We start from the raw sequence: 72089 nt of genomic DNA, 5'->3' as shown, positions 1-72089 counted from the left end.
AAAATAAACTCATTTGATAAGGATGTTGACTCGATTCATCTTATTAATATGAAAATCTTATTACTAAATAATCTATAAACACTTTTATAAATACTAATTGAATCTTAAGATTTATTCTAATTTTCTGATAAATTATCTGAATCTAAATCATCTAAACTTTTAGGCGTATTAAATAAAAACACTAGCTAATAATAACTAGTAAGCAATTTATGGATCAAAGGCTATAAAAGGAAGGGTCCACAAATACTTTTTTACATAATTGGGAAAAAAATCAAGGAAATATCAAAACCATTAATGTGCTGTTTAGAATGCCTACGCAGATGAGCCCAACTTAGCTTTTGTGCTCTCAGTTATTTTGACCAATATTGAGAACCCAATTAATTGATATTGGATGTGTCCAGTCATCAATGAATGACACTCGTGTTAGGACCAAAACTAACTAGGCAATGCACACGTTGAAAGATGATTCGTGACTTGTATGAGCGTATATATAGCTTTAGCAGGATGGTAAAGGAAACTGTCCACTTTAAGCACCATAAAGAAGAGAGTACTATGTATAGTTTGGAGAGTCAATGCTAATTATTGAACAAACATTAGAGAAAATTAGATTTCATTTACAATCTCTTGTCAAGCTTAATACCATAATCATATGGTAACATAGCAATCTCTTGGAAACTATAGAATTGTAGAAAGGCCTTAGAAGAAGATCAAATTAGTTCATAATTTCATTTAATTTACACTAAATGATCAATATTTGTTTCAGGCTTTCAATTTGTATCTTACGGTCATTTTAGTCCCTAAAACTGATAAAAACTCAAATAAGTGTCTCAAAATTTTGAAGATTTCATAAGTTTTTATAATAGGACCAAAATAAGAAGAAAAAAAAAGTTATTTTCATAGACCTAAATGGAACTGTAAAAAAAATTGATAGACTTATTTAAGTTTTCTGTAGTTTTAAGAATTAAAGTGAAAATGAGATATTGTATAAATTTAGAAATGAAATTAACCATTTAGTGCATTTTTAGATTAAAGTTTACAAACATGAGTTTGAAATAAAAGTATGTTGATAACTTAGTTTGATAAAAAGAAATTACTATAATGTAATTATGTTTGGATATTTTTGGTTCAAAAGTATGTTGGTAGAATTAAATTTATTTGGATAAAGTTAACTAAAAGTATTTTTATCTGATATTGCTATTGGATAAATATTTCAAACGAAAAATGATTTTTCAAAAGGAATCCCAAGTTGCTTCTAGATGAAACTCAGTTTGGAGTGAAATGTTGGTTATTAAATGGCTTTTGTAGGCAACCAAACATGAAGCATAATACATTTGAGGGTTCAAAAACACGTTTTAACCCAACAAACAACATACTCTTACTCTTTCATTTATTTACATTCCAAAGTAGTAATTTGATGTCCACTCTTCACATTGCCACAAACCCATTCTTAATTACTTTAATACAGTAGTAAATTTTAATTTGTCTTTTACAATGAGTTGAATTGACTATGATACAAATATCTATAATATAGAGCCTTAGCTTCTTATAAATGGTGGTTACTATTTGGAATAAATATGTATGTCTAAGATCCAATTCATCATGTTATCAATTTTAATAAATAATTGTTCTTTATTTTATTATCATATTTATTGTTTTATTAAATTGTTAGTTTTGCAAGTCCTTGATTAAAATTATAGGTTTGTTATCGTGTTAGAGATTATGATAATGAAAAATAAGTTATTTATAATTTTAATCTAAATTATTATTGATCGTAGGATTATAGTGAATAGAACATCAATAATATGAATAGATCAATATATATATATATATATATATAATAGTCTATATTAGATAAATATTAATAGATTTCGTTTATTAATTTACATATATAAATTATGTATACGTGGAAATTGACTCAAAGAAGAAATAAATCAAGTCATTATAAGTTAACTCGAAAGAGTTTGATAGTAATATCATCCTCTAGAGTTAACCCAGAGAGCTGTAAAGATGGGAAAAAATTATTATACTAATCTTCTAATGGTTTTTGAGGGTAAAACGCTACTTCATGTTATCAGGACTTTAAAGAATATTGTTGTATGTCTATCTTGATTAATATAGTATTGAACCCATGGATCACATCCAAATGAGTGTTCTAATATTTGTTAAGGAATTTATTTTAATATTTGATGATAAATTAAATTAGAAAATTTAATATGATCAAATGAGTAATTAATTTTCTAAGTGAAATATTATTATATTTTTTGCTAATATTAAAAATATAAATAATATAAATAATTTGAAATATTTGGTGAAAGGAAATAAACAAACGGGAGGATTTTATGTTTGAACTTTGGTTTGAAAAGTTGTTACATATAAATTGGATTTGGTCAATTATTGTTTCTAATTTCAAATGATTAAATGGTTAACAATAGAAAATATTTTAAAATGACTTAAAAAAGATAATTATTTCGGTTTTATTACAAATTTGTATATCTGTGGTGGAAATACACTTAAAATCTTCATACTATTGGATAAAAAAATTCATAATTCAAAAGCTCATTAATAAATACATATTTAAAAATATCGTACATTTAAATATAATTTAAATGTAAAATAAATGTTTTAGTCCGCTGTATATTTTAAACACTTTTTTCCTTGGGCTACTTCATGCAAAAAACAAGGGACGGATATTTTAACTCTTTCTTTAATTTCTTCTGATTCGAAAGAGTCTGTGGAGTTGGCCGTTGGGCATTTCAATCGTTGTCGCTTTTCTCCTTTTATTATTCAGTTTGGCGTGCTGAGAGAAAAAATATATATTGTACGGCAATGTGATGGTGACCCCTTTTTATATGTGCGTGCATGATTTCCTTTTTCTGTTTCCATTTGGTCCAGTATTTATTTTTACTTTTAAGGATAAATAACCAAATCCGATTTTCAAAGAGTGAGTTATTTATCAAACATAAAAAATACCAATTTAGTTTTTAAATATATAAAATGTATAATAAATTAATTATATTGTTAAATATATCACAATATATTGTTATGTATGTTTAAAAATTAATTTAATAATAAGTTATACTTTCTATGATCAATATAATACTAAGTTATAAAATTAAGTAGTAATTTGACATTAAATTATCAAAGATTAATTTTTTATATATTTAAAAACTAAATTTAAATTTTTATATTTTAAAAATTAATTTATCAATATCTCATATTTATATGGATCAATTTGATTATTTACCTTATTTTTATTTTTATCTTCAATTCCTCAACGCATTTTAATTTGATAAAACAATTTTTTTTATTAAATTTTATTTATCTTTTAGTTAAATTTCAAATTAATTAGTTTTTTTAAAAAAAAAATAGGATCATCAATCTCGTAGATAGATCTCTCTGATTTTTATTTGTAGTGTACTGTGATGTGATATGTCCCAAATTTGGACGTGGTTGTGAAGCCAAGCTATAATAATAATTAATAGTAGTAGGGCATAAAAAATTTTTGTAACACATGGTGGGACTCCTGAAATTATGTCAGAGTCTGGGTATTTTGAGGGGTCTGATTCTGATGTGTCAGTCTCTACTTAGCACATGCTTCCGTTAATGCCCAACAACATATGTACCATTACCCATCTTATATTGCCTTTGACACTATTCCTACTCCTAGTTCTGCCACTTTCCAAACACCTAATTGGAACTATCCAAGCAATTAATGGATTCTACCTCCATAATGGAGGTAAGGCATCATCATGCCAAAAAGGGGGCCACTTAGAAAATGCTAAAATACACGAGCATTCAAGTCGGAAGATTATCACTCATTTAGAATTATATCCTTTTTTCTTTTTTCAAATGATGCATTTTCATTCATTCATATATGACAAATACTAATTAGTATTTTTAACACATTTGTTAAAAAAAATAATAAAATGTACAAAAATTATAATGTCATGACTATTTTTATGTTCTCCTTTTATTTTTAAAGGAAATTTCTGTGCTCTCCTAATTAATATATTATAGATTAATAGATAAGAAATTGTTTAAACACATGTTTGAGTGTGCGTTCCATTGGTGCAAAATCGATTTATTTCCAAGTTTTAACGCAATTGTTTCTTCTTTTTTTTCACATTGAATACGTGTGTCTTTGAATGTTTGGACGCGAAATTAAATACCCTCTAAATTTAGTACGTGAATTTAAGTTTGAATTATGATATATAATTATATCAAATATTTAAATAAAAACTTTATTGTTTATAATAAAATTATTTATTTCAAATAAGATTGTCTAATAAATAATTCAATGAGATTTATTTTTTAGTATAGAATAATCGTAAATATGCATTCTACGAAAAATTCTCATCGTTAAGTCAATTTTAATAAGTTTTAATTCTTATGTGACAGTTAGAGTAAGATCACCTTCAATAAAAAAAAAAAAATACTCGTGATCTTGTAAAAGCAATCATATATACTAATGGTGAAGAATTTAAACATTTTATCTTATTGTAAATAATAAATCACTAAAATTACGAGTTAAGTATATTTTATTTAATTTAGTTGCTTGATTAGTTTAATCTTGACAAAACATGAATTCGCAAACTCTCATTATTTTTGTATTAAGATGTAGGGGAGAAAGTGAAGCATATACTTTTGAATGAGTGGTGTGACGAATTTCTGGTTATGTGAATAAATAATAATACTAATAGTGTCTTTTATGCCTTCTGCACAAACGTGGATTTTATTCCGAAAAAACATGAGGGTGGTGGTGGACTCAAGAAAAAGAATCAAAAGGCAATTGAACAGGAAAGTAGAAAAAAAAGATGAAAGGAAGAGGATATATGACACTCCAATCATTCCATTCCAATTGAGAACAGAAGTACAGCTTAAACCATGAACACCTTTCTTTTCTTTTGGCGACAGACAAGTCACCAGAGAAGATTATGTATTGGGAAAAGATAAAAGATAAAGTTAGCAAATACTACTGACAAAGAGGACTCTCTTTGGATCTCTGGTTTATCAATAAACATGTGGGTCACTCAACCCATGTTTGTTAAGCAATAATGCTAATAATAATATCAATCATAAATGTTTTGACAATTTAAAAAATGTAATGGGAAAGGTATCAGAATCAGACTAGCTATCAGTATCTTCACCCGAGGTCACCTTCAGTTTACTAAATTGAAGTGCCTGTGGGCTTTGGCATTTCAATTTTGTTGAATTTTATCAACACTCAAAGAAGAAAATATGAAATGGGTCATAAATAATTACAAATTGTTGATGTGAACAAAATATATTTTTCATCCTACGTAGTTTTTAGTTAATAATGTTGAAATTATTCATACTTCAAAGTTTAATTATGAAATTATGAAAGTAAATTAAGATGCGGATTAAAATATTACGAGAAAGTAAAATTATGAAATTGCAAATCAAATTTTAAGGTTTACAGTGATAGAAAATATTCTTAAGGACTTCTTTGTAAATTTATGATGAGCATAGAAATTTACGACACTCCGTAATGGTACCTTGTGGCTGAAATTTCGATCTATTGGGTTTTGACGAGTATTGCTGAATTTCTCAACTGCACCATACGTGGTGAACTATTTAGGAAATTATCTTCGTGGGTCTACGTAAATAAAGCAAGTCTCATGTGAGACTTGTGAACAAAGCTAAGAGGCAAGAATGAACAATGCTTCGTAGAGCAAGTAAATTTGACAATCAATGCCCCAACAAAAAAACTATGAAAAAAAAATATTAATGTTGATTTACACGTAGAAGTAACTAATATGGCATTAAATTTTTCAACTTATTTACTTTCGGTTTGTTTATTTACTATTTAATTCAATTAAAATAAGCAATAACTTTTATATTTAACTACTAGTACTTTATATTTTTGAAGTGGGTGCCACCCTAATAACAATAATTATATATCTTATTTAATAAAAATGAACGTTCAAAAATATTATTTAAACATTATTAAAGTGATTAAAGATAAATGATTAATGTGAGATTGAATTTTTCAGAGTTTACCTTCGAAACTCTAAATTAATTAAGATTAAGAAGAAAAAAAATTTAAACATTCATTTTTATTAAATAAATATAAAGTAAACTTTAAAGAATTTTTGTAACATAAATTAAAGGATTATTTAAACAAATAAAAAAAATTTGGTAAAAATAAATAAATGATTTTCTAGCAAAATTTTAATTTTAATTATTTATTAATAAATTCATTATTCTAATGACTGCAAAAGTTTATGCTTAACTTGATATGCTTATGCTTACTACCTTGACAAGCTCTTGTTCTATTGGATATTTGGATGTAAGAAAAAGGAGAATAAAGCTTAATATTATTGGGAAGGTGGTACAAGCAAGCAATACATGATGCTTTTGTGAGTGTGGGGAGAAAGAATTGTACTAGTACTAGCAAGAGGAAGGGATGAAGTAAAAGCACAGAAAAAACAAAACAAAACAAGGTAGTAACAAGAAAGAGGAGGTGGTAGTAACTAGGAAGCATCATCCACCTAATGGTGACACAAGAAACAAAATGATGATGCCCGGTTGGTTATTAGACATTGGAAACTTTATGTACCCGTGTTATGATGGCTTCTATTACTACTACTACATAATACAGAGTCTGCAGCAGCACCCAACAAACAACACTACATGCACAGCACTGGGACTTATCTTGGTTTTTCCTTTTCACTCTGTTTTTTGCTTTCACTTTATGGGGATATCTTAGGTCCGTTTCCAACTTTTTCTGACTTTTTCGTACTACCCCATTCAACCAACATAATGAAAGCAAACAAAAGAAAAAACACTTATCACCACATTCATAGCCGTTTCCAGAATTGATGCATGTGGTTGTGGCCATATACACACCCCCTACTCTGTGTTATGACCTATGACCTGTTTCCCTTGGCCTTTTCTGTTCACACACACTGCACATTTCATTTCATACCCATCACAAACAAAACAACTTTCCCAGTAGTGGGATTCCTCTAGTCTTTCTCCTCCAACAATTCATTCACTCAATAGTTGGGGACGCACACCTCTTGCTTCCTGCTTTTTTTCTCCCATTTAATTAAAATTTCCAAATACTAGTAGTTTTCAATAGAAAAAACAAAACCCCCCACAAAAAATAATAATTTCTATGAACAACATTCACATTTGATAAAAAAATTATTTAAATTTTGTGAATGCCATTAATTTTTATTAATAAAATGAAACTTCCTTTCCATTTATCTCGCACCATGAATCAGTTTTTTCCTTACAAATAAACACCATTTTTTTATAACCAAAATGATAATATTCAAAATAAACAACGTTCACTTTGAATCAGAATATCAAAATTTCTTTGAATGCCATTAATTTTATCAATAAAACCTCCTTTCCAGTTATTCCAATAAAAAATCAATAGGTATCCTAATTTCCAACACCATCACCATGAATCATTTTTCCTTACACTGATTCAAGCAATAACAAATTCCAGCAACTCTAGATATCAAAACAAAAACAAAAAAATCCAGCAAGGCAGCAACTAAAGAATTACTATACATGAACAAAACCAAAGAGATCGAGAGAGAGAGAAAAAAAATCTGTATCAACAAAAGAATTCTACATTCTACTATTTCTTTGTCCTCCTTACACTGTCCTTCGGACAAAAAAGAAAGTAAACTGTAACTATTTTTTTCCGGTGGTGTAAAATGGAGTAGTAGTATATGGAAAACGTTAAGAAAAGAAAAGAAGAAGGAGAAAAAAAACTCCTCCTAAGAGTAATTAACATGAACACTGGCATTAATGCCAGATTGACAAAGAGGGCAATTGTGTACGGTGGACCCACACATTGTGCACAAACACAGATGCCTACATGGCAACAACAGCACTATCGATTCTCTTACCCCACACTGATTGCACATCCTCTTCCCCAAAACGCCGTCGTTTCGCTCGTATCCGCCGCAAACCTCCTCCTCCTCGCGGTGGTGGTGGTGGTTGTTGTTGTTGTTGCTCGCGCAACTCGATTCCGCCGCTTCGACGGCGTGGTGGTTGTGGTTATGGTGATCTTCGCTAACGTGCGCCAGAACTTGTTCTAGATTGTTCCGAAGATTATTCGCGGTGGCTTCGTTTGTTTGCGCTAGTTCTTTCCAAATCTGATTCTCCACGCAGATGCTCTTCACTCGTTCTTGCAGAACCCAATTCAACTTCCCCACGCGCTGAATCTCTTCGTCTTTCTCCTTCAGTTTCTTCGCCACGGCTTCTTGAATCGCCGTTATCAACATTCTCGATTGCCTCACTCGCTGCTCCGCCATCTCCATTCTCACTTTCTCCGTCTAAAAAAATGAACAAAAATATTTTAATTTTAAATCACACATTTTTTTTTATTTTTTTTTTTAGGTTTGGAACAAACTTACGTGTTGTACGATGAAGCGGTCGATCTCGGATTGCTGGTTCTGGAAATGGAAGAGAAGCTCTTGATCGAGAATGGACGGTGGTGGTGATGATGATGATGATGATGATAGTTTGTTCTTCTGCGGAAGTGGTAGAAGCGCGTTTGGTACAGTGGTGATGGAGTCTCTGGAGCGTTTTCTCGTCGGAGCGGTGGTGGTGACGTGGCAGGTGAGGCCACTATCGGATTGGTGGAGAAAAGGTAACGCCGTTGACTGAAGAAGAGGCGTAGCAGCAGCTTCCGTTTGCTGTGCGGTGTAGAAGCCAAGATTCGGTTTCATCATTTCTCTGTTGAAACGGATTTTCAGATTAAACGGTTCGAGAAATGTTGAAAACTTAAAACGAAGAAAGAAAAAGGGGAAATGGTTTTTTGTTGATTGATTGTGTTACCTGGCGGTTAGTAACTGCGAGGGGAAGAGATTCATGTTGTGCGGAGGAGCCTCAACTGCCATGATGAGAGATTTGTTGTTTGTTTGGTTGTTACTCTCTTGTGAGTGAGTGTGAGTTTGTTGCGGTTTTCAGAGTTTTTCGTTTTCTCGCAATGCAAATGAATGAAAGCCAGAGTGTGAAGAGAAAGAGGGAGAGAAATATAGAGAATAACGAAGCATGCAAATGAGGTTGCCCGTTTATTTATTTGAGGCTTTGGCTCTTGTGCCATTCCTAGAGTGAGAGAGAGAGATAACGACAAAGTCAAACTCAAAAACCAATTTTCTAGTCTTCTAGACACACCAAAATCTAAGCATATTATTTAATTCAATTCAATTAATTAATTGCTTTTCACTTTTTCATTTATTGCAAAGACCATTTAATTGAATTTTAATATTAAATATAATTCTGCATAATAATAAAAGACACTCTAACGCATGTGGGAATGGGGAATCCTTTTTTGAGTTTTAACTTTCAACCTTTTCTTCTTTCTCTCGTCTTGGAATTTGTTTTGTTGTATATATTTGAATTTTAATTAACGCTAAAAGGTAACTTAAGAAGAATTATATAAAAAATATAAATAAAACTAAACATAATCTTATATTTAAAGACAAGAAGAATAATAATTTTAGGATAATGCTATGGCCTTGGTCACCCCAAGAGGCATATGTATGGCACAATTAAGTGGATTGAGGAATCGTATTATACAATCCACTTTTATGAAACCATATTATCTTGACTTTTAGCGGCAGTTAAAGTTATCTATCAATTGATGAATTTGATTTTGGATCTTTATTTCTATCTTTATTATTATTTCCTTGGGTTCAAGGTAAGTAATTTTGGCTGTTTTTTAGTGGTGCGAATGTGAATGACGTGGCGGTGTGAAGAACTGACCATGTGAATAAGCACGTACGAGTAGACATGTTTAAAATCAAAACACATTAAGTGTAAAATCAAAGAATAGTTCCAAAAAAAAAATATCGCATAAAAACTTGTGGTTATTGATTTGATTTTTTTATTCAAACTGCAGAGATTGATTTTCAGTCTGACACACGATTTGATTGTCAAGTTTCACACACAAGAATAGAACTAAATCAAATTGCATCGTGAATATTTTGTTGTTGGGTATTTACTTTTTCAATTTTCATGAAGAAAGTATTATGAATATTATTTTATTATTTTTTAAGTTCGATAATTGCAACTTGAAATAAGTATTATGTGTTAATTCTATTTTTAAATTGAATGTTTGCTATTATAAAAGTTAAAAATAATTATCATTTTACTTTTAAGTTTAATGATTGAAACTTTTGTTTTCTATTTATACATTAATTTTATTATCCAAGTTCTGTTTAATTATTAACAAATTTTTTAAATAATTTTTAATATTTATTACCGGAGTTTTTAAATCATAACAAACTGAATCAAATAATAAAAAATTAATTTAATTTTTCATAAATAATTTAAGTTGAAACAAACTATGCTACACTTAATGTTTTTAATCTGATTTTGATTAAATTTAAATTAAAATCATAATAAACCACACTAGGACTACTCACATGGCCTTCCTTCTTCACTATCCCCAATCTATAATATCTATGTAGGAACAGATTTGTATGATCACCTGAGAGTGATAAACTGGGTACAATAATCTCAATTCGCATGCTAGCGGTCAACATTCAACCATCAATGTTTTTTGACCAATTTTCTTACTTTCTCACCTCATCCAACATAAAGAAAAGAAATAAATTAAAGACTTTTTTTAAGTTTATCGTGAAAGTGAGTAGCAGCAAGATATTTGAATAGACCACCATATTATTGGTCAACATTGTTACCATCACTGATGTGTGTGGAGTAACAAACATTCTTATAAATTTATTAAACTTTTAATTAGTAAGTTTTGTATCATACAATAAAAAATTATTTAATATTTTTAAAAGGAAACTAGTCTTTATTAAGCAATGGTACAATACTTCATTGCAATATTAATTACATGAAAAAGATGTGCTATATTAAACAAGTCAATTCAGTATTTTTTTTATATTTGAAAAAAGGATTAGTATTCAACTACTATTAATTAGTAGCAAATATTTTTAATGCTATTTTTTGTAACTTGTATTTATTGTTATTTACAATCATATGAAAAATAGAATTTAATATTAATATTTTTTTACAAGTTTGTCTAATTATATTATTATATACGATAATTTTTTATAATAATTACTTATGAAATCACATTTAAATATAGGTTTTTTTAATTGAAATATGAAAACTAAAGACTAAATTGTAATTTTGGTTCTTCTAATTTTTTAAATTCATGATTTTGATCCACTTGATTTTTAATTGTAACATTTGGTCTTCTAATTTTATAGATTGTTGATTTTGGTCTCCAGATAAATTAACCTAATAATTGTGATTATTAGAGACATTAAATGAATTATAAATTAAATAAAATTTATTAATCATTAAATTTTTTAATAAAAGACTATTAAACCTAATGTAATAATATGGTGATGTGGTTGGTGGAGTTGTGGGTGTGCACAAGAGAGGTGGGCGAGATGTGTTTGTGGAAAAGAGAAGGAGCATGCTGTGAAAATTAGAATTATTAATCATTTTTATTGTTTTTTAATAAATAATGATTTTAATTAATTTATAATTAACTTTTCAAACTGAATTAAATCATGTCCCATTCCGAACATCCCTATAAATTATTATTGTAATTAATATCTTATTGTTGGATATCTATTTTCTAAATTTTCATGATTGAAAGAAAGTATTTTGAATATTGTTTTACTATTTTTTTAGTTCAATAATTATACCTTGAAAGCCAGTATTATGTCTAATTTTTGCAAGTTGAATATTTATTATTATACAACTTGAAAACAATTATTATTTTACTTTAAGTTTAATTATTGAAACTTTTATTGTCAATTTATACCATTGATTTTATTATTCAAGTTCTATCTAATTAATAACAATTTTTTTTAAGTATTTTTTAATTTTTATTACCAGAATTTTTAAATCGTAAAAATCAAACTAAATCAAAAATCTTAAAATGTTAACTTGATTTTCATAAATAATTTACGCCAAAACAAACTATGTTTTTTAATGTGATTTTCATTAATTTTAAGTTAAAGACATAATTAAAAGGCTTACATAAAGTCTGGCTTGGCCTAAGAGCCTATTTAAAAGTTTGCTTAAAGACGTCTTTGATTAATTAATTATTTTAAAATTTAGTGAAATACTAACTAAAAAACGAAACTTATAAAATTTTGTATAAGTAATGCATAAATCTAAAAAAAATTGTTAAACAAAAATCATATTGAATTCAAGTCGTTAAAACACAAAGTATATCAAAAGAAAATGAAAAAAAAACATAATATTAAAAAATGTATAGATTAGAGATGATTTATACTAATGAAGCCGAACAAAAATATTTAAATTGTCTGAAAATGTCTTTACAAAATATTATTTTGCTTGTAAGTATTGATCGGGTTGCATTATCCTTCTAGCTTCACTCTCTTTCTTTTTAAAAATTTTCCAAGTGAACTCTCCAAGCACTATCTCACATCTACCATACAATTAGAAGTTTTCATCCTTATTTACCATATTTACCATCCATGTAAATATGATATTCATTCCATTGTATTTCAAAAATTAAATCCAAATCAAATATTAATGGCTGTTTATTGTATTGAAATTTCAATTTCAAAATTAGAATTACCCACAGATTTTTTTTTTCTTCTTCTTAAACATGTTCCTTGTAGGCATCCTATGTTGTGTGAAGACCGACTCATCCACAAGTAAATTGACATGTTCAGGTGAGGAAATCTTCTTTTATTTTATATTTCTAAATTAAATTAATTAATTAAATAGGTAAGTTATATATATATATATATATATATATATATATATATATATATATATATATATATATTATAAGCACAAGATCAAATGATTAGAAATAATAATTATGTTTGATAATATTAGTTGAAAAAAAAAATCATGATTTATTTAAGAAGGATAACTAATAATTTTGATAGATGTATTAAAGATAAAAGATGCTAGAACATATAACATATGCAACAAAAACTTGTTTACATGTGAGTTAAATAATATTTTTCATGGTAAAAAATAAAAAAAAACAAATGAAATGATTTAACAAAAATAATTTATAATTTGAGTATTTCTTGTTTTATTTAATTTACTTTTTAAGCTTTAAACATTATTTAAAAAAAATCAACCACAAAAAACTAAATATTAAAAAACATCATCTAATTTCAGTTGAAATTGAAGGAAAAATATATTATATTAATGTTATTATTTAAATTGATACTTAAAAAATTGATTAATTTCATGTTAACTTAATTTCAAATATATTTGCATTATGTTATCTTTTCCTTTCATTGGAATTATTTCTGAAAACATACAAAGTCATGTATTTTCATAAATTTTGTTTTTAGTTTTATTATGGTTAATTATATTTTAAATTAAAATAGTTCTAAAATAGTTTTTTCATTAAATGTTTTTTGTGAATAAATATCATAAGAAATTAAACTTTATTAAAATAAATAAATATTTTTTATGATTACATTTCAATCCAATATTCACAAAGAGATATATTTTTATCAATGAAAAAATCTTGCATAATTTTCATTTGCAAGGTCTAAATTTTTTTATGATACAAAAATGTTATTTAAATAATTTTGTATAATTATTTTTTTGTATGAGTATTGAAGAGATGCAATGCATAAATTTTTTTCTCTCTCCGTGTCTATAGATAAGTAGTACATAACTAAGAATTTATAAATTGATTCAAATCAATCATTATTTAATTTTCTAAATAATAATATATTTATTAGAATACTCAAATTAAAGTTGTTAAAAGCGCCAAGGGTGGTGTGAGCTTGTGTTGATGGGAAGAGGAGTGAGTAGGTAGCATTGTGATTTTTGTGGGATTGAAATGTTGGGGGTTGAAGTGCAAGGGAATTTCTTTCATATTATTCACTATGGAAGCATAGTTTATATCTTTGTTTCATGCGTTTTCAATCGTAGGGTGTTGTTGCTTCTTTGTGTGTGCATGAAGGGTTAGGTAACAATGTGCATGATCATCTCGTGTTTTTTTTATTTTTGTTTTACCATTTTGATTGTATTTTATACTTTTGAATCCTATAGAGGTATATTTTGTGCTTTTCTAAGTTTTCTTTAATAAATTTTGATTGGCCGTTAAAAAAACATTGTTAAAAGTTTAAATAAACTAAAGACTAATATATGTAATAGTTATCATATATATATATATATATATATATATATATATATATATATATATATATATATATATATATATATATATATATATATATATAACTTTTGAAGATAATAATATATTTTTTGATAAATTTTTATGGCTAATATATGTAATGATTGACTGATTATATTTTTTTTAAAAGTATTATAAACCTAAATCAACAATAATAAATATTTGTTTAAGGTATTTAACGCAATAGTATTAATATATATAATAAATATAATAAGTTATAGTCATCACAGGTATTATGAAATAATTAGGGTAACAGTATTATTTAATAATCCGTACCAGAGGAGATTATGTGCAAAAATTAAGATAACAATATTAATTGATCATTTATATTTTATTTAAATATATTTTTAATCCTTTAAATTTGGGTAATTATTTTTCTTAGTGCTTAAAAAATTATGTTTTTATTAGTTTCTCAAATTTTTGAAAAATTGCTTTTAGTCCCTCTCATTTTTGTATTCATGGTGTAATAATTTGTGGGACAGTTTTCCCCGTCAGAAATATTTTTTTAATTTAATTTATTTAAAATAATTTGTAACATTTTAAAGTACTAGAATATGCAAATAAATCACAACAATTTCACATTCATATTTTTATTTTTATTTTTAAAAATACTAGAATATGTAAAAAAACCATCACCAAATCATACAAATATAATATTTTGATGATTTAAAATTGTTAGTAGTCATTTTTTTAAAAATAATTTTTTGTGGTTAAAGATGCCAAAAATTATGAAACTATGAAGAAAGATAAACTAAAAATATTTTTTCAAACAAATTAAGGGATAAATAATTTTTTTAAGAACAAAAAAAAGTTACCCAAATTTGAAGGATTAAAAAAATATTTAAACCTTTATATTTATCCATTATTTTTACATTAATAATTAATAACAATATTTAATATAATATAATAAATTATTGTCATGAATATCATTATAATAAATAAATTTTATAATTTATTAAATAATAAAATATAAAATGATGATAGTAAATATAAATCATGATCATAATTTATATTATTATTATTAGTTTGAAATGTTGAAATCATAAAAATCTTACGAATCATAGTATACTCGTAGTTTTAGTTTTGAATATCTTAATCATAAGAAAATGTCGGCTAAAAATTATTTTATAAATTAGTTTGAATTAAAATATAAATACTTGTATGATTAGGTTGAATATTCAAATCATAATTTTTTTAATTCAGTCAATTTTTTAGACAATTCAGTAATTATTATGCATGATTTTGGTTTTAACAGAGGAGAATAAAATAATTAATTAATTGTATTTAATAAAGAAAAATGAAACAAATAAATATGAAATTGATTTATTTAGTTGAGAACAAGTTATATATATATATAGTCCATTGAGGCATAGACATATGCACTTTAAAAAATAAAGTTAAAATATATTAAATCTGTCAGTTGCCTTACAGGTAAACACAGACACGAGCATTATCTAAGTGACTTGTTCATGCCCGCTTATAATCACTAAGAAGTTCTTTATATTAAATTAAATTGAAATACATAAATGTTATAGACTATAATATACTCTTACTCTTTTATGAGAAAATTATATAATTAGTTAAACTATAATGATTCGTTTAAGTTTAAAAAAATATAAGAAACTATATTAAATAATTTAAAGTGTTCTTTATATTAAATTAAATTGAAATACATAAATGTTATAGACTATAATATACTCTTACTCTTTTATGAGAAAATTATATAATTAGTTAAACTATAATGATTCGTTTAAGTTAAAAAAAATATAAGAAACTATATTAAATAATTTAAAGTGTACTTTAAGATTAAATAAAGATGTAAAGATCTTTTTACGAACTTTAATTTATTTTAGTAAATAATTGAGAAAATTTAAGTTCTAATGTCTATGAAAAGTTAAATAACAATAAACCTATTTTGTAACTATTGAACCAGTGACCAAATTTAAAAAGAGTAACAACGTCATGTGTTGAGATAAAAAAGATCAGACCGTTGGATAGTGATATATAATTTAGCCTATAAAATAAATTAGACTAAATCTTTTATCAAAAATCTATTTAATTAGAAAGGTTAGGCCTTAGACTGTTTAGAAAGCCTATTAGACCTAACAGACCAGTCTATTAAAAAAATATAAATTAAATATTTATTTGTATTAAATCACATTTATTTTACTTTTTAAATGTTACAAATAATCATCTTTTTAAAGAGTGAAGCTATAACTTTATTGAAATATGCATTTATGTCTTATTTAAAAGTTTTAAATAAGTTTGATGAATATTATATTAAATCTTAAAAATATGTTAATATGATATAAACAAGTTAAATTTAATTCTTATCAAGCCTAATATATATTTTTTAATCTTTATTTTACTTTTGAATTATCACAAAGTAGATCGTAAGGGTTGTTTGGCTTTGAGATGGGAAAAGAAGAGAATAGGTGAGAAGAAAAATAAGTAAAAAATAAGGTGGAAATAAAAGTGATTTGGTTAAAGAGAAATAAATGAGGATAAAATAATTTTTTTGAATTAAAGTTAGTTGGTAATTTTTTGATTTTTCCCCTCCAAAAGGTTAGGTTACTATCTTAGCAGAACTTTGGGGCTGGATGTCTTTAACCCTTATTGTGTGTGCCTGATTATCTAAAAAAATTCAGTTTATTAAAAAAATATTAACCATTTGATTATATTTTTTCATCTTTTAATTTGAGAAAAAAAGTTTACACAAATAGTTATGATTTATGTTCTATTTTATTTTTACGATTTTAATAATACTACATTTTGATCCGTTATTTTATTTTTGATTTAATTGCAAATTTTATCACATCAAATTTTCATTATTTTACTAATTTTATCACTTAAATTTTATTTTTATGAATTTTATCACTTAACTTTGATAATTTTGCGAATTTTACTATTTGACTTTCAATATTTCACAAATTTTACCATCTAAATTTTTTATTTTTGTGCATTTTACCATCATGGCACTACTGGCAAAATTGCATTTTTGGTTCCTCAGTAATTTAATTCACGAATTGATTCCTCTTATCTTGTAAAATCGTGCAATGTTGGTCCCCTAGTGTGGAAGCAATGCCTTCTAAGATTATTTTGATGATGCCAAAGAATCAAGAGTCAAGCAAGTTTCAAGAATCAAGAGTCAAACAAGTTTCAAGAATCAAGATTCAAGAATAATCAAGATCAAGATTCAAGTAAAGAGAAGACTCAATCAAGATAAGTACTAAAAAGTTTTTTCAAAAACATTGAATAGCACAAGAATTTTTTAAAAAAGAAAAATATTTTACCACAGAGTTTTACTCTTAGGTAATCGATTACCAGTAGCCAACATTGTTTTCAAACTGATTTACAAAGCTGTAATCGATTACCATGAGCATGTAATCGATTACCATGAGCATGTAATCGATTACCAATGTTTTAAAACGTTAGATTTCAAATTTCAAGAGTTACAACTTGTGATGAAAAAATTTCAAATCATTTCAAACTTGTGTAATCGATTACACAATACTTATAATCGATTACCAAAGTTTCTAAACATTTTGATTTTCAAATTTAAACATGAAGAGTTACATCTGTTGATGTGTAATCGATTACACTATGATGGTAATCGATTACCATATAGTGTAATCGATTACCGGTGACTGATTTTGAAAAATTACCAAAAGTCCCAATTCTTAAAATGATTTGTTTTTGAAGAGTTTTTCAAAAGTCACAGTCTTTAAGTGACTAGTTTTCAAAAAGAGTCACAACTTTTAAAGTGACTAGTTTTCAAAAGAGTCACAACTTTTAAAACTAGTTTTAAAGAAATTGTCAAAAATCACAAACTTTAACTTGAGTCATCAAATGATTATAAATATGTGACCATGACACAAATTTAAAAGAGACTGATTCCTTTCATGCATAACAAGATTTCTTTCATTCATTTCTCTTCATCTTTATAAAAGTTTTTGTTCAATACTTTCTCTTTCAAGAAGAGTTCATTGACCAAAAATTTGTGCTATTCTTCTTCTTCATTCCTTCTCTCTTGCCAAAAGATTCAAAGGACTAACCGCCTAAGAATTCTTTTGTTTCTTCCCTTCTCCCTCTTGACAAAAGATTTCAAAGGACTAACCGCCTGAGATATTTTCTGTTTCTTACAAAAGATTTCAAAGGACTAACCGTCTGAGATATCTTTTCCCCTTTCCCTTTAAACAAAAGATTTCAAAGAACTAACCGCCTGAGATATCTTTTGTTTCCCCTTACAAAGATTTAAGGGACTAACCGCCTAAGAATTCTTTGTCTTAACACATTGGAACGTGCATCCTTTGTGGTACAAGTAGAGCGTACATCTACTTGAGTTGTTATACTGAGAACAAGAGAGGGTACATCTCTTGTGGATCAGTTCAAGTGGAGCGTACATCCACTTGGTTGTTCAAAGAGAACAAGGGATGGTACATCCCTTGTGGATCTTTGCTTGTAAAGGATTTTACAAGGTTATTGGAAATCTCAAGAACCGGTATTTGCTTGGGGGCTGAATGTAGGTACAGGTTGTAGCCGTACCAGTATAAATCTTGTGTGTGTCTTCTTCTTTCCTACACTCTTTAATTTCCACCTTGTACTTTTATTTCCGCTTTACTTTTTGTCTAAGTTATTGTTTCTGTTCTTTACTTTCTCATAACTTAGTAGTAAAGCCTAATTGAATCTAGTAATATTAAGAAGGATAATTTTTTAATTAGTCAAGACACGTTCATAATTAATTCAACCCCCCTTCTTAATTATTCCGAGGCCACTCGATCCAACACCCAGGCCACAATTGGACGTTGACCGTTAACAAGTGACGTTGACTGTCACGTGTCACTTTCTTATTGGATCATACTTGTCACATGTCATGTTCTGATTGGTCAATGAAAACAACAATGCATTTCATCTTTCATAGAGTTGACATCCAATCAGAACATGACACGTGACAGTCATCATTCAATAAGAAAATGACACATGACAGTCAACGTTACTTGCTAATAGTCAACGTCCAATTGTGGCTTGGGGGACCAACATTGCATGATTTTACAAAATAGGAGGACCTAATTCGTGAATTAAATTACTGGGGGACCAAATCCGAAACTGGAGATAAACTGGGGGACCAAAAATGTAATTTTGCCAAAATGATATAAAATGACAATTTCTACACGGGTGGCAATTACAACCGAGATCAAATGTTAAAATCATCCATTTTCTATCAATGATGGTACAATGCGCACAAATTGAAAATTTAGATGGTAAAATTTACAATTAAGTTTTTATTTTTTAGGTTCAATTTAGTCTTTTTAATTTTTAAAAGGTTTAATTGGATCTTAATTTATTTATAAGGTTCATCCTTTTATTTTTAAAAACTTCAATTAAGTTGTTTATTTTTTAAAATTGATTCAATTTGATCACATTTAAAATCAAAATTTACCTCTTTTTTAGAAAATGAAAGAAAACTGGAAATAAATTTAACTCATTTTAAGAAATGAAGGACTTAAATAAACCTTTAACAATAAAGGAATCAAATTAAACTTAATAAACAAATCAAAGGATTAAATTGAATTTTTAAAATAAAATTATCAAACTAAATCTAAAAATTAAATTAAAAAAACAAAATAACAATTAAACCTTTTAATATAGCATCAAAAGTTATGGTTTCTGTCGTCTATATATGAAAAGTAAAATTGCACTTAACCTATTTGATTGAACGAGTGATCATTAATTTTAAGAAGACAGAACCATATTCCCAATTAATTAATTGATACAACTTTTTCTTTCGAAATCCGTCCCAAAACATGTGCTGGGGTAATTGATGTCTAAAATAAGTAAAGTTAGTTCGTTAGATCGATACACATAAGTTTATGTAGTGGGTCAACCGTGTCTCATCCTGCTACTTTTGTGTAAATAACAAAAGTGGCGATCAATCACCTTGCTTAACTTGCTAAAATAATGGAGAATCTGAATATATTATATATAATCAGGTATATGTATACATGCAACCTCACATGCATATTCAGTTTACAGCATTTCCTCCATAATATGATGGATGTGCCCGACACATTGCTAATGATTTTCAATATGATAATGAGGGAGGGTGAACAAAACCTTTGAATCGTGCTCAATAAAGATCTGTCTCTTAGTTGTCCCAGTTATGCATGTCCGTACGCATTTTTACCCACTAATTCCCATCATAACACCTCAGTCATTAATACCTAATGAACAATTAAATAAGTAATTAAAAATATATATAGTTGATGGGTATATCTCAGTTGGTAACAAACTTTAAGTTTATTGAAAAAGATCTGAGTTTAACCCCCACAAGATATTCTCTTGGAGATGGATGAAGAGTCTAAGTGTGATTATATTCCGAATAAAATGATATCCGTTGCTGTTAAACAAAAATATTAAAAAATATAAATATACTTAACCTCATTGCCTGTGCAACATTTACGTTAATTAGTCTATGTGAGTTTATATATTTATTACTTTTAGCTAGATTTTCAACTTTAATATATAGCTCTTCATTAATCCAAGAAAGTTTGGCGCTTATATTAAAAACTCTAGTGCATGATCCACTCCTACTTTTCCTTTTGCCTAAGGGAACAGGTTTTGTGATGTGCTACGATTTTTTTAAAGTGCAATTTATTGAGATGCCAATGTTTGTCTTTTTACATGAAAATGTGCTAGGCATAAACCTCCATGCAATGGGGCAGAATCACTTTTGTGTAAATAAAAAGAAAAACGTAGAATAAATTCACGTTATAATGACTGTAATTTCAAACGAATTAAGTTTTATATTACATATAGTAATAGGCACTATAGTAGCATCTTGGATCCCAATCGCTTCCACTCAGCCCCACCTTTTTGTTTAGTAATTAATATGATAGGTTACATCAGTTACCTCTAAAAGCAGCTAATAATAAACTTAACGTCTTCATTACCAGTATGAGAACTTTAAAGGTTATAGGTTTTTACTGCAAAAGCGTGTGTAGGCGAATTAACAACTAAGTCCATAGCTATAGGCATCATTAGCATGCATTTGAACATGTATATTCAAGCTAGCTAACTATGGGTTGGAAGAAATTAAAGCTTAAAATTTGAGAAACGTGTGATCTAGTTTACACATCTAGATGGTTGATATGAAAGTCGAATTTTAATTTTCATTTCTCAATGCTTAATCAAAGAAACAAAATGGTCTAAAAAATCAAATTAAAAAATTGACTAAACGAGGGGAATGAGTGTTGGCTGACATTAGTTTTAAGCATTATTCTTGAAAAGGACATTTTAGTATAAAGGATTTGAAAATTTGAAGCTGGTATTTTCAAACACCTAACATGCATGTATTGTTCTAATTGCCTTCCTTCCCGGATCAACCAATCAATTTCCTTATGTACATAATGTAAATTATTTAAAATTTAAAACAATATATAAATTAAGGAGCTGAATGTCAAACCACTTGGTATTCGATCATACACTTTGAATCAGTATGAGAAATTATTCAGGGAAGTTGTCAATTAGACTTCTCATATATGTCGTGCTTCATGGGTGTACATCATTTTATAGTCCAATTGCTAAGTTGGTCAAATTTGCAACGTTTTAGGCGAGAATATATAGGTCAAGAACACACACACACGCACAAAACATAAATATTTAAATTATTATTATTAAATATTTTATTATATTACATATGAATAAATTAGAGATAAAAATTTCTAAAATTGAAGGAAAATTATACAATATATATATAAGTCAAAAGACTCAAACGTCAAAAATAACTTTTGTCAAAATTTAAATTCAATTTATCTAAAAAAAGAAATGTATCTTCAAAATAATATATTGTATTAATATTTGCAATCAAAATTAAAAATTAAAATAATTTAAGTAATAATATTTGAAAATAACGAAACTTATAAATAAAAAGCTACAAGTTCAATAATGTAAAGGGAGTTATATCATATAATGAGGAAGAAAATAAATCTTATAAGGATATAAACCTTGATACGTTTCAATTTTACAAAGAAAAAATATTAAAATTTTCAGAAAAAATTTAAATATTTTTTATCGATAAATATTAATTATTAATAAAAGAGATTGAACTTATAATTTTTTTCATTTTTCTTATTTTCTTAATCATTTAATCAATCTTATATCTTTATATTTAAATTCAAATATTTTTAATTCGAAAAAAACAAAAAAAATATTTTAATTTAGAAAGTGACATTTAGTTATTAGGCATAATCGACACAGTTTCTAGTATGCTCTCGTTAGGTCTATCAGATGTAACAAAAGTCTAAATATGTGATTTTTTTTTCTTGTAAAGAATGCACCGGCCTTCTTAGAATATGAGTACGGTTAACCTAGATTTTCACGTAAGATATTTCGTAGAGAAAGGTATCCATTGGATTGTCACTTTCACGGAATCAAACAAAGAATACCTCTCCCATGCAAGGTCTTGCATCAAACCTTCAACTGATATGGAGCCTACATATCATATTCTTCACAGAAAATTTATTATTATTTTTTGTATGATATATTGCAAAATAATAGAAGTTTGATAAAGAATAATGATATTGACAGGTAGGTTGAATAAAAAGGAGCAGTCACCCCACCTTGTCCGTAGCAATCTATAACATTTTCCATTTTTAATTTCCCTCACAAACACGCATAATATGAAGAAGAAGAAAAGGTATATAAGATAAAAGCGAAAAATAAAAGTAGTGGCCAACAAAAAAGAAACATAAATATTGACAGATGGATTCCTACATCCACTTCTCCCAATAACTTTCTCTTTCTCTCTTTTCCATGTCCTTCTTTATTATTGCTTGCTTCCATGATCAAAATATATCATAGATTCCTTCAATACTATACTTATATCAACCTCTAATTACCTTGGAAGAAAACAAAGGTATCTTAAACAATGAAAGAACTTCTTTTCTGTTCATTTAATTTTAAAAAGAAATTAAAGTATAAAAAAAGCATAAAAAAGTTCATGTACTTATATAATTAGATAAGTAGTTATAAGACTGATTTGGGATGGATATTTTTTGTACACATACTTTTGTTGATAAAAAAAACCTATACAATTAAGTAAAATGTTATAAGATTAATTTGATAGTGAAAAAAAAATGAAAAAAAATTGTGAATTTAATTTTTTCATTAAAAGACATAATAATTAACCGCTAACATAAGTACAGAAAAAAAAACTTATACAATTAGGTATGATAGATTTACTTGTGCAAAATTAATGATAATTATGAAAACACTTTTTTTTATTTATTTTGCAATCTAACAGATGTTGTTAGATATTGTTACAACAGATGTACATATGCTTTTCAGCTTAGCCCAAGGTAAACCAAACTTGGTGTGCTGGACAAATAAAGATAAGAACAAATATTTAAATTATATGTATAAAAAAAGGAACAAATTACTAAAATTGATGTGGAAGTTTCAAATTGGGGGCTTGAAACGTGTGTCCATGGATTAGATGCGTTTTTAGTTGCTGAAGTAAACATTGTCCTTTATAATGAAAGTTTCAAAACCTAACTGTAGAGGCAATGTTTGGTTGCATATGTTTATATTACATGTGGGCTTGAAAACTCACATACATGGATACGACACAAAATGCCAAGTGTCTCTAAATTAATATAGATGTACTTTACTTTCGATGTCTATGTCATCCTTATCGAGGAAAGATCCATACAACTTTTCCAATTGGCCTTAAAATGTATAAAGGTTCTCCATAGTAGCCTCTAATAACAATTATTTCTATAAATAATGCAGTTTTTTCTTTGAAGAGCATCAACTGCCACGAATTAACCATCTGTGTTTCGCTTTATCTTCTCACAATTACACACAAATATATATGAAATGAAAACTTTTCTTATATATTATAAAAAAAATAGAAATATAAATACGTCCTTAAGTAATATTAGAATTCGTTAAAATTAAATGAAAAACAAAAAATATATTTTTTTGTTGAAAAAAAATACACTACTTTTTAAGTACTTATTTAATCATTAATTATTTTTTAATTTTAACAATAAATTATATTTTCTCATTTGTATATATATATATATTGATGATGATGAGAGGGGATGGAAACTGGCCAAAGAATGTTCATGTATTTGGTTATACTCAATTACTAATAAAGATTTTTCGTACTTTGTTATTTCTCTCCTCCCCCGTTCCTGTGAGTTTTCACTAATAAAAAAGTAAAGAAAATGATATCGTTGTCCAATAGGTTAAGTAAGGGATAATATTTAATTTAATAGATAACCCCTATTGTAATTATCACCGATAGTATAATGTGATCTTTATAGCCAGCACGGGGTGAAGAGGATCACTTTATTTGGTGCAATTTTGGAGTGGATTTGCGGTGGTAGCTAAATGATAGTTAAATGGAACCTAATGAAAAAGTGTCATCGCTTTTATAGCTAAAGAAGGAGAGCAGAGGGTCCCAAAACCCTCAAAGATATAGACTTTTGAATAATTAATTAATTAGTTTGAGTGATTATTGACCAAGTCTAAAAGGAAACTGATCTTGTTATTTTAATCGCAATGCTAATCAAGATTAACTAACTGATTTGACCCCATTGTGTCTTATTCATTGACACTGCCTCATACAGCATAGATATATAACTTTAATATAAATAAAGGCAATGCTACATTAGTGCAAATCGATGTTTTAGGTACCTAAATCTTCATTGCTTTCACATGATCGAACCTGGCCATGTTAACTTTTATGATACCATCGCAAGCAATTAAGCTGTTCACGATTGGATGTTGGTTTTAAAAACAAAAATCAGGAAAGTCCGGTGTATGTTCTTTTGCACCCAGAATAATAAAACAAAGCCAAGAATAGGTTAAGAATTTCATTAGAGAGAAGAGAAACACCAACATGTGTATTTTAATTTTTTTTATGTCATCGATAATTCGCTAGGTCTTTTGTTTTTGCCGTCTGCTTGCTTCAGAGAGAAGATCAGGTCTCATTAATAGCCTCCTTAATCAATTGATGCCTAGTCTTTTTCAAGAAATGGAAAAAAAGAAAGAAAAAAGAACATAAGTCCACATTACCAATAATAACATACTTTGTTAATAATTAGAAGAATGAATTAAATAATCTTTGAAAGATGATTAATTATTTAATAAAACAATTTTAACACTTATGAGAAATAAAACAAGTAATCATTTATTTAATTGAATAATTATGTTTTATGTCACATTTTCTTTTCAGGTAAAGAATTCTTAAGGATAAAAATCCCTATATATATATATATCATACATAATTAACATTGAACTCAAGTGCATAATAATTTTCACTATATAATATAAAATATGCAATATTTTTCACAATTTAAATAAATGATATTTGAACTTGTGTATCACTACAATTACATATTATAATATATTACATAGTTTATCATTTCACATTTCAAAATTACAAAAATATTATCATTAACATAATTTAATTTTTTAATTTCTCTAATACCCCCATGTGTATGTACAATTTATTTAAACATAATTAAGCATTTTATTTTCTTGAAGCATTTTCTAGATCGACAATGATGGAAACCATGATTATATAAAATCAATCAACATTTGATTTACTGGAGGCTTCTCAGAAATACGACCTTAATTATTTATCAAGCAATTCTATTCCAACTTAATTAGTCGCACCACAAGAACAAGAATGACTAGACATTTGAAAACCAATTTGTCGATTTGTTATCATCTTTGGATCCATCTTTTCAAGGCCAACCAATCAACATTTGTCCTTGACGCATGTACATAGGCATTACAGGCTTATAGCTACAATTTCAAAGTAGCCGCAATAAATAATTAAATAAATAGAAACTTCTTGTGAGTATTTAGGGATATAATTGCATTATAAATATATATACAAGGAACAGTATATCTGTATATGTCTATCATAACTGTCATCTATAAATGTGAAATGAATATATGTGCTGCGCGTAGGGTTGAAATTGCAAAGACAAAATGATGTATCATATCCTTAGCAGTTTCCATCGAAGAAAGTAAGAGAAAAATTCAAATATATATATCACAATTAAGTTGGCCAAGACAATATGGCAAATGAGAACAATAAATTCGAACCAAACTGATGGAGATTTGGTGCGTCACTTTCTTGGAATTTCTCTTTTGGAGGCAGCCGGATGAGCACGATAGCGAGGAATTTGTGCGTATTATAAAATAGTTTTGAAAGAAAATTATAATAATAATCTTAGTGTTGTCAAGAGTCACGTACATTAATGAAACTATTATATTCGACCCCACAAAGAGGGTGTGGACCAATCTCAACATCAATGTTGTTGTTGTTGTTGTAGTGACGTATAGATGGGATGATTGTTTTCTTTGTCTCCATTAGGAGTACTTGGTTGGTTTTTAGTGACGAAATTGATATGATTAAATATACGTTTTTGTTTTGTTTAACACAAGTGGAATAATGCACCCCACACCCTGATTTTTCCAAGAGTTGGCGGAATAGGACTACTATTAATATTATAAGTCTTTTTCATGCACTAATCACATGGGCTAAGGTAATTTTTTTAAAATAATGCATCATTTATTTGCTTAATTAATTTAATTTGTACCATTGTATCAACTTTTTGTTTATGGTATCTAATATCACTACTACTGTGTATGGGTAACGTGTCGAGGGCAAACATATGGCATATATTGGCATGCATGCGTCAGAAAGTTCATAAAATAATGAAAGTAGGACTAGGACATACTGAAATCATCACATGCGAGACATTTTCTTTTTACATATGTTAAAGTGCAAAGGGTCACGCCTCTTTAATATTTATAGGTGATCTTTCACTTGTCTAAGTTATACTGAGCAGAATGCGACTATTTATTTAATAAGATTGCGATTGTCATTAATTGGACAATGCACATAATGTATTCGTTCTTGATTACATTATCTGATGTTGAAAGTGACAGTAATAAAACATTTTTTAATCAACAGAAATAAAACATACTGAATATATATATATATAATCCAGAAGCTTCATCATTTTGCTAATGCTTTTTAATTTTAACTGTTTTTACTCCTATTATTCTGAAGTGTCACTTAAGAATTTTTGTTTGAAACAGACTTAGAATAATTTACAAGAATAGTAAAAATAATAATTATCTTATATAACTAAGAGGAAAAAGTGATTATAAGACTAACTTATCCTCTTTGTTAAAATAACATAATTGTTAATAATTCAACTCTATAAAGAAAAGAAATTAACTTATCTAGTTGCAAGCATTAGTAATTTAAAATTAAAAAAACTGTAAAATTGTAATACTCAAGACAATAAGTACGTACTAAGCATTGGTGTAATATATTTTTTTAATACCTATTAACATAATAGGTAAGAAGAATTGATGTAAAAGGAGATGGAAAAAATTGTAAAAATAGTAATAAATGTATTTTTATTATTATGGAATGATAAATAATATAAATGAAAATTGCAAAAAGTATGATTTTTTAATTAAGAATGTAGGAAGTATGTTCTAATATTCTATATATAGTATATAAATATGAATCCTCATTCTCATGAAAAAAATGATTCCTCATTGTTTAATAAAACGTTTTTTAGGATGAAAATACCGAGCTTGAAATATAAATATTTGTAACATAAGTAGGAAATTCTTTGCATGATATCATCAGTGACACGCAATGGTTTTATATAGAATATTAAATCATATTCCTTAAATCCTTGTATAGTTTCTTAAATTAAAATTAAGTATTTTTTTAATTTCAATCATTTTCGTATTAAATATTGACACGTACTACAACAAAACAAATCTCTATTTTAATTAAGAAATAATACCAAATTCGTACTAGAAAATAAATTCACAGTTTTTTGCCCCTTATTATATAAAATGCAGTGCAACTTTTCGTTAGCTTTAAAAAAAAAACTGTAACTTTTCATTGAGTAAAAAGGCTTTGTAAAATATATCTTGTTATTTTTTGATGGTGTCTTGTCCTCCACCAGAAAAAAAAAATTGAAATTAGTTTGGTTGTTTGTTGGATATTTATAACCGCGAAAGAAAAGTCAATTCTTATTTCTTTTATCAAAGTGTCTCATGATAATGTTTAAATAACCTAATTACAAACAGACAATAACCGATGACAAATGAAATTAAAATCAAACTAAGAATTTGAACACCGGAAATAATAAATGAAATTAAAATCAAAATAAGAATTTGAACACCGGAAATAATAAGTTTGAATATTTGATAATTTTATTATATATCATCATCAATCTGTGTCAGTCAACTTTGCTCCTCCAAACACCTTTAATTTTATCGAGCAATTGATTAGTTATGTGGCTTATTTGCGCAACACAAATTTCCATCTTAAGCCAAAGATAAATGTCATAACAAACAACATTGCTAATTAATGGACCAGTCATTTCGGGAAAACAATGACAAGCTAAACAGTTCCAATAAGGGCAAGACATATTGGCATGTAATTGTGTCATTTTCAACAAGTGTGCCTGTAATTATAAGCTGATTTAGACCATTTAGCAATGCCATCATTTATTCATATGGTAAATTTATATATTTTTAATTACTTTTTAAACTATATTATTAATATAAAATATATACTTATTTTATTGATGATTAATTTTTATGGAAGAATTTAATTAATCACTTTTAATTATGTTTCCACTCAATTGACCTTCAACCTTATTTAGTGGAACACCTTATTTAAAGGGCTTCTATTCAAATTAATGATTTATTAATTTTTGTTTTATTATTTCATTTCTTTTGTGTTTTATATATTTTTTTTCTGTAGGTACAATTTGTCTTCAATGTTCCTGACCTATCTCGCAAATCGTGATTATTATATATAATGTGGTTCTCATCTATAACACGTTCCATCTAACTTTAGATTCAAGGAATCAAGATAACAGTTTTTTGAAAGAGGAATCAAGATAACATTGGGATTAAAACCTTCGTTAGGTGAAACATCTACCGGTTAGACAATGACAAATAATTAATCGTCTCTCAGTCTAATCCATTGTGCCTTATAAAATGCCGCCTGAATTGATGCCCCTTTTTTCTACGTAATTGTTTGTTAATTAATTTGATAGTTATATTATTACTATTCATGGTCATCGAATAATTAATTGATAATTCTATTATTTGCTGTTACCACCCGTCAGCGACGATCCTTAATTTCCATTGTTTCCTTCTTGCCTGACTTGTCGCGATGCAACCTACGTGAACAAAACATATTGACTTCCTTAAAATTGTTTTAATTTATGGAATCATGATGTCATAATCAAAGTGTTAATTGTAAAAATTGCATCTATTCCTTGAAATAAAAATATTTTCAATATAGCAAAAGAATTTTCAATAAATAATTCTATTAACAAATAAATATTTAAAGATGAAATATAAAATTCATTTTTTAATTATGAGTTTTTTTTGTTAAACAAGTAAATTCATAGTTTTCAACTTATAAAAAAATTTCTAATATTTAATGCGAATTACAATTATAATTTCAATAAACATATTCATTTTTGTTACTATAGTATAATAGCTCATAGGATTATTAATAAGGAAATTTTGATAAAAGTGTGTTCAATTTAATGATTGGTATTTAAATTATTTCAATAATAATAAAAAGTAAGGATTAGAAGCGTAAATATTTGAGAAGAATTGAAGACTAGAAAGGATAAATGATTTAAAAATGTGTAGTAAAATAAACAAACATGAATTCATAAAAGATAATAATTGAATACATACACGATGATTCGCTAAACCTTTACCCAATTTTTTATGATAGATATTATTGGTGTCTAAGGAATTAAGTGATTGTGTTTCAATCTCCGAAAATTGACGGTCAATAGTTTTATTTATAGACCTCTAATACTAACGATCGACTTATACGATTTTGACACATGTACAAAGATATTCTTAAATACATTGATATAATACTAGTAATTATTTTCGCATAACTTCTCTGCACCCGTGCCAGCTGGTACTTCAATTTGTCAAAAAATACTTCATTCTCCAACACTTTTCAATCATACGTGCATGAATGAAATTATCAAAGTCACCAGTCTCAATCGAAATTATTCACTTCGATTACATAGTCCTGTTTCTCGAACTTTAACCCATTTTTCAATTGCTTTTAAAGGAATTCTATTACTCATCTCAAGCCAAATATATCAAAATTTAATTTCCATGACTCAATCAAATTTTACATAGCAAAGGTAACACACATTATATTCTTTCCCCAATGTTTGGGTGGACACGTAGATATGGAGGTTCATATTTGAACGGGGAATTCCCCTTAATTAAAGGGTTGTCTTACTGTTTATGGTACAAGTTCATTTAAGTAACCAGACTTAAATTTTATTATGTTTCCATTGTTGATTTTAATTTTTAATCAAACACAAACAACTCATTAGCCTTCAAAGGAGAGACACAATTGATTGTTGGGCTGGACGAAGACATATAGGCATCGAAAAATAATACAAATAAGGTACTTACTATATACACCCCCATTTCTGATTAGTACATCCCCATGGCCCTTTTGTAATTTTAATTATCCATTATACCCTTTTTCCTTAAAGAGATACATCCCTTGAAACTCCTTTTTCTTTTGCAAAATAATATATACCTATTATGGAAATGCATTTCTAGAACTATGTATATCAGTTCCAGAAATACATTTTTGGAATAGGTATATCTTATTGCAGAAAGACACTTATGATATTAGAAAATAAATGCTTATCTTACACCCCCTATTTGTTAGTCTTATTTTCATCCAATCTTATTTTTCTTGTGTAAAAAAGTATGATGTACATTGTATAATAGATAAGTCAACCATGGATATACCTTGAAACACAATGTCACATGGGAAACACAATAGTATGTAAAGGAGGTTTAAAGAATAATGAAGATGAGCAAGTATGGGAATTCAAAATTAGGATTTAATAATAATAATAATAATAATAATAATAATAAAGATGAGATATACCTTTAAAAGCAGTGTCATGTGAAGAAAAATGCACAATGTTACATGTAATATACACATTATATAATGAATATGAGATAAAAAAAATTAGGGTATAAAGAACAATAAAAATATGATAAAATAAGAATTCGGACATGATTTAAAAATCACTAATGATAGAATGAAAATAACACTCACAAACATGTGGACGAAAGATAAACATTCATTTTCTAATACCGAAAATATCTTTCTAGAATAACATATACCTATTGTGAAAATGTATATCTGGAACTATGTATCATAGTTTCAGAAATACATTTTTAGAATAGGTATGTTATTCTGGAAAGACATTTCCTAAAAAATAAAAATGAGTTCCAAGGGGTGTATCTCTTTAAGGAAAAAAGATATAATATGCAATTAAAACATAAAAATGGGAAATAGGAATATGTTTAGCAAAAATAGGGGTGTAAATAGTAAGTGTCCATAGTGGAAAAAAGGAGCTTGATACACAAATTGACTTTAGGCCCAATAAAGCCTTGGTTGGAAGGTCTTTTAGTGAAGAAAAAGGATGTGACCGAGACACGATAACTTTAAAGGAGTTGAGCATTACTATAAAAATCAAATTGGACTGGTCGGTCTGACCAAAACTTAGTGGCCTAACCGATTTGGTTCAACTATTGGATCAGTCAAGTAGTTAACCCAGATCAACTTGAATTAAATCGATCTGGTTTTGTTAAAATTGGTGGCCCTAGCGATTTCGGTAACCTAGATCAACTTGTACAACTTTATTTATAAAAATAATCGAAACAACGTTGTTTCAATCAAAACATATGTTTTGTTTTTGGGAACCAATTAGTCTCAGCCCAAGTCTATAAATAGTTTAACGCTATTCTTCTCTTCACCAAAGTGACAAACCCTAATTCTCACTGCCTCTTTCTCAATCTCTTCGGTGATGACCACCACCTCTCTGAATCTCGCTTGCATATGACCACTGGGTTGGAACTTTGTGAACATCACTAGTGCATAATCTGATAATCTACAAAAATTGATGTTCATCGTTGTGTTTGTTTGACGATTCCTTTGGCGCCGTTCAATCTGTTTCTTTCTTATTCCCCCTTCCTTTGTTATTTTCCAAGTATGCCTCTACATTCATTCTCAATGAATTTATTTCCTTCGCTTTTCTCAAACTTATGTACATTTTGTTATTTGTAGCAATGTGATTTGGGTTTCATTTCATCTTTTCCTATTTTGGTTTTCATAATGTTAAGTTTCAGTTCATCTACTAACAGTTTGTGTATATAGCCTATTTTGGATTGAATGGAAAACATGTATATAGCCTTTGTTGTTTTGATTTTGTTTGCCTATTTTTGATCTAGTCCTTTGTTTAGTCATGTTGGATTGATTCTTGAAAATTGAATGGAAAATTAATACCTAATCTTTTTAGGTGAAACAAATTAGCCCACCAAATAGATCATTTATGCTTGATTCTATCTTCTATAACTTAGACATGTTGATTAATGGTTCATTAGTTAAATAATTTGGAGTAGAGTAGCAAAGAAATTTTAGTATTGGAATATTATTAATTAAATGTATCTATTTTGGAAGCATAGTGAATTGAAATTTAGGAATGTTATAAATTTAGTGTATCTATTTTGGAATGAACTTTATTTGCAATTTGGGAATTGGGATATTAGGTACTTTATCATGATAATATGATTTTAATTTGTAGGTGGGTGGGTGAGTGGGTGTGTGTGTGTAAAATTTTGAATATATATTAGGTCAATTAGTGATTCACCTGTTTGACCATATGCCCATTAACCCAACCTAGTGTCTCGACCAGGTCATTTTTCACAACATTGGAGTTGAGAGAACAAATTGAAATAAGTTAGAATAATTACGATGTCTATGTTGGAAGGATACACGAGGACATATTGGAAGTCAATTGGGCAAATAAATGTTGTGATTTTGAGACTGGAAATGAAGATTTAAATGAAGAAATCAACGAAGGGACAAAAAGAGAACTAGTGAAAAAAGGAGGATATATGAAAGCTCATTACTGGAAGTTGCTTACATGGAAACCAATTATCCATTCCGAGTGATAATTTTGCAACTTCATCCTACAAAGGAAATAGTGAAAAGAGAAGGATGAAAGATGTGACAATAGCTTATCACACATCTAGTAATTTCTTGTCTAATAGTAACACTAGGAATTGCAAAAAGATCTCTTGGCTTAACAAGGAGGTAGTGGAGGTTAAGAATTTATGGGAATTAGGGAAAGCCCCAAGAGTATATTATGAGGGTAATGATGAAGAAATTATATAAAAAACCGATGCATTTGAAGGAGAAGGGTCAATGGGAAACAAGAAAGGTAAATGAAGTTAACCATGTGTGGATTAAATTCGTAAAAAAAATGAAAATCATGTCATACGATGTAAAGGGCTTATGAGGGAAATAAAAAGGAAATTCAAAAGAAAACTAGTTGTAAAGGAACATGTACAATTACTTTGTATCCAAGAAAGAAAGAAGGGGGAGGTGACTAAGTTGTTTTGCCAGACAATGTAAGGTGATAGTGAAGTATAGTGGTTGATGTATGCAACAAGTACTCTTCTCTGTGGAAAAACATGGAATGAAATGGATATCCATAGTTAGGGACAATATGTTTTGAAGGAAAAAATGAAGGGGTTGAGGAAGTATACAAAATGGAATGAAGAGTAGTTTGGTCTAATACTATCTTTTAGTGAGTTAGGACCTTTCTGTTGGGATTTTCAAACCTACATATCCAAGCCATTTCAACATTTACTGGAAAAGAGGAAAGTCAGCATCTGGCTCTACACCCTTTCTTATGTATTCAATCTTTGTGCTACTGTTTTTGATAGAGTTAAAGGTTTTAGAAGCATAAACATATATTGTAATAAGTGATTCATTTTTCTTACTATAGAAGACATTATGGATAACTTCATGAGGACATACATTGAAAAAAACAAATCCTTTCCTTGATTTCTCTACTACATTTGCAACCAAACTAGACTAGTAAACAACGGAGACCACATTTTTGGCAGAGATGATTTCAACAATTTTAGCTTTTCTTTGCCTGATGAAGGAAAAAAAGGGAAGAATAAGCATCGGAGGGATCATATTTTTCATATTGGTGCATCAAGCAAATATTGCAGAATCTGTGAGAGGTAGTGGTAGAGGCAAAAAACATGATGAAGCTTCAAACAAATCTCATGGCTTTGAAACATCTTGACGACACTATTTTTTTTGTTGATGCCATTGTATTTCCCTTATCTATTTTGATTGCCATTATGCGTTGAACATACCAACCTATGCACCTCATTAATTCCATTCTCACCATTCACCAAGAACATATATGTCTCTAATAGTTCTAATTCAGTTGTAGCATTTCGACTACAGTACATGTAACACACATAACAAGTTATCAGGATCTGATTATCTCTTACTGCAAGGCATATTTTGATGATCAAAGGATGGAAGACAACATTTCCTCCATTAATGTCAACAATATCTCGATCGATAAATGTGTGGCTAAAATTAGTGCAACAAGTAGTGACATCAAGAAGGATGAGTGTAGTAGCAGTGCTTATAGTTGCAACAAGCAAAGTCACTTATTCCAAATGAAGAGTTCATTTGTAGAGGCTTTGAAGAAAGTTACTGCCACTTTTATGATAAAGATAGAAATGAGATATATGTTGGTAACAAACACATGGTCTTGTTCATGCAGAGTCTAACTAATGAAAAAGAAACATGAAACTCTTGCCATTAGTTAGACCATACATGAACAAGACCGTGTATGTTACCAATATATATCTCATTTGTATCTTCATCATAAAAGATTGTAGCAACTTAACTCCTCATTAGGGATGAAGGAGTTTGCTTGTTGTAGGTGCAATCTATGCTACTACACTTGTTATCCTTGATGCCGATACTTGTTGCATTAATTTTAGCCATGCATTTCTAGGTCAAGATATCACTAACATTAATGCAGCCAGTGTTTCCTTCCATCCATTGATCATCAGAATCTCCCATACAATCAGAGATAATGGGATCCTGATCACTTGTTATGTGTGTGTTATTCGTATTGCAATCTGAATGCCACAACTGAATTATTATTTTTGGTGAAATGGTGAGAATGAAAAGAAGGAGGTGTGTAGGTTGGTGTGTTCAACGTATAGTGACAAGAAAAATAGAAAGAGGAAATGTAATGGTATCAGCGAAAAACATCAGTGTTGTCAAGATGCTTCAAAGCCACAAGATTTGTTTGAAGTTTCATTGTTCTTTTGCCTTTTTCACTACCTCTAAAAAATTCTGCAATATGCGTTTGACACACCAATATAACAAATACGATCCCTCCAATGTCTTTTCTTCCCTTTTTCCCTTTGTCATGTAAAGAAGAGCTAAACTTTTCGAAATCATCACTGCAAAAAACATAGTCTTCGTTGTTTACCAGTGTGGTTTGGCTACAAATTTTAGAAGATAAACCAATGATTGGATTTTCTTTTTGAATTCCCGCCCTCATAAAGTCATCCACAAACACTTCTATAATATGAACAATGACTCATTAAAGTATGTATTTATGCTTTTAAGAACTTCAATTTTTTCAAATGCAGACCCACGAACATTGAGTACATAAAGAGGGGCAAGCAACATGTCAACTTTCCTTTTTTCCGGTATGAATGTTTAAAATGACCACGATATGTAGAGTCTGAAATTCCTAATGGAAAGGTCCTAACTTACTCACCAGAAGATAGTATTTACAAGGTCTTTGATCTTAAAGGGTACACCTTTCTATAATCAGTTTCAAATAAGCACATTCAAGAAATCAAGATTAGTCCTAGCATCATGTTATTAATTTTCAATAGAACCAATGGTCGCATTCCCCTGAAGATTATACCCATTGAAGATGACACATTTCTCAAAATATCCAACCACCTAATTTATTAGAATAAGAAGGTGGACTTAATAGAGCTATTTAATGAAAAGCTTCTAGTTCAACAAGATAATGAGAACCTTTAAATTCTTGATGTTCAAAATGTTGAGCTAATGGAGATAAGCATAATAGAGTTTATGAATCCATGAACTTTTAACTTTTTGTACGAGAATCTATTGTTCCATACTTTTAACTATCAAACATTATTTGTTTGGAACTTTCGTGAGGAGCTTGCCACTTCATTTAAGGATCACCAGTTATGGCACCTAGAATGCAATACAAATAACACACACATAACAAGAAATTAAAATCTCATTATCTTTTAATGCAAGGCAATTTTTTTAGGATCATACGATGAAACAAATGGTTGAATGTTTTTAGAACTATATCATCTTGAATGGATATAATCTTGAGGGAATATGGTAGTTGTAACATCCTATTTTTCATAAATAAATTAAAAAGGATTTTAATTTAAAAATACATAGAGTTTTAGAAAAAAGATGAGGTTTTTATAATTAAATAAATAAGGAGAAATAATTTTATTAAAATAATGGTTTGAAGGAAAAAGAAAGAAAGATATTTGATTAATTCATTTGATAGGAAATAAAAATAGAGTAAATAATAGGTTGTGAGTACCCTATCTATAAATAGAGACATCGTAGGTCAATTTTCAGACGAATGATACTCTCTACGCCTCCTATTCCTCTCAATCTCCTTCGCATCGTAGCTTTTTCTTTTCCTGCAGAAACCCAAAACTGAAGCAGTAAAACTACGATCTTGGAATCGTTAACCGTTGGATCATCGTGAAATTTGGTCAGCAGGTTTGCAATTCATTTTCTCATAGTTTCACCATTGAGATTTGCAAAATAATGTCTTTGGTGGTAGAAATAGTCATCGCACATAGACAGTAAAAAAATGGAGGCTTCAATCTCTTCTCTTTCTCTCTAACGCTTGAAAACTCTATTAGAATAATCAGAGGAAAAAGCTTGAGGAATCCCACAAAAAGTCTAAAGATGTCGTTATCACTATCATAATACACATGTGAGCCCACTTAGAGGTAAGAAATGAGTTATTCACAACTGGGGAGTAGTGAGAACATGTGTAGGGATCCTTAGAGTATCAATTGGAATTAGTTTTTGGGGTGTTTCCACAAATTTTGATTCTATCCTTACAATTATAACTGTGAATTATATATGTTTGATGAACCAATTGATATCTCAATGAGAAATTGCTATGAAATTGATATGTTCTTGTGGACCACCGGTCTGTAAGCCCCAGCTGGTCTAGTCGCCAATTATCATAGCCATGTGGCTTTTCTTGTCCGCTTCAAAGTAGATGGCGATTGTGATGCTGCTTCTGTAGGAGGAGGAGGAGAGCTGAGTAGAGTAGCCATCTTCCTGCAAAGAAAAAAACATTACTTAAATAACATTATCAAAAAACTATAATCGGTTATGTAAATGAATGGACTCAAATCATTGCACGCATAATAAGAAAATTACATTAGACGATGTTAATTAATTCTCCTTCATCATGATCATTACGATTAGCATGAACGTCGTCAACTTCACCTTCTCCGACGATATTAGGCGACATTTTTGTGGACAAAGGACTAACATAAGTCTCAATGTATGAATCATCATCTTGTACATTAACACCAATTATTTTCCCGTGTAGAACCACTAACCACCTTTCATCACAAGGGTCTTGAACATAAAATACCTATTTTGATCTTTTCACCATGATGAAAGGGTCATTCTGGTAAGCAAGTTTCTTAAGATCTACCAACGTAAATCCCACATCATTGATCCGCATGTCAGTGTTGCTGTCAACCCATTTACATTTGAAAACACAAACAATAAATTTGACATAGTTAAGCTCCCAAATTTCTTCAATGAACCCAAAGTAAGGGATGAAAGCTACACACGGATTGTCATCATGTACACTGACGAAGTGTTGAGATTCAGCCCTTAGGGTGACCCCATTGTTTTGCATTGTACTTTTCTCGTCTTGTGCTTTTGTATAAAAGGAAGACTTGTTTATGTCGTATCCTTGCCAAGTTATAACATTTCTTTTAGGTCCATCTGTTAGCTTTCTTAACGTTTTAGAAGCATTTTCATCAGCAAAGATTGTATCTTTAAACCAATCAAAAAAAGTCTTGTTATGCTTTTTCAATACCCAGTTCTTCGACATTTTTGGATTACTTTCTTTGACTAAACCTTCATGCTGAAGTATGTATGGCAATACTTCATTACTGTTATTCAACACATACAAGTGAGCTTGCAACAAATGTTCTACACTTTGAGTGATAACATGCAGTCCTCTTGAACCCTTACCGCCCAATCTATCGTCATGCCAAGACTCAGGAAGCCCAACAAGTTTAGCCTTTTCAATGTACTCTGAACAAAATTCAATGACTTCTTCTGCAATGTATCTTTCAACAATACATGCTTCCAGATGATGTAACTTTTTCGTATACCCTTTTAAGATCTTCATGTATCACTCAATCGGGTATCACTCAATCGGGTACATCTACCGCAAAAAAATAGGACCACAACATTTGATTTCTCTAACTAGATGTTAAGTGAAACATGATGTCAAAGAAAGAAAGAGGAAAATACATCTCCAACTGGCACAGTATAATGGAAACCTCGTTTTCCAGCTCATCTAACTTCACAGGATCAACGACCTTGCTACATATGGCATTGAAGAAAAAACATAGGTGAGTTATGGCTAACCTGACTTTGTTAGGCAAAATGTCTCGTATGGCCACTAGTAACAATTGTTGCACCAAGACGTGACAATCGTGAGACTTTAACCCTACCAACTTTAGATCCTTCAACTGCAGAAGACTCTTAATATTTGAAGAGTATCCTTGTGGGACTTTGACCCGGTGCAGACATTGACAGAAACTAATCTTCTCCTTTCTGGACAAAGTATGACAAGCTGGAGGCAAGTATATTTTTTTACCATCAGACCTTGGATGCAATTGTGATCGTATATCCATCTCAGTTAAATCTTGACAAGTATTCAAACCATCTTTCGTCTTACCTTGAATGTTAAGGAGCGTCCCAATGACACTATCACATACATTTTTCTCCACATGCATAACATCAGTACAATGTCTAATATGCAGATTAGACTAGTACAAAAGATCAAGGAAAATTGACTTCTTCTTCCATATGCAAGTCTTACATTTTTCCTTCTTTTAGGTCTTTCCAAATGTAGTATTCAGGTGTTCAATTCGTTGAAAGACCTTCTCACCAGTCAACAGTATTGGCGTAGTTTCATGCTCTTGACTTCTATTAAATGACTTTTTCAATCACCTGTAAGGGTGATGAGGTTTTAGAAAACGTCGATGTCTAGTGTAAATTGTTTTTCTACCATGTTTCAGTTGTATGTAACTTGTGTCTTCTTCATAGATGGGGCATGCATGATGACCCTTAACACTGTAACCGCTCAAATTCCCATATGTTGGAAAGTCATTAATGGTACAAAAAAGCATTGCACGTATTAGAAAAGTCTCATCATCCTTGACTTTGTACCGCATTACCCCACACCTAGGGCATTTGGACATTTCTTCAAATTCATGTCTGTAAAGTATGCATGAATCTACCATAAAAATATCAATCTCCCCAAACTGTCCAAATGGATAATTCAAGATTGAATACAATGATTAATGCAAACTGTTCGTAAGAGTCATTGCATTCAGTCTCAAACGGGAAGCTAAGGTTCACTCATCATGAACATAATTTGTATAACATATATCAGTGGTCATTAATGGTAGTGAATAAGTAATAAAAACATTAATTGGTAACAAAAATTTGTACATGTGATGATGAGCAACACAATCTAAATAGTAAGGCAACTAACTCTTCCTAGAGCAGAGCATTTTTTAGGCTATCACATTGGGAATCCATACTTTTATTTTCATTAGGTAGTTAATTTGAACAAAATGTTAAGTGTTATCTACAACTTTGATACTAACTTGGAATACATACTTTAATTTTTTTTAATGAAAGAAAGATCAAGGTGGCTTTAAAGAGAAGAAAATAGATAGAAAAATGAGAAGGGAGGGTGACCGTGGGAGGGAGACAGGGCTGGGGGAAGGAGAAGGCAGAGTACTTTCAGTATTTTTTTAAAAAATGTGTCAGAAGTTACTTCAGTAGTTTATTTCATTGAATGTTGTTCTAACTTCTCACAGCTGAATTCCTAGTTCTTTCAGCAGAGGTTATAAATTAAGTTATATGACACTGTGTGTGACAAACAAACACTTGAAAGTTATTCTAGTGGGAGTGGGACAACCCAATACTCCAGCCCAAGACCAAATCATTGCTCACAACAAGAGGAAATTTCAGCACCAAGACAAAACATGCATCCTTAGCTTAATGGGTTAGCTATGGCTAAACAAAATGCAGAGAAAGTTGATTCAAACCTCCATGGTTCTAATCTACTCCTGGTATTGAGACACCAATTGCTTCAAATGCAGCCACTACTGCCCACTACAACCACTACTAGCTACGAATTACGATTAAATATAGTGTTTCAGGTATACAACTTACAAAGTTAATGGACATTGGATTATTCCACTTTAAGCTTTACTTATCCTAACTAATAATTGATGGACACCCATCACCAGCTATTAATCCTATCAATGGAACAAAGACTAATGAATTTCTACCCATTGCTTTTTACCATCATGCTACTCAAGGCCAGAATTGATTGAGGGGACAGTAAACAGTTGTGAAAAATCAAATCAATTTAAAAAGTTGACATTTATCTTTGCTTAAAATGATGTGAGTGCAAATTTCAAGTGAGCACAAAATAACATAACAAACATAAACTACAACCACTACTATCTAGGAATTACAATTAAAAACAATGTAACAATGTGCTTTACACATATACATGTATATATGAGCAATAGTAACAATGTGCTTTACCTGGAGTTGCTTTAATCAAACAGCTTCCATAACAAGGCCACTAAGCAGTAGTAAATGATAACCTAAAAATAAAAAGCATATGCCAATTAGCCATGGGCCATACTGCCACAACAAAGATATGTATCACATTTTGCAGAAAATAACCTTTGAGAACTAATGAGTAATGACATTAGAAGAACTCAGAGTCAAACCTAGTTCAACTACAACAAAGTAATTTAGCTTATGCTCAACCAAACTATGTAACATTACTAATGCTCATATGACTAGACTGCATGGACTAACAACTATGTAATAACTTAGCCTATAGAATTGTGGAGTTCATATAAACTTCTCATTATTTATTAAAGTACCATAGTTAAATGAAAGACAAAACTCTACAAAAGTGATCATGTTCTCATTATGTCTTTACTATCAAGTTCTCAACTCAAATTATGATATGTGGATAGCAATAATTCAATATGTGCATTTTCTCTAGTTTTTCAGGGCTTTATTTGGATTTTCTCTAGCTTTAAGGAGCCATACATGCTAGTTATCAATTATGATTCGGAGCATGATCACTTTTGTAATATCTGCATACTACCTTTAGTAATGTTGACAACTTGTCCTATGAGGCTTTCAGCATATGAGATCCTAAAGGAATGTGGACTTCGAAATTCTAATACGTGCATACTACCTTTAATTAGAAACACTAAACTATGTGTTTTGTCCTTTTAATAAGAAAGAGTGAACTCTGGATTGGGTTTTAGATTCAATTTTAAAAAGCAACTCAGTCCAATCCAAATTAAACTTATATGTGCATATATACTTTTTTAGACAAATTTCATCTCCATTTTCTCTCTCTTCTATATCTTTCTAATCAGTTTTCTACAAAATCAAGTGAAAAACACTGTTATTCTTTCTATTTTCTATGGTATCCATGTACAATACTTGATTGTGTAGGGGTGCAAACATGCTTATATGCTGGCAAAATAGCATAGTTTTGCCACTATAGGACATGCAGTTCAGGTTATCCATATTCTACAAGGTAATGGCAATATGGAATGTTGAACCAAATGCCTCACATAACACAAAGTTTAGCCAACTACATATCGCAAGTACAAAACAAACCCATGCTATACTACCATAGGTTTAGTGAAATGTTATAGAACAAATAAATAATTTTACCTGCAATGTTCCTTCTGTGGATGAAAGAAATAGAAACTACAACTCCTAAACCTACAACAACAGAGCTTCATCAACAACAACACAAATAATAATCACTAAGAATAAAGGGGTAATTGTCAATAGGCTAACTCACCTCTGATATAGTGCAAATCAAAGGGCCTGAACCTAGTTTCAGGGTATCTGAACCTTCAAACAGTCAAAACAACAACTTTCCTAAATAGATCAAATGCAGGTTGCAACCAACTAAGGGAAGTTAAAAGCTCAGTTTAAGGGAACTTATAACTAAGGGAAGTTAACAGAATGGCAAAGATTGCGAGGGTGGGGTGAGCAAAACTTACCTTGTGATTTCGAGTACAAACACGATCAAAGACTGCTTTCGTGCCAATGGAATGCCTGCAAGAAAACCAATGAAGCTTGTTCAAACACAATGGTAGTGACTTCAGGGTGAGGTCAACGTGTTGAAACACCAAGCTTCTTCAAACATAAAGGTCGTTCAAGGAAACCAACAAAACTTACCAAAACACGAGGGTGGGGTGAGCGTCACGGCGATCACAACAGCATGAGCGTGGCTATGCGAGACTCAGCATCGGGGTCAGGGACAATGCCAGTGACGACGGCGGCCTAAGGGTGCCTTTGCGAGAGTGAGAGTGGGAGGTCAGGGAGAAGCAAGAGTGTGATCTGATTAATAATCTAGTCTTAATTACAAGTATGCAACCGCGCTGGTGTTAGCATCGGTTTTTCCGAAAACCGATGTTAACCTATGTTAAATGTTTAATTTTTAGTAGTGTTTATATCTTATCGATTAAGGGATCTGATATGATACATATATTCTGAAAATGTATTAAAAAAAATATGTCAACACTGTTATGGACTCAGTAACCGGTTATCAAGAACTACTATGGGTTACTCAATCCGGAACAATTGTACCACCATTCCAGAACACTTGATCCAAATTCCATTAAATTGTAATCTTACAGAATACAAAATCCATAAAAACTAATAAAATAAAATAAAAACCTGACCCAATGATTTCAAATAGGAACCTCGATGTCTACAAACAAAGGAGGAAGACAGAAGAAGGTTAATGTCACCTTCTACACTTCATACAAGTGTTTCCTGCTAAGGAAAATACAGGGAAGACAGAAGGAGAACGAGCATTAGGAGATAACAAGAATGCAGTAAACCAGCTGTTAAAATATAGGAGACATGTTTGAAGGAATCGTAGAATTTCGAGAAAGAAGGTGAGAGAGGAAGTTATTTAGAATCTATCTATTAATAATGAGAATTACTCTATTTTATTTACACATTTTAGTGGATAATTTTATCTTTAAATTACTTTTTAAATTTCAATTTTTTCTTCAAACTTACGTTGACTTTTCACTATTTTTATATTATTAGTTTTCTTTTATTTTATTATTTTTTATTATCTGTATTTAACTTTTATTTTTTTATTATTTAAAAAATTTAGAGAGGCCTGGTAATAAATAAAGATAATTCAAGGTTATTAAAAATTATGGGGTGCAGAAAGCAATTGCATGAGAGAAAATAATATTTTTCTTGGTTTTTGACAAAGAGGCATCTCCACACAAAAGAAAAGACAGGTAACAGACATTTCCGCACCAAAAATTAAAAACAAGGTAAAGACATTTATCTTATAATCAATCTTAAATTGTGATTCAATTTTTTTTCCCTGAGTTGCAATTTTTTTTCCATATTTTTTCAAGTTAATAATTTTGATTTTTCTAATTGTAACATTTAATTCCTTTAATTTTATAAATTAACTTGTTATCTTGATAGATTCAAAAATTAAAACATGTGACTTAAGATATCTATAAACAGGTTGGATTGAATTTGATTCAAATGTTCAACAATACAACTTAATTTGTTGTGTTGATTTGAGTCTCATTAGATGGACATGTTTTCCGTACATATAAACACTTCTATCTTTAGACCAAAAATCTGATCGGAAATAATTTGCATATAACATTCATGATTATCGTATGAATATAATAATATAAAAATAAACTATACATGAAAATGGTAATTATAATATTTTTTTAATTTATATAATAACTTAAAATGTGAAAAAAGATGATTGATTGATAAATAATATAAAATCTTTTACTATTTATTAAACTCTAATGTTAAAATATAAAAAGAAAATCCTGCACCGTACATGAATTATGAATATACAAAGAAAATGACAAAATCCGGTATATAAAAAATATCCTTAAAAGTTAAGACACTATAAAAATTGATAAATATACATTAACACCAAAAAATGTTACTTTACAACATATAGATATACAATAAAGAGAAAAAAGCATAAAGATTGAAAAGAAGAAAAGTGTTCACCCTCCACCACAAAAGAGGGACCACTTTTTTTTTATTATATCACATATTATATTTATGATAATTTTTTACTTTTTTTTTCTTTTCTGTCTATAATAATAATAAATAATAAAAATTCATGTAAAAATAATAATAAAAATAAATAAATAATTGTTAATATGTTTTTTGACTTACTTTTTTTGAAACATAATTTCTTTAATTCATATTTTTATTCTTATTCATTTTTTTTTCATTCTTTATACTTTCTTCTCTTATTTCCTCCCACCAAATACTATGGAAATGACATTTCGCAATACGTTTCCTTACAAATCCAACTAGCACACCATAATTTGAAACCAAACATTCTGTATGTTGGAAGTTGGAACGATATGTTGAGTTTGAACCTTAATTTGGACCCATATATCAAATATATTAATTTTGAAATAATATAATTTATGTTTAAATATTTTTATTATAATTAAAGAATATATTTAAAACCAATTGTAAACTTAAAATTAATTGAGCGAGGTAAAACAAACACTAATTCCATACTTGAATGAAGTAGCAATGCATACACTAACTTGTAGTAACTTCCCCACTAACGGCTCTTTCTCCCTAAGCCATGGCCGAAATCGAACCATGTCCCTTCCTTCTCCTCGCACTCTTCTCATGCACCCTCTTCAACGCTTCCTCCACCGCCAAAATTGGCGTCAACTACGGCACCGTCGCGGACAACCTCCCTCCGCCGTCAACCGTCGCAGCCTTCCTCATATCCCAAACCACCATCGACCGCGTCAAACTCTTCGACGCCAACCCCGCCATTCTCCGCGCCTTCGCCGGCACCGGAATCTCTGTCACCGTCACAGTCCCCAACGCCGACATCCCCTCCCTCTCCACACTCCCCGCCGCACAAGCCTGGCTCTCCGCCAACCTCCTCCCCTTCCTCCCGGCCACCTCCGACAAAACCCTAATTTCGCACATTCTCCCCACCATGAAATCGCTCCACGAAGCCCTAACAATCTCAAACCTCACCACAATCCAAGTCTCCACCCCTCACTCCCTCGGAATTCTCTCCACTTCAAATCCCCCCAGCGCCGCCGCGTTCCGCCGCGGCTACGACAGAGCCATCTTCGCGCCAATTTTAAACTTCCACCGCGAAACGAAATCCCCTTTCATGATAAACCCGTACCCGTTCTTCGGATTCTCCCCGACCCGAGACCCTCGCCTAAACCAAACGGCGGCGTTTTGGACCATCTCACGGGTTTTAACTACAGCAACATGTTCGATGCCCAGATGGACGCTGTTTTCTCTGCGATGAAGAGGCTCGGGTTTGCTGACGTGGAGCTTATCGTGGCAAAACGGGTTGGTCCTCTATGGGTGACCCGAATCAACCGGGTATGGATTTTGACAATGCTCATATAATGGGAATCTTATAAAGCACGTTAACTCTGGCAGAGTATGCCTAATTGAACATTCAAAACTTATGTCTTCTCTTTGTTTAATGAGAATCTCAAGCCTACTGTTTCTGAGCGGAATTCTGGGTTGTTTAAGCCTGATCTTACTCCGGTTTATCACGTTGCCGTCTACACTGCCAAACAGGTACTTGCATATTCCGTTTTTTTATGAATAAATATTAATTAATAAATTTGAACTCACAATTTCTTCTTTCTTCATCAATTCACCATCACTAACTACTTAGGTATTTCTTTTGCTTTCTCTTTATTTTTAAAATTTAAAATTATTAGAAAAATGAAAATGGATGCTTGCTTTTCGTTCAATGTGTAGCGTAGAAAGTTGATAAAAAAATAATATTTATCGATAATTTTTTTTTTTACCTTGGGTACTACTCCCTTGCAAAATAATGACTAACATATGTCTTTCCTGTTTGCATGTACAACACTGCCCCTATGTTGTTTAGCAAACTTTACATATCTAGCTTTAATTTCAAGTATTAGGGTTGGCTTCAGTCATTTATACTTCTTCCTAAATAATGCCCAATAATTTTTTTTTCTTTTTGTTTTCTTGCAATTACAGCACTGCCCAGTCTGCCACTATGTGATTTAGGGTTTATCTGTGTTGTTTTTTTTATATGGCTGAACATTTTTAAAGGAGAAGTTATATTATGCACAAATTTTATATATAACATCATATAACAAGGAGTGAAATAACAAGAATACAGAAAAATACTCTAAACTAATGATGATATACATTTTTATATTGAAATAATAAAACTAAAAAATATTTATAAAATGATGAATATTATTACAGTATTTTTATCTTTTATTTTCCATTTATCTATAAAAACAAGTTTATATCAACCATTTTCCAAATAAATAAATCACGTCCTTTCTGATTCCTAACCACGTGGTGATAGGTCAGAAAATGTCACCGTCCTTAACCTAAAATGCCAAAATGATCCTATTCAAATTGCCTTCTATGATTCATTTAATTATGGGAGCAATGCAACATACTATTATAATGCCTAACGAAAAATCTTAATTAATTTCTTATAAATATTAATCAAGAATCCCAAAATAAAGTATTATAAAAAATAGTAGGCATACATTTTTATTATAAAAATTGTTGATTTCTTAATCAGTGTCTGATGAATACTGATTAAGATTTATTTAGTTCATTTTATTTTTCTATCACATTCAAATGATTTATACAAAGTATTGCAATAATTTAGCATTACGCTACTACCCTTTATTTATTCTTGTTAATCCATGTCAAAATAATCAATAAATTAATTAAAAAATTGATGTTTGGTTAACAGTTTAAAAAGTATTTTTGAGTGTTAGAATATACTTTTTAGAGAATAATTTCAATTCCGTAACATGTTTGATAGTTACTCTCAAGAGTATACTTGCGCATTAAAATTTTGTCTTAAAATTTAATTTGTAGAAGTATGACTTTGAGTGACTTTAACTTGGAGGATTACAGTGTGAGCCAATAAGGAGGGTCATGGAATGAAAGCTATGTGATACGGTGTAAGCAAATTTATCCATGCAAGAAAAATAAAGAATTAAAAGGAAAGAATCAAGTGTAAGGAGGGAAGTCTATGTCTCATTTATCAATAATTCCTACTTTTTATTATTAATTGTTTTTACGTTAATAAGTTGAACATTACGAGTTACGATTGGTTTAATGTTGTGTAGTGTAATAATGTAAATGCAGGCGCTGGGTCCCACATCTAGAACCATTGCATTAACACCTTCAGAGTCACCTGCATCATCTTCATCTTCTTCAAAGAAAACGAATGCTAGTGAAGCAGTGTTGCAGGCAAACATTGACTTTGTTTGCAGACGCAGTGGAATAGATTCTGGGCCCATAAAGGACGGTGGGCCATGCTTCAAGCCCAACACAGTTAGGCCCCACGCGGCCTACGCCATGAACGCATATTACCGGGACATGCTAGGTGCACCCAGCAACATTGCTGGTGCACCCAGCAATTAGGTGAATGGGCAAAATTGTCCTTGTATTAAAAAAATAATTCATTCTTTCGGAAGAAGGTTCTTCCGGAAGAACAATTTATTCTATCAGAGGAACTTTTTTCTAGAGAAGTTACCGGAAGAAGTTCTTCCGGTAACTTCTCCGGAAGAAGGTTCTTCCGGATGAACAATTTGTTCTACCGGAAGAATAAATTGTTCTACCGGAAGAAACTTCTTCCGGAAAGCTTCCGGAAAAAAGGTTCTTCCGGTAGAACACAAATTGTTCTTCCGGAAGAAGGTTCTTCCGGAAACTTTCCGGAAGAACCTTCTTCCGGAAGATTTCCGGAAGAACCTTCTTCCGGAAGAAGAAATTATTTTTTTTAACGCAAGGGCAATTTTGCCCATTCACCTAATTGCTGGGTGCACCAGCAATGTTGCTGGGTGCACCTAGCATGTCCCCATATTACCAAGCATCTGGTCGTCACGATTTTGACTGTAATTTCGGCCACACTGGACTCGTCATATACACCGATCCTGGTAAGTAAATGATCAATTTAGATTGTGTTTGATTTTTTGTTTTGTATGTTTTAAATTCAATTTGAAGAATAAATTTATTTTGGTTACATGTTTAGCTATCTTTAAAAGTTTGCATGTGAAAATTGTCTAGGTTTTATAAAATTATAAAATTAGATTTGAGTTGTTTTTACAAAATCAGTTTACAAACTTAAGTTTAATTCAAATTTAAGTATATAAACTTTAATTTAAACAAGCATTCGGTCTTTGAATTTGTATCACTTATTTTAGTCTTCGAAACTAAAAAATTCAAATAAGTCTCTAATTTTTTTTCAATTTTTCATTTAAATTCCTAAAATTAACCTATTTTTGGTAGTAACATGTTTTTCTTATTTTGGTTCCTATTCTTATGTTATTAGTATCAATTAAATCTTTAGAGTACGGATAAAAATAGTAAAAAGAGATTAAATTTAAGGAACTCTAAGAAAATTTATTAGATTTTCTTATAAAAAAAATATTAAAATCACAAGATACAGATTGAAAGACTAACTTTATTTGCTCAAATATATAGTATTCAACATGGGAGACTTTGTTTTAGTAACTTTGGTTCAATATTTTAATTGCTCCTAATTAAAAGAAGCATATGATTCCTCTTTTTTTCTCATTAAAATTGATGCATTTATTAAACTATTAATAAAATAAAATAAGACACATTTATTGGTTGAATAATATTCATATCTCAAATAATTAAACATCATGGTTAGTTTTAGAATAAAATTAAAACTTATTAAAAACTAATTACTTTTATTAGGTAATTGTTTCTTATATTCTATGTGTTCTTAATTATAAGATATTTTTTAGAAATATTTTTTTATAAGAATATTTTTTAATTTATAGATGCGTTAATTATTTTTTTTATATGTCCTGACTTAATTGTTCTCTATTCAAAAATTAATAAGAAACAATTAAATAAATAAAAATAAAAATAATAATATAAATAATTGATAAATTTAATTTGATTAATTAAATTAACTAATTTTCTTTAAGAGTATAAATCAATTAAAAATATCTTATTATTAAGAATGAAAAGAATAATATATAAGACCAGGTTAGTAGTATTTTGTTGGAAAGAGAATAAGTGAAGTGATGGAATAGTATGGGTGGGCGATTTGTGGGAGGTTATGAGTCATGTACGTATCCAAATGACGCTACTGGGACTGGGGATGGGCTGAATACAGCCACTTACAACTCTGGATCATATATCTTCTTATTTATCATTCAAATTTTAATTTCTTTCTGTTTTTTCTAATTTTATTGCCTGTGTTTCTATTAATGTTATGAATGCAACGTACAAAAATGATGATAACGGGAGGGTACTGAGTAGTATTATTAGTATTGTTTTCTTATTCTTTTAGGTCCTACTGACTCGGCTGGGTAGTAGTACTTCGATCTGGGTTGGTATATATACAGATATTTTCCTTTTCATTTTTTGTTGAGCTGCACAAGCATTAGGCATTAGCTAAATCACGATGGATTCTTGGCAAATTAGTAAGAATGTATATTAACTGGTGCATACAATTCATGATTTTTTTAATCGGTAATTTTTTTTTTTGAAAAATTGACCAATGTTAATTTGTTAATTGTTAGAAATATTAATTAGAGAGATTTGAACTCACAATTTTTTTTTCGTTCACTTTTTTTTAATCATTGGGTCAATCTTATATCTTCCTGTTTTTTTTTTATTATTGATTACTGTGATGTTGAAAAATAAATTATTTTAAAATTGAGTTATTTTATAAGTTGAAAAAAATACTTGAAATGATAAATTTTGGGGTTAATGTAAGAAAAATAGACTGCATTTCCTACGCGTGCAGTTTTTACCTGATGCTTTTAAATTTTTGTGGCTATTGGTTTACTCAATCTATTTTTTTTATTCTAATTACTTTAAAAATCATACCAATAATGATTTTTTTTATTGATTTTTTTTATTAATTAATAGTTTAAAAAAATTTACGCTGATAATATAAAACCATTAAACAATTTGGTTTAAGTGGTACTCAAAACCTTATTTTGAATCAAGAAATATACCAAATATAATAATGAAATCATCAAAACTTATTTTTAACCAAGGTATTATAATGATAATAACTTGAGACTAAATATGTATTATAATGATCGTCAGTATTTACGGGACCAAAACTAAAACTTCAAGGGCGTTGTTTATAGATATAGACATACAGCCCATGAGTAAACGGGGATCCAAAATATTAAAAATATAGCTTAATAGTTTTTTTTTTCTATATTATTTCCACAAATAGTTTGAAATTTTATCTTGTTTTATGTCTTTTTTATCCAAATAAATGTAATAATTAGAAAAATCTCTTGGTTATTTTTTTTTGTTACATTCATAAATTCATGTTAAAATAAAATTTTAGCTATAAAAGCTTCGTAATGGACCTCCTATGTTCCCCATTGTCTTACTGTAGAATAAAAATGTTCCTCATTGTCTTTCTTCACTGTTTTGGAACTTTAGATCAAAACACATAACATGAAACACTCTTTATATTTCGTGGTGGCTAATTGCTCGAATTCCCTATCATGGTATTCAATAAATTCGTAGTATTTATACACTAGTCCAAACGGATTTTATGAAATACGAAATCTGGTTGAAAAATAGTCGAGCTTTGCACTGAAATGCTACAGAACGTAATTGCGAGAGAATGATGATAAGATGAATGAACGAAAATCGAACTACAATAGACAAACAAAAAAAATACTTCCAAAAGCATTCTTATATCATACTGTGAAACCTTTAAAATGAACAGTATAAGCGATCTGATACTTTTACTACATACAAAATCATGCATTCATTCGATATCTTTTCCTCATATAATAATCACAAGGTAAAATGACTCCTCGTCGGAAAACGATGCCTTATTTTCCACAATTGAACCCACGGCAGACAGAAAGGACTATTATGAGGATCAGGGCTATCAAAATCGCCAACACAATCAGCTTTATCTTCATGTTTTGCAGCCACATTTTTCTACGAATTTTGGTCCCAGAATTCCTGAAGTCTTGTGCCTGCCTCAAAAATTAGTGAAAAGTAAACAAAAAAGCAAAGACAGTTACCAATAATTTGTTACCTCCACCGTTTTTTTGAGGTGGAGAGGAGTGGGTAGATCTTACAAGAGAGACACTACAGGATCAAATCAAATAGAGAAAGAATAATCCGGAGGATGAGAAAATATTTACTAATGATCTTGAAGCATGAAAGAATAATCCTCCTAAGTTCAAGACCTTTGAAACCCTAAGCAGTAACAGGCAGATGCACATATAATGATGAACTGACCTGGTGATGAAGATTTTCAGTTTTGTCAACCAGAAGCTCTATCTTTTCCCCCCGGTCCAGAACCTACATTAAATTACGAGCATGTCAATATAATCTGAATAGATGCCAACATAATCCGATCAAAGGTATTGGAATGCAAAAACATATTGTGTATCATTATGTATGACTGGTTTAATCTCTGCTTTTCTTTAGTGTGCATAATGTATATCATTATGGCATAGAGAAGACATAGAAACACACTCCATTATGTGTCATTGAAATGCACAAAATTTTAGCTGTCAATAATAATGCAGAGGAATAGCAATTGGTAATTGAAGGATTAACTGTTACACAAATTCACAACTAAGTCTTGGCTTATTTATAATTATTTGACTTAGAAAACAATTGAACTTGAAAAGTTATTCACAAAACACAGCAGCCCAACCCAAGTGCAACTGGAGTACCATTAATTATTTAAGGAGAAAACAATTTCTGGGATTTGGATCCTTTCCTGCTATTTAGTAGAATGATATGATTATGTTGGAATGAGAAAGACATTTATTATCAAATATAATACGTGAGTCCTATAACTAATCATGGCGGATTCTTATTTGATAAAAAATATGCCTTTCCCCTCCATGATCACATCCTGTTTCTCAACAACAGAGGATCCATTCTGTTAATTCCTTCCTCTCCCTCCAAACAGATGTCTTCAAGCGCAATTCCCTTCCTGTCCCCTCATTTCCTGCCTCTCTGGTAAAAACAAATATTGGGGCCCATGGTTTAGGGGCCTATAAAAAAAGTCTACCTTTCAGTGAAACTACTTTTGGCTAGATTTGCTTTCAGAAAGAATTAGGCTAATAGCCTAAAGAACTTGGGATAGAAAAAAAATGCACACATCAAAAACCTCCTTCAAAAAGGATAATAGTATCATCAGTAAACTGGAGGTGGGAGACCATTGCCATGGTCCATATCAAAGGCTCTTGGACAAACAGGTAGAGGGTCCCTTCACCGAACTTCTTGATGTCCACAAATGAAAGCCCATTGTTCACTATTCACAATCACAAGAAAGATCGCCAGAGACATCTGGATTCACTTTCTCAATCTAGAATTGAAATTACTTCCCTGTCATGAAACCTCATCTACAAAAGGAACTGATCATACGCCTTCTCAAAACCCAACTTCACACTAGGCTACATATTTTTTCCTTCCATAACATCATAGTTATCTATCCTGGATAGTGGTGCAGAGCAGCAAACTGCAAAACTACTATCAGAGAATAGTGGATAGCGAGATGACTGCTATACTGAAGATTTTAAATACAAATTAAATGATTTATATTACACACTAAATAATTTATACTACACATAGAAAAGCTCAAAAGTAGAACATAGCGTACAATAACAGCAATGAATCATCACAATTTCTGGCACATAAATATGGCTCACATGTTTCAATAATCACTTCGGATCAAAAATTGTAATGAAGAAGAATATCTGGCTGAAATTATACTAGATCCCCATCTGACATGCCTAAACTTGACATGTAGAAATATCAATACTTTAGAAGTTTAAAACCAAACCACAAATCAATTTTTTTAATCGTGAATATCAATTGTAGGATTAAAAGACACATTGAAAAACAGATTGAAATATATCATATTAAATTAAATGGTGAAAAGTGCTCAATGCTATAATTTGAAACTACGACTTAACAAACCACTTAACCATAAATCTCAATAAAATCATTAGTCATTAACTAAGTTTCACTATCAATCTATAGAGAAGCTAATAAATAGAAAAGTCAAAACAAAACATAAGCAAGCAATCAACTGAATTCATAAGTCATAATTCTTTAGTGTCCCACCTAAATGGTAGTTCATCCTAAGCAAACTACCCCATATTCAATGTGGACATTGAACGTTAGTTACATTTGATGTGTGATCTATTTATAAATAATCTTTCATCAGGTAACATCCTTCTGTTTCTTTGCCTTTGGAACCACATAAAGTGATGCCTGAAGCCTTACTTTAATAAGGCATGTATAGAGTGAGCAATTGGCTGTGCATCTGTGAAGCCTCTGTTTCAAAAGAATAAAAACAGAACAATAGAACAGCCAAATAGGATGCAGAAAGTTAACGACTGCAAGAAGTATGAGTGCTCATAAACTGATCCAATTCACTCAGCGTAAACAGCAACAACGAACCAAAAAACAAAAGCCAAAAAAGAGCAATTTTTTTATTGGATTGGATTTCAGATCCAATTTCAAAGATTAATATAATCCAATCCAACCCAAACTAATATAAATATGCTTGAGTTTATTAATGAACTTATCTTATCACCTATATTTATAAAAATATGCATTGATGATATTACTAGTTTTATCAATCTATGACCTTATCCTCTAAATTACATCTTATCCTATTATTTAAAAATATATTTATAAATTAATTAGTTTTGAATGAATTTATTTCTAGTGTCTCATTTTTATCAAATCATTTTTGTATTTTTTATATAAAAATGATTTTGAAAAAAAGGAGTAAAGCAGATAAAATATGACTTATATTTTGTCCTAACCAAAATAATAATAATCTAATTCAAAACATTTTAGATTGGATCCTATCAGATCTCATTTTAGAATAAAATCAATTGAATGGTAAAATTATAAAATAACAAATTATGAGATTGGATCAAATAGTTTTTCTCCTTAGATCTGATATATTCCTGGAACACCTGTGTGTGAAGCCCCTACTTCATAACAATGAAAACAAAGCAATGGAATAATAAAATAAAGATCCATTTAGTAGTATTCCTTTAACTTCTTTTAATTTGAGAGTTTAATCTTATCTTCTAATTTTTTTTATGAAATTTGATGAAAGAAATGCAAAAAAGAAATAAAAATAACAAACTGCCGAAATGTGGGAATCACCCTGGTCCATGCACACATATCACAGTCCAAAGTCAATTTGTATTGAATCACTTCACTCTAAACGTGCCATGTGCAACACTAACAACTATAACAGACTCTAGTATCAATACCACATGAGCACAATGCTGTAATTCAACAAAATGCTGGCCAGACTATTTAAACAGTTTCATATGAGGTTGAAGCATTCACACATTTAGATTTTCTTAAAGATCCACTCCTACATTCCCCTTGTCTTTGTTTTTATAAAAAATTTCAAACAACCACAAGTATACTTCCCTCTATAAAACACAACTCTTGCCATTTATGATAACAATGCAACTCGATCAACTTAATTTATGCTTGATCTATTCAATTTACACAATACCATCCAAGTAAGCAATATAAATCGTTACCTTTTCAATGTTCTCCATCATGACATCTTTAACTTCAGAAACCTGAGCTTTCACCTTAGCAAGCTTGCTTATCTCTTCAGGATGCTCAACACAGTACTGCATGTGCTCCTTCAACTTAGACCTACAACAAGCAAATAGACAAGAGCATATAAATCTTCTCACAAATCACAACAAATTCAGCATTAGCAAGTTCACATGTCACAAATTCAATACCCGAATTCCTTGTTCAGGCTGTTCGCAGCCACGGTTGCTGCCTTTCCGCCGCCGTATTTGGCCACAAAGTCATCCTTCACACGCTCCAGAAAAGCCACAGGCACCTGTCTCCCAATCGATTCATCCGCAACAACACAATAAGCTACAAAAAACAAGTGTGTGAGTCAGACATTCATTTCCAAAAACACAGCACCGAACTTCAAATAAGCCTATAAACAAATAATAACAACACGAATTTCATTTCAGTTCATTTTCAAACACATCACCGAACTTCAAAATAGCCTCTAAACAAATCAGAACAACACGAAATTCATTTCATTTCCAAACACAACACCGAACTTCAAACTAGCCTCTAAACAAATCATAGCAACACGAATTTCATTTCACTAAACCGCGTTTGGATGTTCGAATTGAAAAATTCCACCAGATCGGTGCGAGGAAACACTCACTGAATCCGTTGTCGACGAGGTAGTTGAAGGTGTGGCCGTCACAGTTGTAGGTGAACTTGTTGTTGGAGGCAGGGAGCTTCTGGAGGCACTGGAACGCGATTGTGTTGAAGTTGCCACTGAATTCAGTGTACTCGGCGAGAATCACCGTGCCGCGAGACACGAACGCGTAGATCAGCGATCTCTGGTTCTGATCCTGTCCCATCTTCTTCTTCTTCTTCTTCTCTTCTCCCAGATCTGTGCGTTTGAACCTGATTTTGGTAACTGTGTAGTGTGTGCTTCTGTTTACCTACACTCTCTTCTTTTTCTTTTCTTTTCTTTCCTTTTCTTTCCTTTGAGAGAGAAAGAACAGAGAGAACGATGAGTGAGAAAAAAGAACAGAGTTTATTGCGCTTATAAAGCAGGTGATGTCTCCGATGTGGCGTTTAATCCGTGGAAAGTAAACAAGGTTTTTAATTATTACTTAATTAACGGGTTTAATTATTGTCAATTTGTATTGGGTTTTAAAATGACGAATAAATCTTGATATAATCTTCCACTGATGATGAATCATGTATCTTTTTTCTTCTTCCTTTTTTTTTTTCTTTTTTGTTGAAGGATGCATCATGTATGATGTATCTACAAATACTAGCCGTAAGGTTAAAAAAAAAAAAAAAGCAACGGAAAATTGAAATTTTAAAATTTGAACTAAAAAATGGAAAGTTAAATGTTGTATTTTAGAAGTTGATTTTTTTCCCCAACTTTTTCTTTAATTGAATAAAAGAAAATGCAACATTATTTATATTTTTTTTTGCTTTATCCAAGCATAGTAAAAGTCAATGTTTTAGATAGTTTATGTTGACATTAGTCCTTAAAATTTTAATTTATTATTAAATTAATTCTATAAAATTGAAATTAAAAGAGTAAAGTAATAAATAAATTTAAAAATATTAATGAATAGAAAAATAAATTATTTAAAATTTAGTTAATGATAAAATCTTTAAAGGATTAAAATAATAATAATAACAAAAAAATGTAATAGTTTTCAATAAAAAATATTTAAAGAATTAAACTAATGTAGTCATCTGATTTTGTTTAAAGTTCATTAGCTAAGTTTTTCAAAGAAAATTAATTATTAAAAAAATAGTGATATTTCACATTAATATTATAGTGACCAAAACAAATCAGATCTTTTTAGAAGTTTTATACTATAATGATTAATGCATGTAATTTTAAATAATTAAATTGAAGGTTTTATTTAAAGAAAAACAGAGGAAATGGAGTGGTGGCATTGGCGTTACGATAGCATGGAACAATGGTAGAACCGTGCGGCCACAGATAATAACTACGGAAAATGAAAGAAATAATAATTTAATTTAAATTTAAATTATTTACATTCGTCCTTTTTGTTTGAAACATCCAACTTACCCTCCTGACTGCGCCCGCTAATCCAACAACAACGACATCTCAATTATCTGACATTCATTAAAATAATAAGATTTAAATTTAGGTTAAACGTACTTCTAATCCTAATAAACACTATTTTCAAAACAAACAAAAAAACCCTAATAAACACTTTATTTGATTTCCTCAATTTATTATTAATCGTAAGAATGTGAAGATTTGTTATCCCCCTTCCAAAATCGTGCTGTGATTGTGGTCCCAAAATCGAACTAGGCATTGACATTATTTGTTAAGGTAATAAAAGTATCTTTTTTACATAGTAATATTCGTTCTTAAATAAAAGTAATTTTAACAATGTCTTTTTCATTGAATTACGTATTTTTTTATATTAGGTATTTGGATTAATTTTATATTTAAGTGGAGAATTCGTATTTAATTTTTGTCATGTGTAAAATTCTATTTGACAAATAACAATCAAGCATTATGAGCATAATTAATCTATAATAAAAGTAATCTAGGTATTATGTTTAAATTATATTTGAATATTTATATTTACTGGATATAACTTTTAAATGGTCGGACTTTTTCCAATATGCATATGAAGATTAAAAAATGTATGCTTCTAGTTTGTCTTTGAATTGATTATCCAGTAAAAAAAACATTTAACTTGATTACCAAGACTTTGCAATTGTTTTGCTTTCAAATAAAAACCTTTAAAATTTTATGTCTATATTAGGATAGCGCTACACTTCTTATTTCCTTTATTAAAGATAACTTTGTAAACAGACGGATTTAGGGGGCAAGAAGGGTTGTGTCCCCTCCCTCTTCCCTCAAGATTCTTCGTGTATATGTATGAGAAAAAAAAAGAAAAAAGAAAAAATAGAATATTAAATTAATATTTATTTAATTTTCTTCTAATAATGGATTCTATTTTTAATTTTACACATAAAATTAATTATAAGTATTTTTATAAAACTCATTATTTATTAAAAATTAAGTATTTAAACTATTGTGAAAAAAAACAATTGGCCCCTTTAATACATTTCTAAATCTGCCCATGCATGTAAATATTCAAATTCAATAGTTTCTAAAAAAATGGATAATGTATTTAGCAGTAAGTAGATTGATGTTAGTTTTACATGGTAGAGACATTTTCTTTTGTTTCTTTTTTAAATAAAATATTTATCAAAAATCAACTGTTATAATTGTAAGATATGTATTATGATTCATAAATGGTAATGTTATTTTGTTATAGTGTACAAGAATACCCTTTGGAGATTTTAACATCGGCCATTAAGAACTTTTAAAAATATCAACGTTGAAAGTAATATTGTTAACATCGATTTTCAAAAATCGATGTTAACATAAAAATGAAAACATTGGTACTTTAAAAAACCAATGTTATATAATAAGAATTATAAAAAAAAGAGTCAAATATCTACAAATCAACACCAATTTTTACCAAAATCGATGTTAACTTATACATACAACATCAGTTTTTAGAATATACATAAAACATTTAACTTGATTACCAAGACTTTGCAATTGTTTTGCTTTCAAATAAAAACCTTTAAAATTTTAAGTCTATATTAGGATAGCTGTTAGGTGCTGGGTTTGTTGTTGCTGGTTTCGAGGGTCCAGCACCTCTAGAAGAAGAAGAAGAGAAGAAGAAGATAAACTCAAGGTAAAGAGGACTCATATCCTGCTTGTTTATTTACATGGCTATATATAGAGAAATTCAAATAGCAGATTTGTGTCAATTCTTATCCAAAAGGAATATTCTAATAACAAATTTTGTTATGCATGTCTGCCTATGAGGGAGCAAACACCACAAGCAGGATTTGGTGCTGATTCTACTAATTCGTTCTTCCAATTCTGCCTCTTATTCGTAATCATCAAGGTACGTTGGCTTCACCACTCTTCTCTTGGTCCCTTCTTCTCTTTGCACCTTTGTTGCTGGTGCTTCCTCTATTTTTGGGATTATAAGCTTACTCGTATCATTCCACGACCCTTGGAAATTCACCTTGTCCTCAAGGTGATATGCTTCAAACCATGGCTACCAAAGTAATGTCGGGATCCCAAGGTCTATTTCGACAAATTGCACTCGGTTTAGCAGTTGAGCATAATGCAAAGGCAATTGATTGGAGCTTGTATGTGGCCATGATAGTCCCATAAAGAGGGACAATGCTGAAGAACTTGTTGAAGGAAATGGTGGTGCATTCCAAATTCTGGTCGTTGCCAACCATGACCCGCAATGGTGACGTCGCTCGACAAGGGAGCCCCAACTGAGCTACGAGCTGGTGCTGGGCGAAGTTATGGGTGCTTCCTCCGTCAAGGAGGAGCACCACACTATGGTCAATGATGAGTCCCACTAAGCGCAAAGCTTCAGGTGCCAAGTGGCCCGTTAGAGAATTCAAACTTATTTGTGCCGGGTGCGGGTCAGGTGGTTTAGGTGGGTCAGTACTCGAGTCAGCTGATTCTATATTAGGGCCTGAGGTATCTTCGTCCTCCGTGATGAAAAGGAAAACCCTGGAGGCATAATGGTGACCTCTATGGTACCTCTCATCACAATTGAGGCACAAATCGTGCTCATGATGCGAGGCGATCTCGTCCGAGGTGAGGCGCTTGATCACCAGAGGTGGCTAACGAGAGGGGGCCGGGAGCAGTGGTGGAAGTGACGCGGCGCAGGACTGAGGCTCCGTACTTGGCGTACTGGACGTCACGCGAAGAGGAGGTGGAATGGGTGGCGGTGCTCACACGCGCGGTGGTTGACGAGCGACAAAGAGCTTCTCCTCTTGTAATTTCGCGAGCCCGACTGCTTGGACTAAGGTGAGGGGCTGGTGCGCCTGCACCTCACTGCGAATCTCCGGGGCCAAAACGGAGATGAAGCAGCTTAAGAGGAACGGCGGCGGTAGCCCAATAATCCAGTTGGCCAAGTCTTCGAATTCTCCAGGTATTGTGCTACTGAACTTTTCTGAGTAAGCTTGAACAGGGCACCCGTTGGGTCTTCGTATTGTGATGGAGCAAAACGGGTTTGTAGAGGTGGAGTCGACATGAGCAGGGGAGGTGTCAGTGGTGACTGTACGGAGGAAGAAGGATAGTGGAAGGTGGAAGCTTCATACGGCGGTTGCTGAAATGAAGGAAGAGTTCCCTCGGTATCGAACAAGCTTAGCAATCGTTTGCGAGTACTCTCAAAATCAATCCCAAGGGATTGAGCTGAATGTACAAAAGGATAAGGGGTGTGCAGCAACGAAGGTGTGTGGAAATGGGTATGGCGGCCATGGAAGGCGGCCATGACTCTCAATGAAAGCACCAAATGTTAGGTGTTGGGTTTGTTGTTAATGGTTTCGAGGGTCCAACACCTCCAGAAGAAGAAGAGAAGAAGAAGATAAACTCAAGGTAAGGAGGAAATTCTATTTCTCATATCCTATTTGTTTATTTACATGGCTATATATAGAGGAATTCAAATAACAGATTTGTGTCAATTCTTATCCAAAAGGAATATTCTAATAACAGATTTTGTTATGCATGTCTGCCTATGAGGGAGCAAACACCACAAGCAGGATTTGGTGTTGATTCTACTAATTCGTTCTTCCAATTCTGCCCCTTAGACGTAATCATCAAGGTACGCTGACTTCACTACTCTTCTTTTGGTCCCTTCTTCTCTTTGCACCTTTGTTGCTGGTGCTTCCTCTATTTCTGGGATTATAAGCTTACTCGTATCAATAGCACTACCGTTACACTTCTTATTTCCTTTATTAAAGATAACTTTGTAAACAGACGGATTTAGAGGCCAAGAAGGGTCATGTCCCCTCCCTCTTCCCTCAAGACTCTTCGTGTATATGTATGAGAAAAAAAAGAAAAAAGAAAAAATATAATATTAAATTAATATTTATTTAATTTTCTTCTAATAATGGATTCTATTTTTATTTTACACATAAAATTAATTATAAATATTTTTATAAAACTCATTATTTATTAAAAATTAAGTATTTAAACTATTGTGAAAAACAACAATTGGCCCCTTTAATACATTTCTAAATCTGCCCATGCATGTAAATATTCAAACTCGATAGTTTCTAAAAAATTGGATAATGTACTTAGTAGTAAGTAGATTGATGTTAGTTTTACATGGTAGAGACATTTTCTTTTGTTTCTTTTTTAAATGAAAAATTTATCAAAAATCAAGTGTTATAATTGTAAGATATGTATTATAATTCATAAATGGTAATGTTATTTTGTTATAGTGTACCAAAAATACTATTTTCTTTTTATCTTTTGGGTTTAACCTACCCTATTTAAATGAGTGAAAAAAATTGTGATAGTCTAGAATATCCTGTGGAGATTTTAACATCGATTATTAAAGACTTTTAAAAGTATGAACATTGAAAGTGATATTGTTAACATCGATTTTCAAAAATCGATGTTAACATAAAAATGACAACATCGGTATTTTAAAAAACCAATGTTATATAGTAAGAATTATAAAAAAAGTCAAATATCTACAAATCAACATCGATTTTTACCAAAATCGATGTTAACTTATACATACAACATCAGTTTTTAAAATATACTGATGTTGTTGTTTGACAACCAATATCGGTTTTTACAAAAAACTGATATTGATGTTCAACAACAACATCAATTTTTTAAAAACTGATGTTGTGAGTCCAGCTTAACATAGGTTTTTGCAAAAATCAATGTTATTTGTAAATATCAACATCGATTTTTACTAAAAACTGATATTTTTTGTATTTTTTTAATATGTTGTCTATTTTTTTAATTACCTCAAATTAATCTGCAAATTTAAAAGTAGAACTATAATGGATAATTTTTAGTTTATTTTCAGATAGTTTTTAGCAAAAATTTCATAAAAATTGAGTATTTACTATGAATTAAAAGAATATTTAATGTGCATACATTACATGAATTGTAAAAAATGTAAATTAACTAAACTACAATTCCAAAATTACTAAATACTAATTGTTTCATTTTTAACTTTCAAATAGTAGCTTGCCCACTGGATACGAAGCGCCTTCAATCTCTCTAGTTTCAATGGTTTAGCATCATTGAAATACTGCATGATATAATAAAATATAAGTTAATAATATATAATATCAATTATAACAAAATGAAATATGTTTGAATTAAACAATTATCGTTTTCCAATTATTCTTGAAACTTTCTAAGATTATAGTTGACATCCAGTGCATGACGTTATATCCGCACTCAGTACTTCCTTTTTGTCTATTACACTAAATACATTATAAAATTTAGATATTCAATGTTAAGTATAAATTCGTCTACACAGTAATAAAATATAATTAGAAGCATTGTTTAAATGATTTACTCTAACAGCAATCCACCTAGCAGCAACCTTGGATTTACTTTGTGGAGTATCATCAAATTCTTTCAAAGCACTGTTCAATACAAACATGGATGCATATTGTACAATTAAAATATTGATGTTCCCGGCTAATGCTAATGTAAATGTATTGAAAAATATAACTGATTTGTTAATAATTCCTTTCAGGTAGTTGTCTGGCCTATTGTGTAACGAACAAAACCAGATGACAACATTTTCCTTAGGCAAAATGACGACCATTTGTCAATGTGCACTAAAGTGGAGAACAATATAAGTTATTATACTATTATACATTAAATTCATTTGTTCAGATTAACTTACCCATTCAAGTAGGCTCCTAGGTACACACCCCTCTTTGAATTCTGCATCCAGTTCTTAATATAACTTTCTGATTCAAATTGTGATTGCACAGATCTCTGTATGGATCGTGGCTCGAGGAATCCATACACATCGGCATTCCCCGCTCGCAGACTTATCTCAGTCATATGCCTATTGTTGTTAAAATAAAGTAAATTATGTGTGAATTTAAAACAATAAGTTAGGTAATAAACAATAATGTAAAGTGACTTACAGAATCCACAATTGTATAACAGAGATGCTAAGACATTGACCATCGTGTGTTATTTCAGACATATCTTCATGTTTTATGTACTAGGGGAAGTTGTCATTAAACACCACAAACATGGTAGCATCCCACATAACTTGCAACGACTTTAGAAAAAGTTGTGGGATGGTCAATGTCATCAGATATAGGGGATCATCAGCATCATGATCCGGCCTATCTATAGGTTTCGTCAGTCCTACAGCTCTTTGTTTATCCAACATAATTAATTAATATAATTTAATGACAGTGAACACTTTAATTGAAAAAAACATTAATGACAGTGAAATACCTGTTATGATAAATGCTTGACAAGATGTATCAGCCAAGCAATGAAGATGTTAAGTGTTTGCCCCACTAATTGAACCTCTTGAGTGGGTACAAGAATGTGAGCATTTGCATCTCTAACTTCCTCAACACCAACCTTGACTTGATCATTGCCTAAATGGATGTTGTGAATGGTTGTCGACCCCTCATAGGGCAACCAGGCGGGGAGGATTTTCTTCAACATACAACCCGCATTTCTCTAAGTCACTCATGTATGGGTCGTTTCTTGAGGGATCAACACAACTCTCCTTTGTGTTGACACGAGCAGTTGAAGGACCAACCTCAGGCTCAGGAGGCAGTGCGAGTCCCTCTGATTGCATCTGCGATTGAAATTGGGACTACATTTGGTTGAAGGACATCATTAGTTGTCGAGTCACTTTTTCTATAATCGACTATGACTATATGAATACATGGTTTTGATGATGCCAAAGAATAATCAAACAAGGTTGCTTTCAAGATTACTTCAACAAACATTCAAAGGGTAATCATTGCTTCAAGATTAATATAAAGTTGTTTCAACAAATAAGCATTGCTTCAAGATTAATTCAAGATCAAGCTTTTGCCTCAAAACAAGTGTTTCTAAAGAGATCAAAGCTCTGGTATTCGATTACCAGGCAATGTAATCAATTACTAGAAGACAATTTTGAAAATCAGCTTTTAAAAAAGGTTTTGAATTTGAATTTTGAATCATTTAATCGATTACCAGATGTTTATAATCGATTATCAGCAATGACACTTCAGAAAACACTTTGAAAAGTCATGACCCTTCAAAATATAACTGTGTAATCGATTACCTGAAACCTATAATCGATTACCAGTGAAGAATTTCAGAAAAAACTTTTTGGAAAGACACATCTCCTCAAACCATTTTAAAAAGGCATGAAGGACCTATATATATGTATGTCTGACTTCAAAAAGAAAGAGAAAGATATTCACAAAGAACTTAATTGCCAAATGTTCTCTCAACAACTCTTGGACAAACACTTGCAAATCTTGAGAATTCATCTAAGAACTTGTTTCTTTTTATTTTTCTTTTCCTCTATCAACTTGTTTTCTAGAAATTCATAACTCCCACAAGACAACACGTTAGGGGCAATGTTTTGTTTCTGAATGGTATGTGCCTTCTTTCACACATCCTTTAAAAATTAAACATTATCCAAAGTTATTATTACTGACAATAATAAGTAAATTTAAAGTTTAAAACAATGAAAATCACAAAGTTACCTCCCACAAAGGGTCTCTGCGGCTCTAACAAAATTGAGTCCACTTCTCCTTGCTAATGTCGTACTTTTCGCATACAGTGTCATCGACAACATCCTTGTCGGTTGTAAGTGCACATTTCAACGTCAAATTAGACTTAAACTATCTCCATCGCTCCCTCACGGTCTGAAGTATTTTCTTTTTCTTCCTCAAATTAGATGCTTTAGGAATATCAAATTCAGCCTGACAAGCGAAAATTACATTATATTGTTACTAAATCACAATTTTATTGTTAATCAACAACATGTAGCATTTAAGTAAAATACTTGAATATCCTCCGATATCAAATCCTTCTGGGCAGTAGGGACTTGTTTTAAATTCTCGTATGTCACATCCACATTATCACGAGCGACGATCCCCAAATATGTTCTTAACTTCTTTTTGTGGGGACCATCGGCATTCTCGGTCTCAGGATCCACATGGACTAGGGGTCTCTCTACCCCAACTACTCTAGTAGCCAATGATCTCAGGTATGTGGCTTTTCTTGTTCGCTTCAAGGTAAAAGGAGATTGTGATGCTGCATCAGAAGGAGGAGGAGGAGGAGAGCTAGGTGGTGTAGTCATTTGCCTGTAAAGAAAAAAACATTAATTTTCAAGATGATCACAAAACTCTATTATCTTATGTAATTGAATGGACTGAAATGAAGTACATAATAAAAAAATTACATTAGACGATGTTAATTAATTCTCCTTCATCATGATCATTACAATTTTCATGAACGTCGTTAACTTCTTCTCCGACGACGTTAGGCAAGATTTGTGTGGACAAAGGACTAACATAGGTATCAATGAGTGAATCATCATCCTTGTGGGACTTTGGCATGGCACAGACACTGACAAAAACTCATCTTTTCCTTTATGGACAAAGTATGACAAGTTGGAGGCAAGTATATTTATTTACCATTAGACCTTGGATGTAACTAGGCTCGTATACCCATCTCAGCTAGATCTTGACGAGTATTCAAACCATCTTTTGTCTTGCCTTGAATGTTAAGGAGCGCCCCAATAACACTATCACATACATTTTTCTCTACATGCATAACATCAATACATTGTCTAACATCTAGATCGGATCAGTACAGAAGATAAAAAAAATCGACCTTTTCTTCCACATGCAAGTCTTACTTTTTTCCTTATTTTGGGTCTTTCCAAATATAGTTCTTAAGTCTTGAACCCACTAAAAGACCTAGTGACCAGTTAACATTATCGACGCACTTACATCAAACGGTTCAGATTGGGACCCCCTCTACATGTCTGTCAATTCACCATGTCATATTCTCATTGTACAATTCTTCTTAATCCCATCACACAACAGATGCTCTCATATGTCATCGAGTATTTGTCATCTCCCATTTAAACAATTTATACAAGGACAAAAAAAATTTCCTTCCCCATCCGGTCGACTTCTTTTCGAAGCAAATTACAAGAATTGTTCTATGCCTACCTCATATGTAGGGCTCATGCAACTTTCGTTCATCCAACTTTGATTCATCTAAATAATAACTCTAATACTCACAAAGTTATTCAATGCATGAAAATCTCACTTTTTCATTAAAGGTATGGCCCTATCCTATTCATGAAGACATTTTTTTATGGTAGATTCATATGTCAAGGTTAAGTCTCTTTTGTTAAATTTGACAAATTTTTTGCAGTATTTCACATTGATCTCCAAATATACGACATGAAAGCAGTGAGATTAATTCCCCGACAATCAAGCATGCACTCAGAGAACAACTAGAAATGCATTGTACCAAAATTTCATCAAATTCAACAAAATAATCTTAGCCTTAATGCATGAATCTACCATAAAAAAATGACTCTTCCCAAACTCTCCAAATAGACAAATCAAGATTCAATACAACGATTAATGCAATATATCCGCAAGAATCATTGTATTCAATCTCAAACGGGAATCTAAGGTTTACTCATGATGAACATAACTTGTATAGCATATATCAATTCTCATTAATCACAGTGAACAAGTATTAAAAACATTTGTAACAAACAACAACATCAAAAGTTTACAAAATACATTTGTACTTGTGATGATGAGCAGCACAGTTCAAAAATAAAGCAACAATCCAATAAAGAACTCAATCACCACGTACATCAATCATCATTCCCAAAAAAATTAGATATAAAACTTCCCCAACGCAGCCAACACAGTCCAAAACCACCATGATCCAGAATCCCTGACTCTGTATAAGTAAATAGCATAATACCAAAGGCATAAAGCAACTAATTCTCTAGTTGAAGACATTAAGTTCTTTACTACCGTTGAATTACAAGTTTGCAACAGCAAAAAATGGAGACAAGGAATTAAAACAACCAATTTTGTTCAACCATATTGCTAACATGTGACATACAAAAGTTGATTGTACCAATAATATAGAATTTGTAGTACAAAACACTAACACAGGCCTTTGAAGCAACAGGGAGTCACCTCTTTTGGACAAAATTCAACAATTTAACACATAATGAATCAAACATGCCAATAATTGCAGTAACAAACTAGTGTCAACCTGGGTTGGAGTGGGAGCAACCAACTCACGGGACACAACTTAAATTGCTCCTATCTGGAAAAACACACACACACACACACACACACACACACACACACACACACATATATAAATGATGCATCACATTCTTTAACACTATTAATAGGTTCAACAACTTTTATGGTATGTGTTGAGTAGAATATGTTAATGGTTCCCTGCAAGATTGTATAATGAACTTGGAGAACTACGTAAATGAACTTAAGAAAGCACTATTACAAATTTTAACTAGTCAAACCAATAATTATTTTACAATTTCAGACTATGCATGCTAGTAGTCATGAGTCAAAGGGCCTCTGACACCAACATTTATTAAGCAGCTGAATTCCATGTTCTGTGCAAATGACTCTAACTAAAACAAGGTAAAAGTATGGAGTAATATCCACATGGCTCTGTCTTTCCTAGACACACACCTCAAGTGAAGAGTTTTTGTCCTAGTAAAAATGGAAAGTTGCTTATCATCAAACTTGCTAGAACAAACTGAAGAAACCTGTGAACAAGACATATTTAGATTTAGCACTCACTAGAACATATAAGAAAGGAAAGTTGATATATGTATTAAAATTGAAAAATAAAATAAAACCAATGGATCATTTTTGTTTGTCAATGTTAAAAGTGCAAGGATGCAATCAGAACCTGGTATTACTACTTCTGCATATGCCAATTTCAGCAGCAGGTAGTGAAAGACATTGAAGAACCCAATATTTCAAATACGTAAGACCTATATATAATTTAACCAAGACTCAATTACTCAATTTAACTCAAACTTTTACCCAGATATAATATAATCAATGTCCTAGTCATCTAACGGATGACCCTTTACCCATTCCCTTTTTTCACAACTTTTCTAGAAAATTTTACCAAACAGTATTTATTACCTTACTCACAGTTCCTTTACCTCTACACACTAATTGATGTCTTGTCCCATGTTTCCCTAGTACATAACATAAAACAAAAATCCAAGAAAAATCCCAAAATAGATAAATAGGACGAGGGTTTGTCGACAACGACAGCAACATGGTACATAAACTTGCTGAACATGGGGGCCATATATTTAACTGTAGGTGTGAAGAGGAACCTAAAGTGTTTTGGGCCAGCAGAATTATTTGAGTGTTATGTCAGAATGGTAAATTCAATCACTAAGAAAGAATCACAATGATCTGAACAAGAGATTTAGAGCCAATGGATAAGTTAGGGCCAGACTTTCCACTATAATAACTTATAGTTATACACAATTAAACTTCTCTAACTAATAATTAACTTAAGTTGTGTAGTTTATCATCAAAACATTCTAATCATACAGAAACCAAAGCCCTATTCCAACTTAGTAGGATTGGTCACATGTCTTTCATGATAACCATGGCATACTATAACCTTTCAAGTTTTTTCATTTCACTATAGAAATTTTCCAACCATCAACATTCATATTTTTTGTTTATGTTCCACAAAATCAGTGAATGCTCTCTCTCTCTTTCTCTTTATTTTTCAATTATCTCCTAAAATTTAACTAACTATATGTTAAAGAGCATAGCATGTTGTTTGCAAGTAAGTGTGGGAACAAACCTGATGATTAAGGAGGTTCCAGTAGTGGTGACACAAGCAGGGATACTAAAACCTTCGGAAGCGGAACCCGCGACAATTTCTTTGATTTCAGAATGTTGGAGATTCGAATTGTTTTTCAACTACAACATGCATATTTAGATGAAGCAAGAAAAAGGAAAAACAAGAGCAAAAGGAAAGAGATATAGATAGATGGATACAGACAACATTTTTGATAGATTGAAGCCTTTGATCAATTTTGGTGTCATGTAAATGGCACAAGGAATAACCTGAAAAATAAAAAAGAGTGAGTGAGGGGTTGTTAATGTTATGCAAATAGAGAGAATAGAAACATACACACACATAACTAAAGCGGTGATTTAAACTCTGATAAAGTCCGAGCAAAAGAACCCTAAATAGAATAAGCCTAAACACGTCGTTACACAAACATTGCTACTACAACAACCTGCTAAATGTAATTATCAAAACTCAGCCATGTGAGGTCTAGCCAAGAATGTTGCGGCCACCAAAGTCGAGGCAATGTCACGCCACTCAGCCATGGCACTTGGCAAAAACTCAGTCATGCAAGGTAAGCCAAACTCAGCCATGGTATTTAACATAAAAAGATGCAAAGAGAGACACAATCACAAAAAATAAGCAGAAAAATACCTACTCACAATGGCAAGGGCACAGTGGTGATAAGGTTGCAGAGAGAGGCAGAGCCGAGAAGACGAAGCTGAGACGGAGAAGAGGAAGAGCCGCGAAGAGAAAGCTGAGTCGAAGAATAAGAGAGCGCGAGAAAAATAGGGCTTGTGTTCTGATATATTTAAATTTAAGTTCAACATCGATTTCTTTATTGAAAACAAATGTTAATCAAGTGATGTTAACTTATCATAAATTACCATCGATTTTTTAAAAAATTGATGTTAACTAACTAACGTTAACATCAGTTCATTAACATCGATTTTTTAGAAAACCGATGTCAATGAATACACGTGATTTATAATTATGTCATTGTGGTTATGTTAGCATCAGTTTTTGACAAATCGATGTTAACCTAGCGATGTTAAATCTATATTTTCTAGTAGTGATTGCTAAAGTAGTGATAAACGCAATTTTAAAATCTAACCAGCTGGAAAGTGTTGTGTCATGGACGGCTCCTAGTTGGGTGTTTCTCAAATGCAATGTGATGCAGCCTTTTGGAGTTAGGATAAAATAGAAATAGAAAGTTATTTATTTTGTTAAAATGTGAATGCAACCTTTTAAATAGAAGCAATTTAGACAAGTAGACTAAAAAAAAGTAAAAAGTTGTTTATTTTATTAAAATTAATATTTTTTTTAAAAAAAATTGTTTAAACAAACTGGTTCTATATCTTTTGTAGTTGGCTGTGAAGTTATCCAGGGTGAAGCATTAGGCTTCCTTCATGCTTTATTTGGGGCACTGCAGTTGGGACTCCCTTCTGTTATCTTTGAATTAGACTGTAAGCTTGTAGTAGATTGGGTTCTTACAGGAATTGATGATGTTTCTAAAGTGGGGTCAAATTTTGGCAGAGTGCTAGTCTATTCTCCTTTCCTAATGCAACTTTAAGGTCAAGTTTGTTAGACGACAAGCCAATGTGATGGCTCATGTATTAGCAAGAGCTTTCGTTGGCTATGCTAGTTTCACTTTGTTTAATTCTATGTCTAGTTTTATTTCTTAGTTGATTTAATTATCAATGATATGAGTTAAGCTTTCTTCCTTAAAAAAACAAACTCCTAATCAAATTATTAAAGAACAAAGTTATTTGTCAAATATCACAACTATATTGGTAACATATTAGTTTTTTCAAAGCAACATTTGATATTGAAAATCTAGTTCAAATCATTGCTCGCATGCTTAGGATATTTTATTAAAGAATGAAATTGTTTTCTTATTTCCTATCATTGCTTTCACTAGTTAATCCATTACATGTTTTGGATTAATTGGATCAATTACAACTGAAATGAGATGAAAAAAAAAAACACTAATAACTTTATTCATAAGTGAATAGTTGAACCTAAACATTCATTGGTTCAACAAGCTCAATAGCTCTTATGTACTATTTTTTTCTACTCACCTTTACTCTTATTATTCACTACTTATTTGATTATAACCTTTCTCTAATATTTGTCTAAGTCTTGACCCATTTCTACTTACATTTAGTCTTATTAAAATGACATTGAGATTTGTCTCCCATTTTGTTACGAACTCTTACTTCTGAGTTTTTACTTATGCTACTATTCATTTTATATCTAGGTTTGTATTTTCTAATTATATTTGGATTTGTGACTCTCAAATGATGTCAACATTATCACTAATAAGTGCATTGATGTTTAAAACTAGATAATTTTAATATAAAAATAGACTTTATTTTATTTTTTCTTTTTCATGTTTTAAAAATATTTAATTCTAAAACAATTAAACAAAATATAGACTAACTTTCCTGTCCCACTTTCACACTCCTCACAGTACGCAAAGGAATTTTTAGTGTATTGGTGATCTATCTTGTAAGTGTCATTAGATGTGATTGAGATTGATGACTTGAAAATGGTGTAACAAGTAATGCAAGCTTTTTTTCAAGAATTGCAAATAAACTCATTTCCCTTTCAAACTCCAGATTATAATTTTGGGTTTTGTGAGTGGCCCTTTAGTCCAATAGTTGGAACAAATCATAGTAAATTGGTATATTCTAAAGGCCAGAAATCATTACTATGTTTTGCATTTTGATGATTCTTTTTATTGAAAAACACTTACCGACATAGATGTACTATTAAGTTTGGTGGGGCCAGCCCCTCTGTAAGCCCCATTCTAAAACGGGTTGTTGCTTTGGTGGGAACTACTAGTAATTACTAATTAGGTATTAATAAAATTTTCTGCTTTGGCTTAAAAAAAACAGTAATGAGGTAGAAGACAGATTTGGTAGTGAAACTACCGTCAGAGATCAATCCCCAATGAACCAAAATTCTGTTTTAATTTTGATATTTTAATCCCCAAATGAACCTTTTTTGGTCGTTGATAGGGACGAAATTAAAAATAAAAATAAAAATGAAAATAAAAAAAATTAACAGGAAAAAAAAGATTTTAAATAAATGTTGCATCGTAAAGTTAAGGATTAAAATGTAAACTTAATAAAATTAGAGATTTAATTAATTGGGACTGTTTAAGGGATTTAAAGGAAAGTTCCACCTATATGATTATTGATTAGATTCTTTCTTAATATGACGTACAA

General features: G+C 30.5%; 3 protein-coding genes and 1 pseudogene across 3 annotated transcripts; 2 read left to right on the top strand and 2 right to left on the bottom strand.

Annotated features, from left to right (window-relative positions):
* Positions 1–7591: 7591 nt before the first annotated feature.
* LOC100791833 (BOI-related E3 ubiquitin-protein ligase 1) lies at positions 7592–9114 on the bottom strand. The gene is made up of 3 exons (XM_003556391.5): positions 8824–9114; positions 8400–8721; positions 7592–8318 (listed from the first exon to the last, which is right to left on the bottom strand). The coding sequence occupies exons 1-3, from the start codon at positions 8883–8885 to the stop codon at positions 7758–7760; spliced, it is 945 nt and encodes a 314-aa protein (XP_003556439.1). The 5' UTR covers positions 8886–9114; the 3' UTR covers positions 7592–7757.
* Positions 9115–35505: 26391 nt separating this feature from the next.
* On the top strand, positions 35506–36491 carry LOC100802598 (uncharacterized; annotated as a pseudogene).
* Positions 36492–44831: 8340 nt separating this feature from the next.
* On the top strand, positions 44832–49324 carry LOC100802069 (glucan endo-1,3-beta-glucosidase). The gene is given in 6 exon segments (XM_041013128.1): positions 44832–45793; positions 45796–45909; positions 45912–45968; positions 45971–46009; positions 46012–46154; positions 47499–49324. Coding segments are annotated over 6 exon segments (999 nt in total). The 5' UTR covers positions 44832–45177; the 3' UTR covers positions 47529–49324.
* Positions 49325–51149: 1825 nt separating this feature from the next.
* On the bottom strand, positions 51150–56175 carry LOC100820382 (putative vesicle-associated membrane protein). Its single transcript, NM_001349909.1, has 5 exons — positions 55813–56175; positions 55364–55505; positions 55151–55271; positions 51852–51914; positions 51150–51583 (listed from the first exon to the last, which is right to left on the bottom strand). Exons 1-5 carry the CDS (start codon positions 56012–56014, stop codon positions 51434–51436), a joined length of 678 nt encoding a protein of 225 aa, NP_001336838.1. The 5' UTR covers positions 56015–56175; the 3' UTR covers positions 51150–51433.
* Positions 56176–72089: the final 15914 nt, after the last annotated feature.

Source organism: Glycine max, chromosome 20 (assembly GCF_000004515.6).
Source record: "Glycine max cultivar Williams 82 chromosome 20, Glycine_max_v4.0, whole genome shotgun sequence".
Lineage (NCBI taxonomy): Eukaryota > Viridiplantae > Streptophyta > Magnoliopsida > Fabales > Fabaceae > Glycine > Glycine max.
This window is presented reverse-complemented; position numbering and strand designations above follow the sequence as displayed.

Coding starts and splice junctions, on each gene's coding strand:
- LOC100791833 (XM_003556391.5), bottom strand. CDS start 8,885: ATGGCAGTTGAGGCTCCTCCGCACAACATGAATCTCTTCCCCTCGCAG. Junction 8,722..8,823: donor TCGCAGTTACTAACCGCCAG/GTAACACAATCA, acceptor CCGTTTCAACAG/AGAAATGATGAAACCGAATC. Junction 8,319..8,399: donor ACCGCTTCATCGTACAACAC/GTAAGTTTGTTC, acceptor TCATTTTTTTAG/ACGGAGAAAGTGAGAATGGA.
- LOC100820382 (NM_001349909.1), bottom strand. CDS start 56,014: ATGGGACAGGATCAGAACCAGAGATCGCTGATCTACGCGTTCGTGTCT. Junction 55,506..55,812: donor CCTCGTCGACAACGGATTCA/GTGAGTGTTTCC, acceptor TGTTTTTTGTAG/CTTATTGTGTTGTTGCGGAT. Junction 51,584..51,851: donor CTGAAAATCTTCATCACCAG/GTCAGTTCATCA, acceptor TTTTTGAGGCAG/GCACAAGACTTCAGGAATTC.